This window comes from Mustela nivalis (assembly GCF_964662115.1).
Source record: "Mustela nivalis genome assembly, chromosome: 16".
NCBI lineage: Eukaryota > Metazoa > Chordata > Mammalia > Carnivora > Mustelidae > Mustela > Mustela nivalis.
The window spans coordinates 35,597,943-35,669,381 of NC_139035.1; the positions used below are offsets into that span (position 1 = coordinate 35,597,943).

Genomic DNA, 71,439 nt, shown 5'->3' on the forward strand with positions numbered 1-71,439 from the left:
AATTTTAAGTGTACAAATGAAATGGAAAACATTTATTACACAAATTTAATTACAATTCTAAGAAATAAACATGCAAATTAGATAGAGTTCAATTTGCAGATGCTAATACTCATCCTTGATCTTATTCCTTTCCTCCCTGATTTTCAGTCTGTGCCTATCCTTGATTCCTAGGGAGCCAGGCAGCAAGAGGTTTGGTTTTTCACAGTCGGAGGATCACTGTTTTAAAGAAGTGTTATATTTAGCACATCTGGCATAGTAGCAGTAAACAAACATTATAGTCTTTGTAACACTTTTGTGCAGGTGCCTTGCCCCCGATTTTATTAGGTCTATGCCTTCCAATCCTCTGTGTTCATTATACCTGAAATGACCCATCTCGACTATGGAGGAGTCCCTAGACAGAAGTTATGAATTAATGTTTCAAAAAACAAACTCCAATTGAGCCTAATACAGGGTAAAATTACTATTTGCAAAATAATGTGATTCCGGAGCTTAAATTACATTCCCTTGACCAAGGACAACCTCCTTTATTACTTTTTTATTTCCTGGAGGTTTTCCCTGGAGGCTCCCCACCCAGAAAGAGTTGCCAATTCAAGTTGCAGGAGGACCAATGTTGCTTTTTTATACATAAGCAGCTCTGGAGGGGAACGGGCGGGGGCGGGCGGTGAGAGGAGAATAACTGCTTGGTCCTGCAAAGACATCTGTTTCTCATCTCCGTTTGCTGTGGCAAAGGAGAAGAAAGTCTTTTGCAAAGGGTGGGAAAGGCACAGATTTTTCTTTGCTTGCTTTCTTTTCTTTCTTTCTTTCTTTTTTTTTTAAATCACACACACACAACAACAACAACAGAACTAAACCAAATAAAAAGAGAAGACATCTCAGAAGGTTGCAGAGTGAATACGTTATCCGGCTGGAGCCGAGCCCCCAGGGCTAGGGCGGGAGCCAGGGAGCGCGTGGGGTCTGGGCTGCGGGCTGGAGCTGGGCCCGCGTGTCCCCGGGCACCGGGAGGGGAGGGGAGGGGAGAGAGGGGAGACGAGGGAGGAGGGAGGGCGGGAAGGAGGGAAGGCGGCAGGGGGCGGGCTGGGGTGGGGGTGAGGGGAAGGCGCCCCGTGTGCTGCCTGAGGAGCGGCGGCGGCGGCGGCGGGAGCAGAGGGAGGGCGGGAGAGCGGGCGCGCTTGTCATGTTCCCTCTCTCACCCTGGGGGCATCCTGCAGAACCTCTCCTCGGAAATCCACGGGGAAATGGCAAACAGGATTGACGGGTTTCACACGCTCTTCGCTAGACAGAGCCGCTCATTATCATAACCGTCTGCAGCGACGGCGGCGCGGCGCCCCAGTCGCGGCGGCGGGACCTGCCGGGACCCTCGCCCGCCGCGCACCAGCGTCCACCGCCGAACGGGCCGCCGGGCCGGGTTCCGCGCGACTGTGCACCGGCGGCCGGGCTGGCGACGAGCCCAGAGCGGACCAGCGGCGGCGCGAGCGCTCGGGCCGCCGCCTCCCGGCTGACCCCGCGGTAAGAGCCGGGCCGGGCGCGGGCGGCGAGGCCAGGGCGGGTGGAGGGCGAGGGCCGGTCCCCGCGGGCGTTTGCGCGCGCCCACCCGCGCCCCCCCCCGCACGCCCTCCCTGCCCGGGGGTCGCTGAGTGGACGCGCACCGGCCGGAGCGGGATCCGGGCGGCGCGGGGGCGAGAGGCGCCGAGGCGGCGCGGGCTTTTCCTGGGGCTGGCGTGCGCCGCGGGGCCTTTACCGGGGCGGGAACGGCGGCCGCCTGCGCGCACCGAGCCGACTCCGGGGGCGGGTAGGGATGGTAGCCCCGGGGAGATGCCAGGGTCCCCGGCGGCCGCTCCCTCCCTTCCCCTGGGGGCCGGGGGTCAGTAGGAGGGATGCCCCGGGGTCCGGTCGCCGCGGCGCGGGGCAGGTGGAGAGGGAGGGATTGTGGATGTCAGGAGCGCGCGTCTGAGAGAAAAAGGAATAGCTGCAGGAGCTGACACCTTCTGTCCTCCGCCACCTCCGCCCCCGCACTCTCCTCCCCGGCAGCCGAGCCGAGCAGCGCTGCGGGCGGCGGCGGCTCCTCTGTCCTCAGCTCACCTCCCCGGCGGGCTAGGCTGCTGCCCGCCTGGTCCACGCCTCCGCCTCTCTCCTCCCTTCCTCCCCTCCCGCCTCCTGGGCTCTAGCAACTTTCCCGAGTGCCCGGCTGGGGCTGGGGAGACGCGGGGGGGGGGGGGGGGCGGCCCCCCGGGGCCAGGGTGTAGCGCACAGGGAGGTCGCCCGCGGGAGGTGCGGGCGCTGTCCCCCGCCGCCCGGGTCCCACGGCCGCGCAGGGCGCTCCTGCAGCCTCCGGCTCCGAGTGGGCTTGGCCGGTGAGGGAGGGCGGGCCGGGCAGGCATCTGCTGCGGGCTGGAGCGCGGGGCCCGGGCCAGCCTCGCCAGAGCCCTGCCAGCCGCCGTGAGTCATTTCCTTGGAATCCTACCTTTGGTGTTTATTTCCCTTAGAAGGAAACTTGTTTGAAGAAAAAAAAAAAAAAAAAGACGAAGAAGAAAAGAAAGAAACAGTAATAATAGCTCTTATTCTGAAGGAGAGGCGCACGGCTCCGGCACCGTGGAAAGACAACTTGCCTTTGTTCCCAGACACTTGGGGTGTTGTTTACTTTCTCCTGCGGCCGGCGGCCGACAGGGCTCCGCTCGTTACCCTGGAAGGGGCTCAGGGGCCATGGCACCGACCCCTGGGGGTGTGTCAGTGCCGGAGCCCGGACCCGGTGCCTGCAGGGGGTCGGTTCGTCAAACCTCACGACCCCTGTCTTGGGCCTGGGATGCGGAGATCTGGCGCCAGGGCTCGGACACCCGGACACCCCATCTTCTCCGTCAGGCCCACCCCCAGCCTTTCTAGCCCCAGGACCTGCCCTAAAGCTCCGGGCTTCTGGAAGCTACAGCTGAGAAATGCACTTTCCAGAGTAGGCAGGTGTACTGCAGGGACGGACAGAAAAGCGACATCTGTCTATTTAGAAGGGTTGAAGGATTTCCTTCCACCAATTCAGCCCTTCCATCACCAGCAGGAGCAGCAGCAGCTGGACGAGCTGTTGGGATCTTGTTAAGCACAACTTCGAGGTCAGGCGCTTGATTCCACCTGGGCAGCACCAAAGGTGCATTGAAAACATGAGCCCTTTACTTCTCTGCGTTTCACTGTGGGAATCCGATCTCTAACTGCTATAATGCTCTTAATGTTCTCTAATTTCCTATGAGAGATGGGGGGAGGGGTGGGCGAAGAATGACCAGGAACCCGTTAGATTCAAGGGGCCACTGAATCTTAGGTGGCCGGATCTGTGGGCCAGCCGCTCATATTGGCATTAGAATGGCTTTCTGGAAAGAACAAGCGTAACTCATGGAAAAACCAAATTGTGTAGCAATGCCTGGTAACTTTACGATGAACGTTTGCTGGAAAAGCATGACATTTTAGCCCTCAGCCTTCTTGGAATCCTTGAGGTGTCATTTAATTTCATTCAGGTGGGTGACAAAACAGATATGCAGGAGGAGCCTGGGGATAAGAGGTTAGGAGCTTTTTATTTTTAAATTTTTAAAACCCATATATAGGCCAGACACACTTTAACCGCCTACTTTTGAAACCACTCACTTCTGATGTTAAAAAAAAAAACAAATTTTACCATAAATGTACATCTTTGTGGTTATATCTAATATTAACAACATATGAATTTGTGGATTTAAACTTCTGAACTCAGTATCAGAATCATAGTGTAAGTCTTATCCTATAGAGAATAATGAGTTTGGATCTGTACATATAATACAAATAAAGAGTTATGTGAAATATTGGTGCATAGCACCACCCAGTCCTAATGCTTCATGAATGTAGAACTTGCCTTCTTAATTTTTTAACATCCCTTCATAAATTCTGAATAGACTAGGAAGAATTCACTGCAAAATCTCTTGTCTGCTCCCAAATAATCCGAAGTCATTCATACTTTATTCAGACTTAGAAATACCATTTGTGGCACTCAGTTTCTCCGACTTTTGATTTTGTGTGTAAAAGTTTCCAGTTCAAAAAGAAAAACTTAAGAGAAATTAGATACCATAATGGAAAAAAAAAAGCCAAGATAAAAGTAAGCTGTGTTACAAGTTCAGATGCATTCTGATAGGATTTCATATGCTGGAATCAACACTAACAAACAGAAACTGAAATCCTTAACCCAAACAGCCACAAGGATCAGTCATTAAAATGGAAACAAACTCTTAGGAACATAAAATAGCACAGGACCGTATAATGTCCTATTAAACAAAGGTAATTGCATTAAGGGGCCTACAAATGCTTCATGTCCTTTTTTTTTTTTTTTTAAGATTTTATTTATTTATTTGACAGAGAGAGATCACAAGTAGGCAGAGAGGCAGGCAGAGAGAGAGGAGGAAGCAGGCTCCCTGCTGAGCAGAGAGCCCGATGTGGGACTCGATCCTAGGACCCTGAGATCATGACCCGAGCCGAAGGCAGCGGCTTAACCCACTGAGCCACCCAGGCGCCCCGAAATGCTTCATGTTCTTAAGAGAAGTGGATTTGTCAACCTCCTCTGGTTTTATGCTATAAAAGTTCAATATAGTGGCCCCTGGGTGGCTCAGTCAGTTGGGCATCTGCCATGGGCTCAGGATCCAGTCCCACATCAATCTCCCTGCTCAGTGGGGAGCTTGCCCCCCCCCACCACTCATGCCTTCTCTCTCTCTCTCACAAATAAATAAATCTTTTTTTTTTTTTTTTAAGTTCAATATAGACAAAAAGCTTGGGTCTTATTCCCAGAATCCAGCACAAAAGTGAGTGTGAATTTCAAGCTGGAAAATACTGTTGCAGTCAGTGAGAGAGGGCTACTGAGAGAGAGCTATAATTCATATGCTCCTGGCAGGAGCACTTACTGGTACAAGTGCCTTTTATAATAGGTTAAGATGTTAGACCATTTATGAGAGTCTCCCAGGGAATAAATTATCATGAGGTTTGATAACTTGTTTGGATGCTGAGTTTGAGGGGTGATAGACAGAATATCTTGGTTTATCAAATCAATGTAGTGTAAATTTTTTGATGAGTCAAGAACAAAATAAATGGCATGTCCCACCATTTCCTTCTAGAGAATAATCGAACTTCTCTCTCTTTTTTGCCTTGTAATAAGATTTTACTTACATCAATTCCTTGGCTGCTCCCTCTTTGGAGGGCATTTTAGAAGAGAAGGGGTATGTGGTTTAGCCTCCCAAATCGCTGGGTCCTCATTCCAGCCACTGACACCGAGACTTCCCCTACTTCATCCTTCAGTGAAGTTGGGACAGAACTTAGGATCTTAAGGAGAATCCTGGGTAAAGAGTAGAGTCATTGCTGCCAAGAGCTGCTGTTAGCCATAAAGACCTTGTCACTTCTGTAAAGCTATTTCCCCTTCCCCTGATGGTTTTCCTTCCTTTCCCTGGAAGTGAACCCTCATTAGAACACGTAGGTAATCCTAGACTCCTGCTGGACAGCAGGGGACTCACCCTTTTCCAAAAATGTTAGGAGCTGTGTCATTTGGAGAAGAAAGCATGAATACACCTTAGCGTATATTTGAAAGATAATCTATCTTCAGAGAGCAAGCCTGACATCAGTCTTTGTGACAGTTCTTTTAAATGGCAGAGTGGGATAGGAGAGGTTCCGGTCTTGCAAAAGAACTCGCAGTTAATAAGGCGCGGAGGCTTCTCTGCCGTCACCACTGATCTCTGGCCCAATCGGTCTTTTTGCCGGAGAATCAGACTCTTTCCCCTTGAACCCACCCTTGACCCTGCCTTGAATCTTAGCTGGGGCCAAGTGAAGCCCCAGAGCTCCGCTGGAAGTGGCCCACAGCACCTGAGCCCATCAGGAGCCCCGCAGGCATCACGGAGCAAAGAGGCTCCCAGGCTCCCCGCAGGCCCCCCGGGGGGAAGGGGTGTGAACCGGAGAGGAGGGCCGCAGCATGTTGCCCCTTGGAAAGTTGCTGCCTTGTGTCTGGGCCTCGCGGAGGAAAGAGTTGCCGGCAGCCTCTGGCCCTGAAGCCCTGGCTCCTGTTTAATATTCTGCCTGCTCCGTTGATGTTGTGCTTGGCTCCTGTGGGGCTGCAACTCCCGGCTTGAAACTGGAGCCAATTTTCTGTCTTCATCTTACAGTGTTTTGACTGGAGGCAGATCCAGTTCAGGCCGATCAGGGCTGGTGGAAACAACTACCAAGTGTGTCTCTGTCTGCTTCGTTTTGGGAGAAGAAAGTGGAGGGAGCCCTAAACTGGTGTAGAGGATCTGGCCCCGCGGAAAGGAGAGGAGGGGGCAGCCGCCCTGCCCCAGCCGACCCAGAGCTTGAGCAGGGATGACGGTGGAGATTTTGGCCTCTACACCCTTTTGACTGATTAGCGGATTTCATCAAAGGAGACTCTCGGGATTGACTAGAAAATTGATTTTGCCTTATTAATAGAAAGGAGGTGCAAGGGTTTGGGACTTGCCTCTTAGCGGTACATTTTCTGCCGGAAGGTCAGGGGGAAAATGTGTTCAGGAGGCAAAGCAGCTGTCTCAAATGGGGCTGAGGGGAATCTGAGAACAATAAGAAATGGGGTTTTAAAGATCCGCCCATGAAATGCAGATTGCTGAACACAGAGGCTGAGCTAATAGCAGCGAGAGAGTTTGCTGAGGTTTTCTTTGAAAAAATAATAAAATGTTTTCAGGGTGAAGGGGAGAACTGGGAAGCAGAAGTTTCCCAAAGCAGAGTAATGATCATGCCAAGGCCATCCCCTGGCTTACTCTTGACTAGGGCTATTTTCTTTCTTTTTTTTCTTTAGATCTGAGGCGGTCAGAGATGACTCTGGTTCTGTCCATGAATAGATTCTGCGAGCCCATTGTCTCAGAAGGAGCTGCTGAAATTGCTGGGTACCAGACACTATGGGAGGCTGACAGCTACGGAGGCCCGAGTCCCCCTGGGCCAGCACAGGCTCCTCTGCAGGGAGACCGGGGAGCCGGTCCCCCACTGGCAGGTACTGCCCTTGACCTCCCCCCATCAGCCCTGCCCTCTGCAGCCAGACTAGTGAGCAGGACTGGTGTCTCCTGTCTCCGGGTGCCCTTCTGAGCCCAGAGAGAGCTGCTAGTCCAGGGACTTCCAGGCTCTCTGTGCCCCTCTCAACTGAGCCCTGGGCTCCAGGAGAGGATCAGAGGCGATACTGAAATTGCATTCAAATCTGCATCTACACGTGCTGCTGCTTCGTGTGTAAGTCATGCCACCTATATTTTTTAAAGAACCAAACCAGATTTTGAGACCCTGAGTTTGGGTTTTGGTTTTTCACCCTGCGGAACATGGTTCTCTTCAGAGGTACACAAGCCCTGGTGAGCTTTTGACAATGAAATCTTTATCCCCTGAGACGTAAAGGAATCTGCACTTTGGGCCAGAAGCTATGTGTCTTCTCTTTTTACTAACCACACAATTGGCTTTCGTATTCAGGGGGAAATTTTTTTAGATACAGGAGTATGTTCTTCCTAATTCTTTATTCTTATATTCTAAGATAAGTTTCTTGGATTTTTGTGTGGTGTGCTTTAAAAAAAAACAAAACCTAAAATGTAAACTAAATACTTCTTGAAGTTCATTTGGGATTAAAAGCTCTGTTCGTTCAAAATTGGACCCTCATTTAATTCATGATTGATATGTTACATTTTTGAGAGAGAGAAAAGGACTTTGGTTAACCCATATTTTAGTCTTAAGCTAAAATTTTTTTAGTTGCATATTTTGAAAGAAGAAATATTATAATTCCAATGTTCAGATAGTCATTTGCTTCCTTACCCACAGCCAATAGCATTTTAAAGTTATTTGGTTATTCGTGCTTACGGTAAAAGGTGTATATGTTTGACCAGTGGTGCCCTATTATCGTGGATTTAATTAAGCAGTTTGAATAAATACTATCCTCCCCTTTATGAATTTTGCTGTTTGTGCATAGAATTAAGATTCCAAGTATTTTGTAAATGCTGACATAGGTCATTTCCTTTATGATTACCTAGAAATCCTTGCCTAGCCTGGGTCACAGACTTCTGTATGATAGCAAATATTAAGACCAATGTTTATTTTTAATCATCACATGTACAGCCAAATACGTAGCCAACTTATCTTCTATAAGGAAAGTATTTTGTTTAGAGAACCTCTGGCAAACCGCATGTCATTTGTCGTATCTGATTTATTACCACAGGATCACATTACAGGGGAATTTCAAATCCTATAACAACATCCAAGATCACATACTTTAAGAGGAAGTATGTGGAAGAAGAGGATTTTCACCCACCACTCAGCAGCTGTAGCCATAAAGTATGTTTTTTTAATAGTCATTATTTTTATTAAGAATTTAAGATACTTAGTAACAGTTGCTTGATCCATTTCCAGAAATTAAATTGTTCCACCCAAGCAATGAAAATGAGCCACTTCTCAGCAGAGCGATATTAATCGTTGTCACTTTTTTGGGTCCTCTGTTATTTTCACAAGTAGTGGAAGAAAGAGCCAGCAGGAGCTCCTCTACCCAGAAATAACAAAATTATATAATCCAAGGAACATCTTTTTTACAAATGTCTTGATTGTTCTCAAGTTGCGTTAGTGGTTATGAGCCATCCATGTTTTCACACGTGTGCAGAAACGCACCATTCTTTCCTGACATCTCCCCTCTCTCCACGCTCTAGGTCCCATGGCCAGAGCCCCTTCTGTGTGTGCCCACCTGGGAGCAGTTTCCCGGGGCTTCTCTTGACCCATTAGAGGTGGACTCACTATCACTTGAGTGTGTGCTTGCAAGTAAAAACTCACACTGCATTGTATACACGTTACGGAGGCTTAGTTTGTTAAAATATGTAATTCATCCCTGGGAAAGATCACAGCTGACTCTTCTGCATGCTTAAGAAAAAAATAATGGGATCCAGGAAGTGCCTAGAAATAAGGAACTGGCCACCTAATCTTTTCAAATACCAGTTCTTTTTCCTTATGGTTCTCTTCCTTTAAAAAAAACTATCTACAGATGTAATCAAGGAGGGTATAACCCAGACCATGGTTTTCTGAGAGGCGGAGAGGATTTTTAATTTTTCAATTCATCTTCCTCTGTATCTCCTCTTACCCCCTCTCCTTGCCGTCTCACGAGCATGTCCTTCAGGTGTTGCCTTGACCTTGCTCATAAAGACACCGGCATGGGTTGGTGCATGCTGGGCTTTTCTCTGACTGTATAGTTCCTGCCTTTGGTTAACCCGGGCAGGCTTTGTTTGCAGTTCCTCAGGTCATGCTACCAGGTGGCTTTTTTTTTTTTTTTTTTTTTTAATATGACCTGGAAAAGCTGGTCACCGGGACATAAGCAGTTTATTTCCTCTTTCATTTCTGTGTTATGGTTGTGACTGTTTCCCAGTAGCTGCTGGATTTATACTAGTCATCACCCAGTGATAGTATCATAGTGCTCAGAAGTGAGTCTTCTCATTTCCTCCCTGCATCTCTCCTCCTGCCTGGCCCCAGAAGGAGGCTTGCTTTGGCCCCTCTACTGACTGATGATTTCAGGGGCTGAGCCTCAATTATCACTGTCCCTCAGTCGAGTAAGGATAATTGCAAGTGTGAAAGCCAGAGGGACAGCGCTGAATGCAGCTCTTGTGCTCTTAGCCAGGGTTTGAAGTAGACTTATGACCTGCATTTTGACATCTTTCAAAAGACACCGACATATAAATACGAGTGTATGTGTGTGCACATGCATGGGTTTGTATACACCCACAGAAAAGCCCAAGTATCCTAAGAGTACAGCTTGCTGGATTTCACAGCAGAAACATATCTATGTAACTAGCATCCAGATCAAGAAACAACATAACCAGCAACTGAGAACCCCTCCTCGCGCCCCTCATTACTATGTCCCTTTCTTCCGGAGAAGCCGCTCCCCTGACTTCTAGTAGGGCAGAGGAGTTGTGTGTTTTGGCATCTCCCTCAGCCACAGAAACACAAACAGCCTCACCTGTCCCTGCTGAGGTCTGCAGGGGGACCGGATTCCCAGGTGCTTGGACTGCACCTTTGAGGCAGGAAGCCGGGGAGGGTCATTAGCAACACCGGGGACAGCATCCCTAAGTGAACCTGGGAGGAACAGGACCACAGCATGCCCAGAAAGAAATCTACTGCAGTGGCATGCTTACACAGCCCACGTCCTCTAAGTTTTCTCTTCCGTGTTTGGTTTTTAGACCATCTCGATTTTTGAGGAACGAGCCCATATCCTGTATATGTCATTAGAAAAGCTCAAGTTTATCGATGATCCTGAAGTGTACCTCCGAAGGTCCGTCCTTATCAACAACTTGATGAAACGGATCCACGGCGAGATTATCATGCAGAATAACTGGTGCTTTCCTGCCTGCTCTTTCAACGGCCCCTCTGCCCAAGAGTGGTTTCTGGCTCAAGACTGTCCTTACCGAAAACGACCGCGGATGGCCAAAGAGGAGTGTGAAAAGTTTCACGCCTGCTGCTTTTACCAGGAATGTGGTGGTCACTACCTAAACCTGCCCCTTTCTGTCCATGCTAGTGTCGGAAGTGCCTCCACCACTGCCCCCTCTTCCTCCTCATCTTCCTCTTCCCCTCCCCCTCTGCCTTTACCGAGTTGTTCCCACCAGGTGGATTTCAATGTAGGCTGTGCGTCTGCTTACAAGGGTGATGGTCAGGTACCCGCCAGCGAAATCTTTGTCACTAATGTCAGGTCACTAGGTGTTCAGGAAAAGGCCACATTAAGTGAGGAGAAGGCAAATAGCGACACCAACAGGGATGGTGGCCCATTAAGCCATGAACCTGTGGGAAACGACCTTGCTTTTGAGTGCAAAGGCCAATTTTATGATTATTTTGAGACTGGATATAATGACAAAAACAATGTGAGTGAGTCTTGGAAAAAGTCCTTAAGGAAAAAGGAGCCTTCACCAAGTAACAAACCGTGCTGTGGCAAAGGGAGCAAACTATGAGCCATCTTTCCACCGAACCTCTGAAGCATGCACAGCATGACCAGTTAGCTCTCATAGATTTTATTTTGAATGGATTTTATAGTTTTGTACAACTGATAAAATTATGCCATGAACACGCCGTGTCGTTTTAATGCCTGGAGAGCAGATTGCGTAAAACCTCTGTAGAGTAGGCATCAGCGAGCTACTTCTCAATGTGGTGATGTTACCAAGAACACAGTTGACTCGATGCTTAAAAGTAAACCTTAGTTTTCTCACAGAAAAGGTCCAGTAGATTAGACTGGGGGACAGTGTGCCCTTGTGACCTTTCCATGACCCCCCCCCCCCCCAAGGAGCCTGTCACTAGCTAAGAAACGGCAACACGTTCGCCAATCAATTAGGTAGTTGTTTGGTCAGCAAACCAACATAACCAGCAAAGGATGTCTGCTGCTTCTATGTGATACAGTATTTTTTTTCTGAATGAAAGACTGAAGACAGGGAGCTAGATGAAGTGGCTTCAGCGTGCCGTTAAGGACTTGTCTTTAACAGTCTTGCATGACAGACGAAAATAGGATGTAACATAATGAAACACCTGTCTAGGGGTGGCAATCAACAATATGTGGAGAAGGGTAATCCCTGCGAGTTCCTGGCTTGCCTGCGATGCGTGATCAGGCAGTTAGAGAGGTGTTATACAGGGCGATTTTTGGTGCCTTACTTTATCTTAATTTTTGCCAATGTGAAAATTAAGGATAAATCAGAGTTACAGCAGGGATTTAACAAACAGGAAAAAAATACACAGGGTGGATCAATATTGTTTGGAAACCGTTAACTTCTAAACTATTGTGTTTAACTTTTGATTCAACATCTCTATTCTTCCTTTGTTTTTTGATGCCCAATTGCTTTTGGATTTGGCATTTTTAGAAAGGGATGGGGGAAACAATAGAGCTGTTAGAAACCAGCACTAAGCTGCTTGAGCTTTTCTATGGCAACGGGTCTGTTGCTGGGGTTTGGGTTTTTTGGGTTTTGGGTTGTTTTGTTTTGTTTTGTTTCCTTGTCCAATGAAGTTCATGAACCGGTGGCATGCATTATACTTTAATCTGTTTTGCATCATTTCACTCGTTTAGATTATAAAAGCATGTGGTTTTTTATATATGACTTTTGCTGTTGATTAAGAAGCACAATGTTAATAAATGATGTGGTGATCAATAAGGTTTTATCTTAAAGAATGTAAAGACTTTAGGTTTTGGAAAGTTATTTTGGAGAAATGGGACTCAGTTGGCAATAGCTACCATGTATTCGGGCCACAGTTTTCTCAATGATTTCTTTAATTTGTACATTTGCAAGAGTGTTCAGAGTGCCCCTCTGACCGTCCGTCCTCCTACTCCAGCCAACTCCTCCTGCTAAACTGTATTCCAGTTTCCAAGATTGCTAATTGACTTGGGCCTCCTTAAACAGTACTTCACAGGAACCAAATGCCAAATGGAGGAAATAAGTAAGTCCTCCCAGTTTCTCCAAGATAAAAGCTTTTTTATTATGCTATTAATATTAAATATAGGTCTCATTCATACAGTGTATGAGTAGGATCATCATTTGGACAATGTCCACAAGGACCAATTTTTAAAACATGTTCTTGTGTTATGGCTAATAGTCTAGTAACGTTTTGTCCTTTATTTTCAATATTTGATAAACATTTGATGTTGAAAACTTAGATGATAGATGCTTGTATATGAATGTGTTGTAATAAAGTGAGGTTTTCTTGATATATATTTATTAAAATGATCAAAATGCATTAAGATTTCCTAAATTTTAATGATCATCGGCAATGTTTCTGTTTTCCGTTGCTCTTTCTCCTTTAAAAAACTCAAGATGTCTAGTGGGCAGTGGCCACACGGGAGTATTCAAAATGAAAGACTTCTTTCAAGAGGTCAACCTGACAGGTGTTTTAGAATGGTCCTAGTTTGTGAGTTAGATTTCCGTTAATTAAGAGGCCAATGTTAATAAATGATGTGGTTGGTCATCAAGAAGGTTTTATCTTTAAGAATCTAAAGATTTTTTTCATTTTTGCAAAGTTTCTGACCAAAAAACAAAAATAGTAACACAAATACTGAAGGAATCCTGGCTGATCGCTTTATGGAATGTCAAATTGTCACAAAGATGACCTGTATGTCAGCAGTCAAAATAGCAATAGATTACTGCTGGTATTCCATACCACTCTGTTTTAAGGTTGCTAGTAGAGGCTAACATTTCATTTGATAAAGGGAGAAAGCTTGTTGGGAGCTTAATTGTCACGTGTAACATTCTTACTATGAATGTAATAAATCCAAGAGATTTACATATGAAAGAAATTACATCCCTTTTGCTCTTTAGAAAGCCCCCCTCCCCCACATTATCAGATAATGTTCCTCTTGATGGTCAAAGCTGTAAAGTGACAGTTGATGATTTTCCAGAGCCCTCACCTGAGCTGTGGCCTCAGGCATCTACAGCAGAACCCATTGGAGCTTCTCTACTGGACGATTAGGGGCCTTTGAATTCAGCAGCATTAAAATTTGTAATTTTTAGTCATCAAGCTTTTGTCCCTAAGACATTTCTAGCATACCAAAAGACATGCCTCCACTCCTTCCCCGAAAACCCCTAAACACCCATCCAAATAAGAATGTTCCTTTGGTTGGTATAAGAGCATTAGGGCCTCTTAGGGGCCTGTATCACCATTTCTATTCAGAAGATACTCAGTTCAGTCTTTCCAGGTGCCCAAGGCATAGATAATAATTTACTGACTAGGTTCTAGAGTTCTGTCTCAGAGACTGGTAAGGCTAAAACACTCTGCACCCCATACTCTGTCTACCCACTGGAAGTAGCGCCCTTTCTCATGACTGGGCTCTGCTTTAAGGAGAACCTGATAGGACAGATTCCAGACTTTTAAAAGTTAAATGAGGCGAAATCTTCACTTAAAATGGCCCAGCTCCCCCCAAGAATGCCTTTAATTGCTACTCCCTGAGGCATCTAGGTGCACCTCGTTAACCAAATCATTAACCTTTGCCTCTGGTCCTTCCTCTTATAGTGGCAATTGTAGAAGATGGTCTGGCAGAGTCACTTCAAAGGAGCACAGATATCAACCGTGCTTTGCCTCCAACTCTTAAAATCCTATGAATCTGTCCTTCACCTTGAAGGGGTCCCAAGGACAGGATTTCAGCGGCCAGGACTTGGGAGGCTGGTAGAAAAACTCAGCCAGTGGAAGTGGCTATCTTACTACCAGTGACTAAGTAGGTTAAGGCATCTTCGGCATGGTCTTTTAAGACAATAGAGATTCAGAACGTTTTGTTTCATAAGGGCAGAAGCAAGTGAATGAACCTTTATTTTAAGAGATCGTAGTTAACTCCATCAAAGCAGGGCTACCCAGCCCTCCAGTCATGAACTTGTATTACAGCTCCACTTAATGACTTCCTTTCGGTGTGTCTAGAGAAGAGCTGAGAACAACTTGGAGCAGACATGGGCGTTAAGAGTTGTCAACTTAACAATAAATATCAGACAAGGATATAGGATTCCCATGTAACGTAACTAGGCTTTTCTATTCCTCAAACAAGTTGTGAGCAGAAAATGCTTTTGAAAATAATTAGCTGTTCAAATCCATTTTAATGACAGCCCCTTAAATTTGAAGCTATTTCATTCGTAGTTAAGGTTATCCTTGCCTATTTTGCTAGGCCGTTTCCAAAACGAGGGTGCAGCAGGTCCTGAACAATGATGGTTTTTTTTTGTTTTTTTTTTTTTTAAAGATTTATTTATTTGACAGAGAGAAATCACAAGTAGACAGAGAGGCAGCCAGAGAGAGAGAGAGAGGGAAGCAAGCTCCCTGCTGAGCAGAGAGCCAGATGCGGGACTCGATCCCAGGACCCTGAGATCATGACCTGAGCCGAAGGCAGCGGCTTAATCCACTGAGCCACCCAGGCGCCCTGAACAATGATGGTTTAAACAAGATGCAGAACTGCGCATGAAGAGAGGAATGACATCAGTATTTCAGTGATGAGAGACAATGTACAGTTTCTAGTAATTCATGTTAAGATCGCTGTGCTCTGATTGCGGCTTAACCTGAAATGCATTCAGGATCTTGTAAGTCACTACTCAAGGCCTCCATGGCTTTCCTACACAGTACAGTGTGTAAGCGAGGTCGATTATCTGCACATGGCTAGCACTGCTCCATTGGATGTGAGAGCTACATGACCGAGGGTGAAACAGTTACTACTTTAGAGATTGTTTCCAGCCCTGTGTACATGCCGTATTTCAACTGGGAGAATTCACTCAGGAAAAGCACTTGAAAAGATGTAAGTTATGAACACTTGAATCTCGCATCCTGCCATAAAGTGCATCAGCAAGTGAGTTTAATAAAACATGCTGTTTAAAATAGTCTGTAATTTCCTGTTTCTGCGTTTCCCTCCGGTATCTGTGACAGGCTGAAGAACCATGACTACATGAAGGGCATTTACACAAGCTCGCCTGGTGGAGTTTGCAAACCATTGCTATGAGCTCCAGCTTCTTTGGTAAACAGTTCTCTGGTGGGCTAGCTATGGTTGTTGTTTTTTTCCTTGGTGTTGGTCCAATTTGTTAATTTTGAGAATGCAAACTACTTATTCATAGCCTGGAAACACCTGCTTTTGACCGTGGTGAAACTGATAGAACGTATGGAGACGAATTAGTCATTCGTTGCTCATGAAGTACCCGCGTGTTTCTCAACCCCATTTTTATAATCACTCCTTTGATTTAAAATTATAAAATCTTATAAAATGCCATATCTGAGGGATAGAACACACCTAGAAAACTTGCAAGGACGTAAGTTGTGATCCCTCTTTCTGCCAAGATCTCAAGACAATGGACAAATAGTGAAATTTGGGAGAGACCCAATCTGCCCCACGGTCAGTGCTGCCCAGCCTGGCGTGGCTTTCAACAGGGATTGCCTTCATCCAGGTCATTCCATGGCAGCAGCTGCATCCATGCATCAGGCATGTGATACTCCTTTCCCTGCCAATGCCAGCCTAAGTATGCCTGCGGATGTTTTCTGAGGTGAGTGCAATGAGCTACAATCAGATATAAACTAACTCCGTATCCTGGCAATCGATGAAGCCGAACTTTCTCAGTGCACCTGGCCCAGCACTCAGGCTTCCCCGAAACTCACAAAACACCTGTGTGCATGATAGAGCAAAGATGGAGAATGATAGGCTATGAGGCATGGGTTTTCAGCAAGAGGTTGGGAGCTGCTCTGTGGTGGAGTAGAGTGCCAGAAGTCCGAGATTGACAGTGGCCCGCATGCATTGCAGAATGAACTCACTTTCTTTAAGGAAAAGTCTAAAGATGAAAAAGGAATGACCTTTTTTTTGGGAGATCAACTTCTTTAGGAAGACAGGAAAACAATTTCAGGGACGAAAGGATTTCCTTTATGTTTTTGCAAGAAGAGAGAAATGGGTTGTCTGGTCTTTCTGGGAGCTGGGAGCTTTTCTCCTAGTTTTCCAAGCCCTTAGATGCCGTGTGCTTTTCAATTAATCCATCAAATGATCTTGGTTACTAGGTATAGTTATTAGTCCAAGGCACCTCTCTCCTGTTCAGTTGAACTGCATAGCAATTGTAAGTTTCTCGTGAGGCTGCAATAGAGCAGAGGGTTAAAAGTGGGATCTAGAATTACTGCTTGGGTACAAATCCCACTCTGTCACTGTAGCTGTGCGGTCTTGACCTTGGCTTGCAGCCCCTTGACTTCCTGGTGCCGTGATTTTCTTGTCTATAAAATGAGGTGGCATAATGTACACACCTGGCGAGTTTGCCAGGTTTAAAGACTTTAATAGCAGGGAGTGACTGGTCCTTGCCTGGATACACATGATGGATATGCAGTCACGGTGAATCTCCGTGAGATCTCCATGAATGTCCCTGGATGCCCTGAAGGCAGGACCTTGACAGCACCTGATTCTCCTTTTTGTGGAAAGCGTTCAGCCTTTTGGGTTCTGTACAACAAGCTTCAAACAAATACGGAGATGATGTCAAGCCTGGAGACCTAGGACCCGCAGACAGCTATGAAAGTAGTCACTAGGGTTCTTGAGATATTTTTAACATTTCAAAAGGTTTACTGGAAATCATAAAATTTCCTGAAAGCAGCTGCATAGGCTAACCCATGGCAGATTTCTTGACTGTTGCTTGGAACTGAACCAGCTCTGGGTTAACACAGCACAAATCAAGAAGGAACTCTGGGAAAATGAAATACAATTGGTTTCATAGATAGGATCTGAGGATCTCTCTCAGTCAGATCTCAGATCTCTCTGACTATCTGAAGGGAATAAGAGGTATAAACCTTATAAATGAAAAGATGAAAAACCATTAACTTCTGACTCGTCCTAGGATTTGTCAAAATTCAAGCTTATTCTATTATGGTATTATTCTCTTAGATTTAGTTTTTACTCAGAGAAAAATACAGTATCGAATATGGATAACTTAGACCCAAAATGATTTCTAGTGTTCCTACATCTGGTAATGGAGACCAAAGAATTATTTCCTGGTTAACTGTAACTTTGAGGACATGGCCTGTCATAAAATAACTAAGACACGGTTTTCACCTACAAGATCTAAGTTTTAAAAAGCAGATTAACTGAGGCACATGGGTGGCTAAGTCAATTAGGTACCTGCCTTTGGTTCAGGTGATGATCCTAGGGTCCTGGGATCCAGCCACCCATCAAGCTCTCTGCTCAGTGGGGAGCCTGTTTCTCTCTCTGCCTACTTGTGATCCTCTGTCAAATAAATAAATAAAATATTTATTCATTTGTTTTTAAAGATTTTATTTATTTATTTGATGGAGAGAGATCACAAGTAGGTAGAGAGGCAGGCGGGATGGGGGCGGGGATTAGGCTCCCCGCTAAGCAGGGAGCCCAATGCAGGACTTGATCCCAGGACGCGGAGATCATGACCTGAGCCAAAGGCAAAGGCTTAGCCCACTAAGCCACCCGGATGCCCCTAAATAAAGTATTTTTTAAAAATAACAAAAAGCAGATCAGCTAGGGAGTGATTATCCCTACCCCTTTAAACTCAAAGCCCAACCGATGGCTTCAAAATAGGATTCCCTTTAACAAATGACATTTCCATCTCCCCCTAACTTTTCAAGAACTTGTATCTTTCTATAAGGTGAGGTACACTTATAGTGATGTTTGCTGACCAGTAGATCTGAAATGAGAATCAAACTGAACCATATGGTTTGAGAATGAGAAACAGGCACCCAAATATAATGAAAGAAAATGCAGTGTTGTGCCATGGCCTTTCCAAGACTTCTCTGCAACAGGTTCTCTTCCTACCCCAACAGCCTCTAAGATCTCATGAATGGTACCAGTAGTTGCCATTTCAGCTGAGAGAGGCACTAGGAAGCAGGGACACCTCTATCTGCCCAGGGAGATCTCAGCTGGCCGATCCTTGTCCTCTCTGTGTCTGGGCACCCAGCAGCTGGAGAAGATACTTTTATTTTCCTGTGAGTAGAATACCAATGAGGAAGGATGACTGATTGGAATTCTCAACCAGTCTAGCCTTAACTCAGCTGGTTTTAGCCAAGATGACTTAGTGTAGAGGGGCAATGAGGGATGGGGTTTGGGGGCATCTCTCTGTCTGGAAATAGTATTGGTCCCTGCACCGAAAGGACCCACAAAGGAATCCTGGGGCCGTCAGTCCTCCTGGGTGTTGTCAGGGATGAATAAGTGGACACATACTAGGAAGAGCTCTGAGGTGGAATCTGTAAGAACTGACTGAGTTCCAACTCTCATCCTCATGATGGATCACAAAAAGGTTTAGAATGACTCATTTAAAAAATGTCTAACTTTTTATTTCCCTGCAGTGTATTGTATTGATTTCTGGTCAAATGACTGCTGTTTCTTAAAAAAAAAAAAAAAAAAAAAAAAAAAAAAAAAAATTATTACCAAATTAATGTTGTGAGCACAAGAGTAGGAGTTAGGAGACAGTCTCTTGCCCATTCCTACCACCCACTAGCAGTCTCCCCATGGCAAGTCCCTTAACATCTCTGGGTCTTAATATTCCATCTGTCAAATGATGAGGCTGAACTCAGATGGCATCTAAGATCAGTCTCTTCTGGCCCTAACATTTGTGATTCTGACAACCAACAGATCTCTCTGAAGATTTTCACCTGCATTTTTTACACTTGTCATCCCATCCTTTCCTTCCCCAGGATGCCTACCCATCACTCCCACTACCCTCTGCTGCCAGTGAAACTGAGAAACTGCTTCTGGATGTCTCTTAAAAGAACACATCTCATAGTTTTCCTGTCCAGAATGATGTTCTGCATATGGCTGCTAACCTATTGTCTGAAATACATTCCTCCAGATAGGCCATGCTCCCCCGCGGTGTCTCAGTACAGCCCCCTCCCCCTCCTTCCAGAGTGCTCCCCCCTACATTAGCCCATTAGCTCCACACATCACCGAGCCAGCCAGCCACAGCGCTGCTCCTCCTGGCACCAAGTTATCCTCTCCTTCAAGCCACCAGCCCGCCTGCCCTACGCAGGCAGGAGACCCGCGAACCCTCTTCTCTCTCATGTTTATGAGTAATAAAATAGCGGACTTTCCCCCCTTCTTTTTATGAAGATAGTCCTTGCAGCTGTGACTATAACTGTTGTTGGTTTTTTTTCATAAGAGCCAAGATTATGGTCCCATAACCCAATTAGTGTCATTTGGTGGTGGTCCAAGTGCTTCCCCTGCACGAGTTTTAATTTGGGGATCCCCGGAGGCTGCTACTCCACATCTGCAGCGGGCCTGTTCTTCCTCTCCCCTTATTTGCTCGAGGTTTACGGGAGGATTAGCTGTGTGGTCTGGGAGGCGGCTGCTTCCCTTTCATCCGCACTGCTCTCAAGCCGCAGAGGAGCCTTTTACTTTTCATCAAGCCCTGGCACCTGGAGGGCGGGCAGCCAGGGCGGCTGGAATGAATCAGTGGATGCCCTACAGGCCCCCAGGGGTGCGGCCCTGCAAGCGTGGGGGAGGGGAGGATGCAGGGAAGGATGCTTATTGGACCACTCACCACCTCACCAGGCTGGGCCAGGCCAGGATCCCGGGTGCAGGGCGCGGAGCTCCCACCCCCCCCACCCCGCCCCCATTCCCGGGCTGGCGAGGGCTCCCGGCGCTCATTGTGCGGGCAGCTGGCACCAGCTGAGAAGGGAAATTAGCATAACAAAGAGCCGGAGCAAGCGCGGCGCGGCCCGGCGGGGGCTCAGCGGAGCGCCCGGGGCTCGGAGGAGCCGCGCTGTCACCGGCAGCAGAGTGCCGGGGGCTGCCGGGCCCTAGACCCTGGGAGAACCAGGGCCGGACCCCATCGCGGGTGTCCATCCCAGCCGGGGAGGGTCCCGGCCGCGAGGCTCGCCCGGAGAAGACGGGCGGTGTGGGTGTGAGTGTCCGTGACGGTGTGAATGGGCGTGTGTGTGTGTATGGATAAGCGTGGGTCCATCTGAGCGTGCGTGTGTACATGGGCGTGCATGTGGCTGGATCCGCGGGGCATATGAGTGTGGTGCGAAGGGGCCACCTGCAGACGGGAGGGGACCCACCTGCTCCATCCTCTCCCTCCCCGCCAAGGCCTCTTTGTTTATTCCTTCAGGGAAACTGGTTCTCAACCCTGGCTGCACAGAAGAACCCCTGGGGAGCTTTGACGCAGCACCCAGGCCCCGGCCCCACCCCGGCGACTCGAGGGCGATAGGACCCCTACAGAGGTCTCCATTGCGCCTTCCGGCGCTGACCTGACTGCCCCAGAGTCCTTGGTGCAGGGAGGGGCCGCTGGGAGGGGCCGGCGGAGCCTTGGGTTAGGGTCCTGAAGCTTCTCCGCCCGCACGAGTGAGTGCACAGCCCTCCGACCCTAGCGCTTCTGTCCCAAGTTTCCGACTGGGCCCCCTCAGCGTCCCTGCTGCACACAGTCCTTCCAGCCGATCCTTGGGAAGAAACTAAGGCTCGGTAAAGAGTCACAAAAGGTCACAAAGCTAGTAACGCGACCACCTTGAACCCAGGGCTGTGGGACTCAAAGCCCACATTCTTTCCCCTGTAATATTTAAATATATTCTTAATACACTGCCAACCAAGTCCCTCGAAGGACCCTAGGAGGACAGTGGGGAAGAGGGGGGACAGGGCACAGCTGGACCCACGGCTCCCGGGAAGGCAGACACAGCCCAGACGACGTCCCCAGAAAATGCCCGGGGCCTCTCCTCCGGCCCGAATTTCTGCACCACGTTCGATCCGAGGAGTCCCTCTCCCCTCCCCTGCCCCGGGTGTTGCTTCCAGACGCGGTCCAGCCTCCTCCAGACTTTGGCTCCCAGGCTGCCTCCAGGAAAAGATGACAGCACAAGCCCTCCTGCAGCGGGGGGCAGGGTAGAGAGGGGCGGGGAGGGAGTCTCGGCCGGGGATCCGGAGGTCGGGGGACCTGGGAGCTACATCTACACGCCTGGGGCCCAGCGCCTGGGTCTCGCCTTGCTATCCTGCGCCCCGCTTCTTCCTTGCGGGAGCCACGGTGTCTCCGATGATTCTCAGGCGTTTCGCCACAGGAGTCCCTTGCTCTGGCTGCCTGTACAGCCCTGTCGGAGAGGAGAACTGCCCTGAGCTGCATGGCTCTGCCAGTCCCACGCTCCAGCATTATCCAGAGGGGCGCATTGACAAGAGTGCGGGCTCTGTCCAGTGACTTAGCATCACCACGCTCCAAGAGGTGTAGGAACCCCTGAGGCCATCCGGGCCCACCACCCACTTTTCTCACAGTCTGGGAGGCCTAGCTCCAGGGCGATGAAGTCAGTATGGAGGTTTCGCAGGCCTCTGTCTGCCTGCCCATCTTTGCTCCCTATGCCGGGGCTTTGACAAGTAAACCCCAGTGGTTATGTCCCCTGCCCATATTCTGCAGTGAGAACGCCAGTTCTGGGGAAATGAACAGTCCTAGCAATGCAGGCAGCATTTGGTCCTGGAGACACCTGGAGAGGGAGAGGGCTGAAATCTTGGGCCCTTTGCCAGAGTGCCACCCCATTTGAATGCAGGAGTGGGGCAGGTGAACTGGTGGCCCCCAGGCCTGGTGATGGCTGCTGTTATTATTATTAAGGGTTCAGAATTCTCCTAGGTTCTAACAACTGTGTTCATTCTCAATAAATGGTTTCTTAATAATCATTTTAATTAGCAAAAAGGCTGTCTTATTAAAGCTAATTAAAGGCAATTTGGGAACCTTATTTTCATACAATCATAAAATTAGAGAAACAAGAAGCTGGAGAAATGAGGAATGTCTCAGGCTTTCTGCAGAGGGGGCAGGGAGGAGCTGGGAAGGGAAAGCCTACCCCCAAGTGGTCCTGCAAGCCAGGAATGCCCAGTGGGTGGGTGGCTTTAGATTGGGAAGCCACCTCCAGCTTGTAGGAGGCACCTCCAAAGAGCCATCCTCTGTTCACAGCCTTGAAATCTCAGAGTCATCAGGACTTCTCTCCCTTTGGCCCCCACAGATGGTTACCTCCCTCCCTCTAGTTATCTCTAACTTGAGGATGTACTACCATCACAGCCGTGACCCATCCTAGACCTCACTCCTTCCCTCCCATCCATTCTGTGGTTGATTGTCACCAGCCCAACAGGTATTATTAACCTTTCAGGACTGCCTTTTTTTTTTTTTTTTTTTTAATTAACATATAATGTATTATTTGCTTCAGGGGTACAGGTCTGTGAATCATCAGTCTTACATAATTCACAGCACTCATCATAGCACATGCCCTCCCCAATGTCCATAACCCAGCCACCCTCTCCCTCCTTCCCCCCAAACCACAACCCTCAGTTGGTTTCCTGAGATTAAGTCTCTTATGGTTTGACTCCCTCTTGTTTCAATTTTCCCTCCTTTCTCCCCACAACCCCCTGCCCTGCCTCTCAAATTCCTCATATCTGAGAGATTAGATGATAATTATCTTTCTCTAATTGACTTATTCTGCTTAACATAATACCCTCTAGTTCCAACCACATCGCTGCAAATGGCAAGATTTGGGTGTTTTTTTAATGGCTGCATAGTATTCCATTATATATATCACATCTTTATCCATTCATCTATTGATGGACATCTAGGCTCTTTCTGTAGTTTGGCTGTTGTGGACGTTGCTGCTATAAACATAAGGGTGCACGTTTCTATTTGGATCATATATCCCAAATACAAATGTACCTTTAGATACATTTGTATCTTTATGGTAAATACCCAGTAGTGTGATTGCTGGATTGTAGGGTAGCTCTATTTTCAACTTTTTGAGGAACCTCCTTACTGTTTTCCACTGTGGCTGCACCAGCTTGCATTCCCCCCAACAGGGTAGGAGGGCTCCCCTTTCTCTGCATCCTCACGAATATCTGTCATTTCCTGACTTGCTAATTTTAGCCATTCTGTCTAAAGTGAGGTGGCGTCTCACTGTGGTTTTGATTTGTATTTCCCTGATGCCGAGGGATGTTGAGCACTTTTTCATATGTCTGTTGGCCATTTGGATGTCTTCCTTGAAGAAATGTCTGTTCATGTCTTCTGCCCATTTCTTGATTGGATTATTTGTTCTTTGGGTATTGATTTTGATAAATTCTTTATAGACTTTTTTTTTATTTTAATTTTTATTTTTTAAAGATTATTTATTTATTTATTTGACAGAGAGAGATCGCAAGTAGGCAGAGAGGAAGGCAGAGAGAGAGGAAGAGAAGCAGGCTCCCTGCTGAGCAGAGAGCCCGACCCGGGACTCGATCCCAGGACCCTGAGATCATGACCTGAGCCGAAGGCAGTGGCTTAACCCACTGAGCCACCCAGGCGCCCTCTTTATAGACTTTTGATACTAGCCCTTTAATCTGATATGTCATTTGCAAATATCTTCTCCCATTCTGGCCATTGTCTTTTGGTTTTGTTGACTGTTTCTTTACTGTGCAAAACTTCTATATATATATATATATATTAAGATTTTATTTATTTGACAGAGAGATAGAGAGAAAGACAGCAAGAGAGAGAACACAAGCAGGAGGAATGGGAGAGGAAGAAGGAGACAAGGAGACTTCCTACTGAGCAGGGAGCCCAATGCATGGCTCCATCCCAGGACCCTGGGATCATGACCTGAGCAGAAAGCAGATGCTTAATGACTGAGCTACCCAGGCACCCCAAAACCTTTTTATCTTGATGAAATCCCAATAGCCATTTTTGCCCTTGCTTCTCTTGCTTTTGGCAATGTTTCTAGGAAGAAGTTGCTGAAGCTGAGGTCAAAGAGGTTCTGCCTGTGTTCTCCTCAAGGATTTTGATGGATTCCTGTCTCAAATGCAGGTCTTTCATCCTTTTAGAGTCTATTTTCATGTGTGGTGTAAGGAAATGGTCCAGCTTCATTCTTCTATTTGTGGCTGTCCAATTTTCTCAACACCATTTGTTGAGGGAAGAGACTGTCTTTTTTCCATTGGACATTGTTTCCTGCTTTGTCGAACATTAGTTGGCCATAGAGTTGAGGGTCCATTTCTGGGCTCTCTATTCTGTTCCACTGATCTATGTGTCTGTTTTTGTGCCAGTACCATCCTGTCCTAATGAGTACAGCTTTGTAATAGAGCTTGAAGTCTGGAATTGTGATGCCGCCAAACTTGGTTTCCTTTTTCAACATTCCTCTGGTTATTCGGGGTCTTTTCTTGTTCCATATACATTTTAGGATTATTTGTTCCATTTCTTTGAAAAAAAATTGATGGTATTTCTTTTTAAAGATTTTATTTATTTATTTGACAGAGAGAGATCACAAGTAGGCAGAGAGGCAGGAAGGGAAGCAGGCTCCCTGCCAAGCAGAGAGCCTGATGTGGGGCTCAATCCCAGGACCCTGAGATCATGACCTGAGCCAAGGCAGAGGCTTAACCCACTGAGCCACCCAGGCACCCCAAAATTGATGGTATTTTGATATGGGTTGAATTATATGTGTAGATTGCTTTAGGTAGCATAGACATTTTCACAATATTTATTCTTCCAATCCATGAGCATGGGACGTGTTTCCATTTCTTCGTGTCTTCCTCAATTTCTTTCATGAATACTTCATAGTTTTCTGAGTACAGATTCTTTGTCTCTTTGGTTAGGTTTATTCCTAGGTATTTTATGGCTTGGGGGTACAATTGTAAATGGAATTGACTCCTCAATTTCTCTTTCTTCTGTCTTGCTGTTTGGTGTATAGAAATGCTACTGATCTCTGTGCATTGATTTTATATCCTGACACTACTGAATTCCTTCCTGTATGAATTCTAGCAGTTTTGGAGTGGAGTCTTTTGAGTTTTCCACATAAAGTATCATATCACCTGCAAAGTTTGACTTCTTCTCTACCAATTTGGATGCCTTTAATTTCTTTTTGTTGTCTGATTGCTGAGGCTAGGACTCCTGGTACTATGGTGAATAGCCGTGGTGATAGTGGACAGCCCTGCTGAGTTCCTGACCTTGAGGGAAAATCCATCAGTTTTTCTCCATTGAGAATGATAGTCACTGTGGGTTTTCCATAGATGGCTCTACACTATGAAGAGTTTTGATCAAAAAAGTTTGCTGTACTTTGTCAAATGCTTTTTCAGCATCTATTGAGAGTATCATATGGTTCTTGTTCTTTCTTTTAGTAATGTATGTATCACATTGATTGATTTGTGGTTTTTGAACCAACCCTGTGGCCCAGGAATAAATCTCACTTGGTTGGGGTGAATGATCCTTTTAATGTACTGTTGGATCCTATTGGCTAGTATTTTGGTGAGAATTTTTGCATCTGTGTTCACCAAGGATATTGGTCTGTGATTCTCCTTTTTGGTGGGATCCTTGTCTGGTTTGGGGATCAAGGAATGGTGGCCTCATAAAATGAGTTTGGAAGTTTCCCCTCCATTTCTATGTTTTTAGAATAGTTTCAGGAGGATCAGTATTAATTCTTCCTTAAATGTTTGGTAGAGGGCTCCTGGGTGGCTCAGTTGGTTAAGTGACTGCTTTTGGCTTGGATCATGATCCTGGAGTCCCAGGATCAGGTCCCACATCAGGCTCCCTGCTCAGTGGGGAGTCTGCTTCTCCCCCGACTCTCTCCTCTCATGCTGTCTCTCTCTCTCATTCTCTCAAATAAATAAAATCTTAAAAAAAAAAAAAAAAAGTTTGGTAGAATTCCCCCTGGGGGCACCTGGGTGGCTCAGTTGTTAAGCATCTGCCTTGAGTTCAGGTCATGATCCCAGAGTTCTGGGATCAAACCCCGCATCAGGCTCCCTGCTCAGAGAGAAGCCTGCTTCTCCCTCTGGCACTCCCCCTGCTTGTGTTCCTTCTTTCTGTGTCAAATAAATAAATAAAATATTTAATTTAAAAAAAAAAAGAAAAAAGAAAAAAAAGAACTCAACCCTGGGAAGCTGTCTGGCCCTGGGCTCTTGTTTGTTGGGAGATTTTTGATGACTGCTTCAATCTCCTTACTGGCTATGGGTCTGTTCAGGTTTTCTATTTCTTCCTGGTTCAGTTTTGGTAGTTTATATGTTTCTAGGAATGCATGCATTTCTTCCAGATTTTCAAATTTGCTGGTGTATAGTTGCTCATAATATGATGTTCTTATAATTGTATTTCTTTGATATTGGTTGTGATCTCTCCTCTTTCATTCATGATTTTGTTAATTTGGATCCTTTCTCTTTTCTTTTTGACAAGTTTGGGGTTTATCAATCTTATTAATTCTTTCAAAGAACAAGCTCCTACTTTCATTGATTTGTTCTACTATTCTTTTGGTTTCTTTTATTTTTTTATTTTTAATTTTTTATTAACATATAATGTATTATTAGCCCCAGGGGTACATTGTTTTGGTTTCTATTTTATTGATTTCTTCTCTGAGCTTTATAATTTCTCTTTTCCTGCTGGGTTTAGGTTTTCTTTGTTGTTCTTTCTCCAGCTCCTTTAAGTGCAGGGTTAGGTTGTATATTTGAGATCTTTCTTGTTTCTTGTTTCTTTTTCTTTTTTTTTTTTTAAGATTTTATTTATTTATTTGACAGACAGAGATTATAAGCAAGTGGAGAGGCAGACAGAGAGAGAGGAGAAAGCAGGCTCCCCGTGGAGCAGAGAGCCCGATGTGGGGCTTGATCCCAGGACCCTAGCTGGGATCATGACTCAAGCCAAAGGCAAAGGCTTTAAACCACTGAGCCACCCAGGCGCCCCACCTTTCTTGTTTCTTGAGAAAGGCTTATATTGCTATATACTTTCAGGACTGCTTTTGCTGTGTCAAAAAAATTTTGAACAGTTGTGTTTTCATTTTCATTTGTTTCCATGAGGTTTTTTAAAAATTCTTCTTTAATTTCCTGGTTGACCCATTTATTCTTTAGTAGCATGCTCTTTATCCTCCATGTATTTGAATTCTTTCCAACTTTCCTCTCTTGGTAGAGTTCTAGTTTCAAAGCACTGTGGTCTGAAAATATGCAGGGAATGATCCCAGTCTTTTGGTACTGGTTGAGACCTGATTTGTGACTCATGACGTGATCTATTCTGGAGAAAGTTCCATGTGCACTAGAGAAGAATGTATATTCTGTTGCTTTGGGTGGAATGTTCTGAATATACCTGTGATGTCTGTCTGTTCCAGTGTGTCATTTAAAGCCTTATTTCCTTGTTGATCTTTTGCTTTAGATGATCTGTCCATTTCAGTGAGGGGGGTGTTAAAGTCCCCTACTATTGTTGTATTATTGTTTTTTTAAAAAAAAGATTTTATTTATTTATTTACTTGACAGACAGAGATCACAAGTAGGCAGAGAGGTAGGCAGGGAGAGGTGGGGAAGCAGGCTTTCTGCTTCCTTGCCCTGAAGAGGGGCTCCATCCCAGGACCCTGGGATCATGACCTGAGCTGAAAGAGAGGCTTTAACCCACTGAGCTACCCAGGCACCCCTTATTGTATTATTGTTGATGGGTTTCTTTGATTTTGTTATTAATTGGCTTATATAATTGGCTGATCCCACGTTAGGGGCATAGATATTTAAAACTGTTAGATCTTCTTGTTGGACAGACCCTTTAAGTATGATGTAGTGTCTTTCCTCATCTCTTATTATAGTCTTTGGCTGAAAATCTAATTTATCTGATATAAGGATTGTCACCCCAGCTTTCTTTTGATGTCCATTAGCATGGTAAATGGTTTTCCACCATCTCACTTTAAATCTGGAGGTGTTCTGGGGTCTAAAATGAGTTTCTTGTAGATAGCATATTGATGGGTCTTTTTTTTTTTTTTATCCATTCTGATACACTGTGTCTTTTGATTGGGGCATTTAGCCCATTTGCATTCAGGGTAGCTATTTGTTTTGTTTGTTTGTTTGTTTGTTTGTTTGTTTTTATTTGACAGACAGAGATCACAAGTAGGCAGAGAGGCAGAGAGAGATAGAGAGAGAGAGAGAGGAGGAAGCAGTCTCCCTGCAGAGCAGAGAGCCCTCAGGGTAGCTATTGAAAGATATGAATTTAGTGCCATTGTATTGCCTGTAAGGTGACTGCTACTGTATATTGTCTCTGTTCCTTTCTGATCTGTTACTTTTAGACTCTCTCAGCTTAGAGGACCCCTTTCACTATTTCCCATAGGGCTGGTGTACAAATTAGTTTTTTTTTGTCCTGGAAGCTTTTTTTTTTTTTTTTAAAGATTTTATTTATTTACTTGACACAGAGAGACAGCAAGAGAGATAACACAACACAAGCAGAGGGAGCAGGAGAGGGAGAAGCAGACTTCCCCTGGAGCAGGGGTCCTTATATGGGACTCAATCCCAGGACTCTGGGATCATGACCTGAGCTGAAGGCAGACACTTATTGACTGAACCACCCAGGTACCTCACACACTTGATTTTTTATTTTTTATTTTTTAATGTTGGGTGTATTTTGGTCCATTTGGTCCAGAAGAAACTGCCTCCCCAACTTTTAAAGAAAGAAAAAGTTGTATATGTACAAAAATTAGGGTAAACACGATGAAGGGATGGAAAATTTTAAAAGGTTCTAAAAAAGGAATTGATAAGAAGCTGGTTGAAAAAAGAAAAAATTTTAAAAAAAGAGGAAAGAATGTGATCAGGCTGGAATCTAGAGCAAAGCTTTGTGCTGGATTTAGGTTATATTTTGATCTGTTTGAAGAAATGTATCCCAAAATTTTAAAGAAAGAACAACCTATATGTATACAAAAAATAGGTTAAATACAATGAAGAGATACAATATGAAACATAATATATATTATGTATATTATATATTATATTTTATATATAATGTAATATATATAACAATGAAAATTTAAAAGGATTTTTAAAAAGGTATTGATAAGATAAAATAGCTAAAAAAAAATTAAAATAGGAAAGAGGAAAAAATTTTTAAAAGAGGATAAGAAAAAAATAAAATTAAAAATATTTAACTTTGAATGACTAAGAAATTATGAGGGGGAAAAACCATGAACTCTGTGTGCTGTGTTCCTATAGCTGTGAAGTTTTATAGTTCTCATTGATTGGTGAACCTGGTCTTGGCTTGATGTTCTTGCTGATCTTCTGCGGGAGGGTCCCGTTGCAGTGATTCTCAAAAGTCTTTGCCCAAGGCTCTCTGGGAGCTTTTGTTCCCTGAACACTTTCAGTCAAGCTCTGGAGGATGGGAATGAAGATGGCGGTCTCCCAGTCTTGGCTTCACATAAATTTGTGACCGCAGAACAATGGTTTATGGGCACATACTTTCTATGAATGTCTTCTGTCTAGTAAATGATTTCCCTAAGCTCTGGTTTCCTCATGAGTAGAATGAGGCCAACGATAACAGCTACCCCACTAGGTTACTGGGATGTATAACTAGATAATGGATGGAAGTCACTTTAATATAGGCATATAATCCTAGTAGCTCTGTGATCCTCCTTGTTGATGTGGGCACAATTCAGGGAACAGGTCCATGAGGAAGAGAGAGCCTACAGTCATAGGGCTCCCCTGGCTGCTGGCTCTACTGCCAACCTCAGTGTCTATATAAGTTTGAGGGCTTGTCCTTTGGGGCCTGTTTTGTGGGGTCCCTACTAAACCCTCGGACTGGATTCTTCTTGGCCATCCACCAGACAGGGTTTGATGGGCACATACTTGTGCTTGAGTGTCCAATGTCAGAACTCGGCACAGTGAAGACACTGGGCTCAGCTCCTCCCCTTCTGGCTTTATGCTCATCAGCTGCCATCCTCAGCAACCCTCCCAACACAGAGTTCTCCATTAAACCCTACCATAACACTGAGGATTCACGCCTGTCCTCCACAGCACAGGTTGGGGAACATAGAGATGCTGCACAGTAGGCTTTGTGTCTCTCTTTTTCTGTTGCTCCAGCCATGGGACAGTGAATGGCCATGAGCCGGCAGGGGACTCTCCTGCTTTCCACTCCCGAGCATTCTTGGGATGAGGACTTCCCCCTGGCAGAGCTGACCACCCAGAAAGGATGATAAATGGGTCCATGACATACTAGTATTTAGCTGCCTATTCTCCAGTAATTGTTTAAGTAGGGGCTTCTGCCTAGAGAATAAGTATTATCATGGGCCTTAGTTTAGGAGTCTCCTCACCAGAAGGAAGTGCGAACCTCTGACATTCTGATTCTGATAAGTCCCACCCCTTCACTACCAGGCGCTGGAATCCAAGCAGAAATGGCACCCAGATTAATCAGCGGTCCCCCGCATATCAGCTACACGTTGGCTTTTCTTCATCTCCGCCAAGAAAGGGGTTTATTTGCCATCTGTGAGCATCAGCCAATCGTTAGCCACACAACAGCTTCCGGTGGGGCTGGGACTACCCTCACATGTATGATTAAAGCTCCACGGTGGACAGCAGTAGCTGCATTTTCAAGGAGATGGAGGGTAGCTCACAGGACCCCTGGGGCAGGACACATCATTGCTCCTCAGAAAATTCCCTTTAAAAAAGTTGTCATGAAATCCAATTAACCAGCTGGAAGGGCAGCGTGGACAGCCCTCCTCGGGGTCAATGAATAATAGAACATGCCTGGCGATGGCAGGGGTATCTTGCTTTCCTGAGTTGGGAGGCTGTGACAAGCCTCCTGGCAGGAAGAAACAGGTACTACCGCCACTGCCACCACCGCCACCTCCCTAGCCTCCGAAACCTCAGTGTGTCCAGTAGAGAAGATCCACTAGACAGATGTCCACAGTCCTGGGAGCCCAGCTCCCTTGCCTCTGCCGCAAGCCACTAGTTCAACAGCCTAGCCCCGAGAGTGAGGGAATGAGTGAGGCTTGTTCTGAGGGATTTGAGCATGGGAATGGGCATCAGGAGTTCTACTGTCTAGGTCGAGTTCTGGCTCATTCTCAGACAAGCTCTTCAGAAGCTCCTGATAGCAGCTGAAGCTCATGGTGAGTACAATGAGGTGGGCCTCCCTCCCTGGTCTCTCTACAACGCTGGCTGCTCTGGGTGGGCCCTTTGCTTTGCTTTTGCAGGACCTGCTCTGTTCAGTAGGAATATAATGTAAACTACACATGCAATTTTAGATCTTCTAGTAGCCACATTAAAAACATACATTTAAGGGGCGCCTGGGTGGCTCAATGGGTTAAAGCCTCTGCCTTCCGCTCAGGTCGTGATCCCAGGGTCCTGGGATCGAGCCCCGCATTGGGCTCTCTGCTCAGTGGGGAGCCTGCTTCCCTTCCTCTCTCTCTGCCTGCCTCTCTGCCTACTTGTGATCTGTCTCTGTTAAGGAAATAAATAAAATCTTAAAACAAAAAACACATACATTTAAAAAAGCTGGGCAGCTCAGTCACTTAAGCATCTGCCTTTGACATAGATCATGATCCCGGAGTCCTGGGATCACCCTACATAGGGCTCCCTGCTCAGCAAGGGATGCTGCTTCTCCCCTCTCCAACCTTCCCTCTCACTCACTCACGCTCTCTCTCTCTCAAATGAATAAATAATATCTTAAGAAATTCAAAGAAGTGGGGGCGCCTGGGTGGCTCAGTGGGTTAAGCCGCTGCCTTCGGCTCAGGTCATGATCTCAGGGTCCTGGGATCGAGTCCCACATCGGGCTCTCTGCTCAGCGGGGAGCCTGCTTCCCTCTCTCTCTCTGCCTGCCTCTCCGACTGCTTGTGATTTCTCTCTGTCAAATAAATAAATAAAATCTTAAAAAAAAAAAAAAAAAAAAGAAATTCAAAGAAGTGGCTGACATTTATTTTAATAATATAATTTATTTACTAACCCAATATATTAAAAATTATCCTTTTAACATATAACCAATATTAGAATTATAAACACTCTATTTTATATATTTTTTTGTTTGGTATTAAGTCTATGAAATCTGGTGTGTATTTTGCACTTAAAACAGATTATCACTCAGGACAAGACACATTTCAAGGGCTCAGTAGTCACAGTGGCTGCCGCACTGGACAGCATAGTTCCGGGTCATGGGCCCAGGCAAAGGCCTGGCCTTGGGTCTAGATTTGGATCCCCTCGATCCCTTGTACAGGGAGGCAAGCAGCTCCCCCCTCTCACAACAACGTCCCTTCTCCTCCCTGCTGCCTGGGCACCATGATCTTGCTTTTTGGCAACCCTCAGGCCCAGCCCTCCAGTTCAAGGCCATGGGATCACAGAAGGGCATTGGACACTGCTGCTACTCCTACCGATTATTCAGAGAAAACTTCCAGGCACCGAAGGGTCAGAATACTGGGGTGCCCTGGCTCTTGGCCATTCCCTCTTCACACCGTCCCTGCTGTTTAGGAGGGGATGTGTGGGGCCAACCTAGAGGGAGGAAACCAGACCTGGGTGGGCAGGTGGCAGGACAGGGCTGACAGCCGCGTTCCCAGGGTGGCAAGGGCCTTTGATAGGAGCAGAGCGGTCCTTAATCCTCCCTGCCACCACAGAGGGAGGATGTGGATGGCAAGTCAAGTCTTGTCAGGGAAAATACCGGCAGGAAGGTGAGCCACATGCCAGAGAAACCACCAAGTCCGCCACTCCTCTCCTTTGATGTAGCGCCTTGATGCCACGCAGGCCAGGTCAGGCCTGTGACAGACACGGCCCTCCCCAGGTGAGTGTGATTGTGCGTGTGTGCGTGCACGTACACACGCGCCCTAACCTTTAATCGGGCTGCACATGCCTGTCTTGACATCCCTCCCATCTGGGAGTATCCCCAGGAGAAATGAGTCCTGGATTCGTATGTTCTGAGCCCCAAATTTAGACATGAGGTCTGAGAAATAGGAGTGACAGAGAGGACCACAAGGCTGGGACAGATGGCACCGTGCTTGCCAAGTCCGTCCACCCTCCCTGACTGCTCTGGGCCATCTTGTAGGATAGAAGCAGATGAATGACTACGTGATTGTCCTCAAAGGAACAGGGTCTGAGAGATGCCACCGTCTGTGTGTTGAGTGGAGTGGGTCGGCTGCAAGGAGCAGAAAGCTTGGAGGGAAGCAATGTTCGGGGCCCTGGACTATGGAGCAGTGAAGCCTCAGTGAGGCCCCATGAGTGGGAGAGGACCACCTGTTGCTGAGAGGACCCCGGTGGGGGCAAGTTCTCATGACAGGATCTGGGGACTCTAGTTTTAATGTCACCACCATCCCCCAGAGCTTAGGAAAGAGGAAAAGCTGCCTGGCTAATTGATCGCCCTCAAAATTATGAAATACTTTGTAGTTTATAAAACCCTTTTAGCTCAATTTTGGCCTGATTCTCTTACCAATCCTATATGCATGTCCAGGCAGGTATTAAGCCAGAGGGCACAATCCCCTTGAAACTTTACAGAAAATACCTTGTGTGCATTTTCGAGGGGTTTAGGGGAAGGACAGGAGAAAGCGGATCGGATCTTTTAACAGGATCTATGACATCCAAAAAGTGAAGAATTAGCAAGTCCTTCATCTAACGGATCAGAGAACTGAAGCCCAAAGAGGGTCAGTGGCTTATCCAGGATTGCTCTGCCCCAGGTCAGAGGTGAGACTCCAAATCTGAGTCAGACCGCTCTGTTCAGAGTATACCAAGCTAACGCAGATGCCTGAAGGGCTCATGACTCCAGGAATTCCTGGTTTTGGAAGCAATGGGCTCCTGAATATAGAGATGAAGGCTAAGAGCAAAGGTGTCATCCCAGATCTACCTTTTGCCAGCTCCACAACCATGGCCAAGACCCTGGCTTTTCTGGACTTCATGTTACCCTCCTGAAGGATAGAGAGACTTGTTCCTTCACTCCCCGTTTCTGAGGGACAGTGTGAGGATACATGAACAGGAAATGGGATGGATCTCCAGAGGTGGGGGCAGGGAAAGAGGGGAGGGCCGAGGGAAGCAAGTGAATGGAGACCCCGGTTAAAAGAGGGGCTGAGCACTGGATAAATGAGGTGGTTTGCTTGATAGTCTCATTTCATCCCCTGGGGCTAACTTTCCCCTGGGATGAGTCCCATTCCTCACATAGTATGTACCAAAAAACTCCTCGAACTTTACCTCTGAATCATCTGAACTGATCTTTCTTCATTAAATAAAACAAAACAGGGCACCTGGGTGGCTTAGTTGGTTGGGCAACAGCCTTTGGCTCAGGTCATGGTCCCAGGGTCCTGGGATTGAGTTCTGCATTGGGCTTCCTCTGCCCTTTGGGGAGCCTGCTTCTCCCTCCGCTTCTGCCTGCCATTCCCCCTGCTTGTGCTCTCTCTCTCTGTCAAATAAATAAATAAAATCTTAATATATATATATATATATACATATGTATATATATATATATTAGAACAAAATGCCACCAAAAAAGCTAGAACCTTCTCCATCTGATTTAAGCATAAGAAGACTTATTAAGGATATTAGGAAGGACTGAAAAATACGACTCCAGGCTGAGTTTCTAGGACAGCTCCCCGAGCCACATTGCAAATCTGGTGGCCCAGAGAACTGCTGTCTGTCATTGTGCCTGCAGTAATCTGGTGTCAGCAAAGAGGGTGACCTTTACCATGTCCCTGTCCCCGAGAAACTGTTCTGAGTCCAGAATGTTTCTGCCTTAAATCACTCACCTGCCCCCCTCACAGCGAGGGAAACTGGAAAATGTGGGCCATTTCGTCTTACATTTCCTTGGAAAAGTGATGTGTGTAAAGTTTTCCGACGAAATAAACACAACACCAGGCAAAGTGGGTGCAAGGCAAAGATTTATTAAAAACACTCTCCGGGCAAGTTTCAGGGCTCAGGAGAAGGGGAGCCAGGAAAGTTGCGCCGGGAGGAAGTGGGCACCCTCGGGTGAGGTTCTGCGACTCTGGAAGACAGAGTGGCGGAAGTCTCGCCCAAGGCAGGGAGGAGGGGGCTTTTAAGGGGTCTTGGGGAAAGCTCAGGGGTCTTTTGGCAAGTTTCCCTTATTCGGATATCCCGCCTGCTCCTCGGGATCCCATTGGTCCACAGGAGCCCAGGGCGGGGGTCTCAGATTCCTGCTTGGGCCTTTGTTCTCCTGTCCCAGCTCAGGACTTGTGGCGGGAACTTTTGCCATCTTTAGTAGCCCTTCCTGCCAGCCCAACAATGTGTATACCCCGAAGAACTATTAAAATAACAAGAGGGTGTATAAAAGACGTGGACCATCACAAGTAACATCCATCTTTGATAGCATCCCTTGGAAGGCTTGGGACATAGTCCCAAGAGGCATGCTGTAAGAACTAAGGTTTTCAAGGTCTCTCATTTTAATTGAAATAATTTTTGAATATTCACGAGACGTCTATATTCTATGTGTCTATTTCTCTACTTAGCTACGTATACGGACAGAGGTCTGTATGTCTACACATACACGTGCACTAACCCTAAGGACAGACGTGCTACCGATGTGTATATTTTATTTAGCATGGTTATCATATTTCTCTAAAAATCTTGGAGTGCAACTGAGGCACAGAGGAGGGTATTTGAAACTAATCCTTCGCTTTCTTAAAATCTCAGCTGCACACGTACCTAGACCCCTAAAGATTTTAGGAAGATTTTAGTGAAATATCCTGGTTTATGGCTATGGGCCCAGCATAATTCTTAGTAACATTCCCATTTCCCTCCAAAGGATCCCTATTTATGATACATTTTACGGGCATCTTATTCTTGGGGGACACCTGACCTAACAGGTTTCTGGTCCCTAGATCTGCTGACAACCATGTCACTACTGCCTGATCCAGCAAACTCTGTGGCTGGATTTGATATCTTGGGGATAAACTTGGCGGTCCGTTGACTGGTCTTTATTCTGTTGGCAGATGTTGGATATCTAGGACCTGCCTCACTACCTCCAACCAGTCAAACTAAGACCTCTGGAGATGTGGGCTTCTAAGTCCTGCCCCCTGCAAGCGAAGACTGTGTGACACAGACTCTCACATGCGGGCTCTTGTCCTATTGCTCTCGCCAAGAATCCGTCATCTTCTTGCTCAGAACCACCCTCCTCCGGGAACCATCCCTAACCTAGTCCCACGGTAAATATGAGTCCTTTATTTTTATTTTTTAGGATTTTTAAAGATTTTTTATTTATTTGAGAGAGACAGTAGAGCACGTGAGAGACAACAGAAGTTGGGGGGAGGGGCAGGGGAGAGGTAGACTCCCCACTGAGAAGAGAGCTGGATGTGGAGCTGGATCCCAGGGTCCTGGGATCATGATCTGAGCCCAAGGCAGAAGCCCAACTAACTGAGCCACCCAGGTGCCCCAGTACAAGTCCTGTCATACACCTTGTCTTCACTTGGCATGAAATTCTCTGGAGCCTGTTTTCATGCTCATTTTGTATGAGCTTGATATGCATTTCATTACTACAGCCCTGCTTCCCCCACCAGACTAGACACCCCAGGGTCAGGACTGTCTCCTGGGGATTCTCAAGAGCAAGGATGGAGTCTCCTGCAACAAACTGGACTCCCTACCCATCTCCCCTACTAGATAGGGGGTCCCCAAATCAGGAATCCTATAATCTGGGAGACAAAAGATTTCATCACTTGTTTCTCCTGTCTTTGCCCCAAGTCAGCTCCCAAGGCTCAAGGGAAGGTATAGTTATGAGGATTTTTCTCATAATTCCTCACTCACTTGGGCTGGTGGTGCGATGAGTTTTGTCCCTGCAAATCCCCCTCCCCCAAAGCCGTTCTGATTTTTCCAGTCTGCCTGGGCCTCCAGGCGGCAGAGCAGACTCTGTGCTTAATGAAGCGCATTCTCCATCTGTGGTCTGGCCCTCCTGGCAGCTCCAGCTGCCTGGGGCCTGGCTTTGGGGAGAGCAGTAAAGAAGTTCCCTCATCCCCGGCCCCCACCCCCCACGTACACACCAGGGGATCCACTCCCCCCTGGCCAGACCTACCCCACCCATTTTAGCCTAATGAGATCCAGACCTCACACCAGAGCTGCTCTGACTGGGTTGACCTATTTAATTAAAACAGCAGCTTCCAAAAATGGAGACTCTGCTCCAAGGCTCTGCCCCTGGCCACGAAGACAGACTCTGGCTGTCTCTGGCCAGCTCGGACTTTGGCATTCCTTCTCTGTCCCTGACTTTCTTCTCTCCCTCCCATCTCCCCTCTCCTCCTTTTTCCAACATCTGTGTCCAGAAAGGAAGAAAAACCCTGTTTGGACTGGCCTCCTTCCATCTGTCATTTTTTTCCCCCTTTCAAACGTCTTGTCTAAAGCAGAGTCAGTTACATAAACATTCCACCTCTTTCCATAAATTGGCCGCAGTTTCTGAACAATAGAGTTACTGTGAAGGGAAGCGAACCCAAGGCCACACCCCACAAATGCTGGTACCCCCGCCAAATAGAGCCAGAGACTAATTCTTTGAAAGAACCAAAGAGGAAATCCAGAATCTTTGGGCCGAGAGCTTTTCTGTTGTGCTTGGAAACGTTTCTTCACCAGCTCCCCTCTTGTCCCTCCCTACCCGCGCCCCCCCCCCCCCGCCGGGCCCCCCACCATCGTGCCTCCACCTCCTTAGCTTTAAGCCCTTTGAGCTGATGCCCGGTTTCTGTTTTTCCCTTCATTGCTTGACAGTGTGTGTCAGTGTGCATCCCTGTCCCTAGGGCAGAGCGTGTGGATGGTTGGGTTATTGGTGGTGGTGGTGGTGGTGGTGGTGGTGGTGGTGTGTGTGTGTGTGCGCGCGCACGCGTGTTTTCTGGCATGATTTTTGGAGGCACACCCTGAAGATTTTGTTGCCTTTGTCTTTAAATAGAAACAGCTGGACCTCACTAATTCAGACCAGTTGGAGAAAAGTCCAGAAGGGAAAAAAGTCAGACTTAACAGAATAGGCTTAAAGTTGGGCCTTCTTATTTCTCCCAAGTTCATCCAGTCACTGGAACTGGACTAACCATATTTGCAGAGATGGCCCTGCCAGGCCTGCTTCATGTGTAGATGAAGATTGTTGTTAGCATCATCTTGAACACCTAATTAATGTGAGGGCTATTCAGGGTGTGAAAACACATTTTTCCTTAATAGGTCAGATGTCTTCAACATCAGTAACTCTTCTCATTGGCTTAGTGAGCTGTCTTCTTAGCCACACTGTGTGCTCTTTAAGGACCCACTCCATCTCTTAATTGATTTGTTATCCAGTGCCTGCTGTAACTGCTAGATCATAGTCAGTGTGCGCAACCCAGTTGAAACATAGATGGATACAGGAAGGATGGCAGGAAGGATGGAGAGACAGATTGATGACATGAATGACACAGGAGTAGACGGGGGGGAATGAGCCTTGGTAGGGGTAGTTAAAGGAAATTTCTATTGGCCTCACCCCAGTCAGTGGGAGGAGCAGCAGAGACATGCATCAGTGCAAGAGCCTGTAACAGAAAACACAGTCGTCAGGGCCTACAGCAAGTGGCAGAAGAGGGTGAAGGCAGAGATGGTTGAGGATGTGGCCAGGGCAGTGAGTGAGTGTTGAGAATTCAGGCAGAACAGCAGCTGGGAAGTCTAGGACTGAATAGAGCGGATGTGCAGATGTAATTGTGTGAATGGGTGTGCAAGCAGGTCTGGGGTTAGAGGCCAATGTGGGTATGACAAGGTGGAGGGAGATTAATCTCTGGGGTTAACAAAGGTCACTGGGGAACTGTATCACAAGATACTTTTGGCTTCAAGTCATAGAAAGTTAGTTCAGTTGGCTTATACCAGTGGTTCTCAAGTGGAGATGACTTGATTCCCCCAGAGGACATTTGGCAATAGGAGAGACAATTTTAGTTGTCAAAACTGGGCTTTGAGGTGCTACTCATATCTAGAGAGTAGGGGCCAGGGAGGCTGCTCAGTACCCTACAACACACAGAACAACACCCACAGCAAAGAATTATGCCACCCAAAATGTCAGCAATTAAACCAATATGGCTTAAAGCAATATGGAGTGGTTTATTGTTCAGTATTGTAAACAGTTGAGTTGGTTAATTCACCCACTCATTGGAGAGCTGGGTTCTCTCCATCAGTCGGCCTTATCTCTTTTTTCTTTCCTTTTCTTTTCTTTTTCTTTTCTTTTTTTTTTTTATGGGTCCTGTGCTCTTTCAGAGCCAAAGACACTAAATGGCTCCAAGAATCCCATCTTCATTCAAGAGCATCTTCCCGTCACTGTTTGAAACTTAACTTCCCTTCCCATCTCACATAGTGTGAGACTTGTGTCTCAAGCTTATTGCCAAGTCAGTCCTGGGCAAGAGGATTATCTTGATTAGTTTAAACTAATCAAAATCCTTCACCTCCACCCTCACCCTGGTACTGGGGTCCAAAGCCTGAAGAAAATGTAAATTTTATTAAAAAGAAAGTGCATTTTCTGGAGAGGGGAAAGGCAGTGTGGAGTTCATGTCAAAATCTCCCTGACTTACTGGGTTCATAAAACTGAGCAGTGAGCTCCTGGCCCTGCAGGCTGGAGCTTACAGCCCAGTCATCCAATTTACATCCCCTCCTCCCAATCATTTATTCCACAAACAGTACATATTTATAGAATGTCTTCTCACTGCACTAGGGACAAAAATAAACATGGGTGCTGCTGGCCTGGAGCTTGTGCTCTTGTAGGGGACATAGTAATCTAATAATCTCACAGATGATATGCAACTATAGACAGAAATATGCCAGGATTAAAAAGTTCTTGGAGCTATGACAGCATATAACAAGGGACCTTAGATGGGAAGTGGAAGAGAGTCTGGAGAGGTGTCCTTGGTGGAGCTAAGATCTGAGGAATGAACAAAAAATTAACTAGATGAAGGTTGGGGGCAGAAGAGATTTTCTGGGAGGGTAATGACAAATGCACATGCCTCTGTTGGGAGGAACGTGGCTCATCCCAGGAAATACAAAGGTCTGTATTATGTAAAGCAGAGGTCTGGGGGGAGGTGGCAAACTGAGAGGTTAGGCAAGGGCTAGGTCTCCTAGGGCTAAGGATTTTGGTCTTGATCTTCAGAACAAGGAAAAACTCCTTATTCCACTGCCCTACATAAGGAAACATTGATTACAGTGTGAAGAACAGATTAGAGAGAATCAAGTGAGATTTGGGAAAGCAAGGAACCATTGCAGAGATGAAGGCGGGGAGGAGTAATGGCAGTTTGGCCCAGGATGGTAGTGAGGATGAACACAGGTGGCTAGAGAGACATTGAAGAGAAAAAATGGACAGAATTTGTTGATGGGTTTGTTGTGGATCGGGGAGACATGAAAGTCTTAAGAATGGGTTGTACAATTCTGGACTGTAAAAGTGGAGGAAGGTGGAGCCATTTACTGAGAAAGAAAACACTGGAAAAGGAGCAGAGTTGTGGAGAAATGAGAATTTAGTTTTGGACATGGCAAGATTGTAGTTCCATTGAGACATCCAAGTGGATGTGATGAGTAGGCATTTGGATATATGGATCCAACGATCAAAGGGAAAGACTGGGGTGGAAATGTAAATGTAGGAGATACCAGCAAACATGGTGTCGTGGTTGTCTATTGCTGAGCAATAGTGACCTCAGCACTTGGTGACTTAAAACAATCATTATTTATTTTTTATGGTTTTGGTGTATTGGGACTTTGGACAGGGTACAGAGAAGATGACTTAACTCCGCTCTACAGTGTCTGAGGTCTCAGCTGGAAGACTCAATGGCTAGGAGCTAGAATTATCTGATGTTGATGTTGGCTGTTGGTTGAGACCTTAGCTTAGCTGCTTAGCTGTTGGCTGCAACACCCACATGTGGCCTCTCCATGTGGCCTGGGCTTTCTCACAACAGGATGGATTGGTTCCAAAAGCAAAAATCTTCGGAAAGAGAGCCAGGTGGAAACTGTATTTTTTAGATGACTTAACCTCAGAAGTCCTGTAGTGTCACTTCCAGCATACTTCATTGGCCAAGGTAAGTCATAAGCTGCCACCTAATTTCAAGGGGAGAGAACTCAGACCCCACTTTTTCGTGGAAGAGTGTCAGTTACATTGTAGAGGGATTATGTGGGATGAGATAAATACATAGTTGTGACTACCCTTGGGCAATACAGTCTGCCACAGATGGTAATTGACAGTGATGGATAAGACCTCCCAAGGAAAGAGAATACAAAAAGAGCCTATAATGGAAATTTGGTGTGATCTCACAGGGCAGGAGAAGATGAGCCTGCAAAAGAGGCAGAGGAGGAACACACAAGAAGGTAGGAAGAAAACTGGAGAGTATGGTGTCACAGAAGTCATTGGGAGAAAGTTCATTCATTCACTCATTCATTCAGTCACTCATTCATTCAGAACCTTCTATGCCCGACTGTTCTAGGTATTGGAAATAGAGTAGTGAATGCAAAATTCCCTAACTTCATGATACTTACATTCTAAGAGAGAAATATCCAGTTAGTTGAGAACTGCAAAAATGTGCCTTGGAGGTAGTGAGAGGAAGGTCATTGGTGACCTTTGTAAGAATAAGTTTATTTAGAGTGATGGGGCAGAATCCAGACTAGAGTGGATTGAGAAATGAGTGTAAAAAATGGGTTGGGGCGGTAAAGGTATCTCTGTTTTTTCTGAAGGAAAAGATGGTGCCACAGAACCCTGGCAAGAACATCACTTCTGGGTGCCTGGGTGGCTCAGTGGGTTAAGCCGCTGCCTTTGGCTCAGGTCATGATCTCGGGGTCCTGGGATCGAATCCCGCATCAGGCTCTCTGCTCAGCAGGGAGCCTGCTTCCTCCTCTCTCTCTCTCTGCCTGCCTCTCTGCCTACTTGTGATCTCTCTCTGTCAAATAAATAAATAAAATCTTAAAAAAAAAGAACATCACTTCTGTGGAGGATGCTCTGTTGTCAGGGTTGATGTCGGAACTGGTTCTTCATGCCCAGGGGCTCTGAAGCTGGAAAACCTAAAGCCCCTTTGTGGCTGGTAAGGAACCCGGATGAATTTTTCCTGGGCTCCATTCAGTGTTGTTTGAGAGGCCTCCAGATCCAGACATATTGGTCTATCATAAGCTATGTCTGTTTTGACCTTCCTGATACCTGTACCTCCATCTTTCCTTCTTTCTATCCCACTCTCCACTTAAAGCCGGCTTCAAGACTCCTTCTCCATGAAGAAGCACCCATTCCAGTCCTCACGGATCCCCCTCACCCACTGAAATCCTGCCCCACCCTGGTCCTGCACCTGGCATGGGTCTGATGGGCCCATAATCTATGTGTCCTATTTCGTGTCCCCATATCACGTGTAACCTTCTTTTTTTTTTTTTTTTAAGATTTTATTTATTTATCAGAGAGAGAGGGAGGGAGAGCGAGCACAGGCAGACAGAATGGCAGGCACAGTCAGAGGGAGAAGCAGGCTCCCTGCTGAGCAAGGAGCCCGATGTGGGACTCGATCCCAGGACACTGGGATCATGACCTGAGCTGAAGGCAGCTGTTTAACCAACTGAGCCACCCAGGCGTCCCATGTGTAACCTTCTTAAAGAGGACCAGGATTGAGATGTTTCCTATGGAACAGTGACTCTGAGTGGAGCTCAGCATTGGGCTAAGATGCTGGCAGGGGACCAGTATTTGTTGCAGCTACCAAGTGAATCAAAGCAGAGCCTCCCTGTGGCCTCCCACACTCATTCCAGACTACAGCCTCCAGGAGAGGAATGGGACTGATTTTTCAAGAGTCTGCTTGTGAATCTCCTGGGAAGTAAACCGCAGGAGAGACCCTCTTTATACTCAGGAAGCTCCAGTACAGGGATGGTAGAAGGGGGGGCACATGGTTCCTCATCCCCAGAAGCATGCCCAAATCAGGTAGGCAGAACACACCAACTCAGAGCAACAGCTGAACACATCCCTTTAGTTACAGTGAATGGATACAGAACAAAGAATTGATGAAGGCAGGATGGTCCTCTCTTCCCTGGCAGCACTTTTCTGTAAATGAAATATCTTACATTTGATGTAGGAGAAATACAAACATCACTTGTTAACTGTATCATCTTATGTAAATTGCCTAACCCTCTGAGGCTCAGTTTACCAATCTTAAAAATGGGAATAAAAATTCCCACTACATGGGATTATTAGAAGAATTAAAAGAGACAGTGTACAATCGTCTACGGCCATACCACCCTGAACGCGCCCGATCTCGTCTGATCTCGGAAGCTAAGCAGGGTCGGGCCTGGTTAGTACTTGGATGGGAGACAGTGTACAATTGATTCGGATTATTTGCAGACACTGCATTTACAAATTCACCTACTCGCTAAAATTTATTTATAACCCCCAAATCAGTATTTGCTGGGCTTTCGGGATCATTCTTGGACACAAACAGGCGGAAAACTTGAGTCACCCAACATGCATGTTTCCAGTTGAAGTCGAACAAGACACACCTTCTTGTTTCAGCTCTCCTACTGCAAACCTGTGTCCTTTTTGTGGCATATTTATTGCCATGTGTTTGGTATCCTTGTAATTTTTTTAAATTGATGATTTTGCTGTTTAAAATAGGCCCAAGCCAACAGTGCTGAAGCTCTGTCTATTGCTCTAAGCGTGAGAAACCTGTGATGTGCCTTCTAGAGAAAACACACGTGTGAGACTGATGAGGGAGCAGGAGGCTGGCTGAGGACAAAGCAAAAGCTGGCTTACAAATGTCCTAAATCTCACTAACAAAGACGATTGATAGCAGGATTGTGACACCCCACCAAAAAGTCTCCCAACGATCTTAATGTTAATGGCTGGTCTAAAGACAACATTGATCCAGCAGCAAGGGCAAGGCCTCCGGCAGGCCTGGAACATCCTGGCACCTTGTAGGCCCTCTTTAGCATATGAAAACTCCACTGAAACCTCCCTTCCCCTCACCTTCCCCCAACAGCAGGGTACAGAACCTGCCATCCCTCACAACCCGGGGCAGCAGCTCTTCCTGCCCACGGGTCCTGTCCCCGTGCTTTAATAAACCACCATTTTGCACCAAAGATGTCTCAAGAATTCTTTCTTGGTCATCGGCTCCGGACCTCAGCCCACCAAACCTCACCTAGGTTCTAGAACTTCATCAAGACAGTCTGGTTCAAGCATGAGTTACACATAGTGTTGTCCCCGGTGAACTCAGTGTTCGTGGGTCAACAATCTGTGTTAAGTAAACAGAAGCACACACACCACAAGGTTATGTATTGATGAGTTGATGAAGATGTCACCAGGGGTTCCCAGGAAACTAACCTTGCTTTTCCTCCAGAAACCATGGTTCTGGGTTCGCAGGGACTTTGTAGAACATAACCTCCACGAATACTGAGACTCCACTGGAGGTCGAAGCACCTTCACCAGGCGGATGAAGACAAGCGCTCAGAAAGTGTTCCTTCGGGTTGTGTCTGCGAAGGCAGGAAGCTCTCCAGGCAGTTTATAGCCATTGTTGTTCCTCCTTTGCCAGGAATTTGGTTCAGAAAAGAGTTAAAAAAGGAATTGTCACACATCTCACACCGGATGCTGTCAGAAGCAGACCAGCAATGGGTTGTAACCACCCCTTACTCTCCAGTCCCCGCCACTCTTTCTGTTCTTGGTATTACGTTTCTGTTTCACTCCTCTTCTGTCCTGTGGGCGCCTCACCTTTCTGCCCCCAGAAAGAGGGTTCTAGGCAGGTTCTAGCCTGTGTCTCCTCACAGCCTGAGGGCTCTGAAAGGGCCCTAGTCTCCTCCTCTCTGCCCTCCTTTTCTCTCTGTCCCAGTGAGCTTGTGTTTGTTTCTACTTTCATTGACCCTGGGGGAAGCAAAAAGCAATCAAACTCTTGTCTAGATCCTGGCTCCTTGGCCGGGGGACAGACGTCTCTAAGCACCAGTGTGGAGAGGGTGGAGGGACCCTGGCCACCAGGTTTCTCCCCACAGGAAAGGCCCTCATGGATCAGGCCACTGCTGTCTCCTCCCAGGTCTGGGGTGGAAGCAGCAAGAACCCGGAGAAGTTGTGAGATTGACTCTCCACCTGGGTCTGATTAGAGATTCCCATTCCTGAGGCTCTCTGGGCTGAGCACTTTCTTCCCAGGCAGCCAACTGGAGAAACCTGTGCTGAGGCCAGGCTTAAGGAGGCAGACGGCCCTGCTGCCACCCCTCCCCGCTCCTCCCACTATATGGGAGGGCTGTGGGTACCTGATCTTTATCTGAGCCCTCTCTGCCTCCCCGCCTCCGCCAGCTACTAGCAGCTCCCAGCCAGGATCCTCTAGGAATTCAGAGCCTGGTGATTGTGTTACCTTTTGAATTCTGTTAACACTGGCTGGCTGGGGTGGGATGGGGGTAAGGAGGGGACAGAGGGGAGTAAGGGGGAGCCGTCCCGCAGCCCTTGGTGGCAAACAAGCACCTTCAGGTGCTTCTCCTCTCCCTTTGCCTCCATCTCTCTTGCTCTCGGGCGGGAAGGAAACGGATTGTGTACGCATAAACAAAATAAATAAATAAATAAATAAATACGGGTTTTTACAGATTGTTCATAGAAGAACAGACGTTAACAGTAATAGTAATAACAACCAAACTATGTTCCAGGAACTGCTCTAATTGCTTTGCACATTAGCACATTTCATTTTCATAATATCTGTATTTTGTGGGTGAAGAAACTGAGGCAGAACTGTACAACCTTCAGGATGTCAACACTTCCCCATTTCGAATGGCTATTTCCTCATAATGATAAAGACGCATGAGACAAGATGACTCTAAAGTACCCTTCTTTTTTTTTTTTTTAAGGTTTTATTTATTTATTTATTTGACCGAGAGTGAGCACAAGCAGGGGGAGGGACAGAGAAAGAGGGAGAAGCAGGCTTCCCCACTGAGCAGGGAGCCCAAAGCAGAGCTCTATCCTAGGACCACAAGCTGAGCCGAAGGCAGACACTTAACCAACCGAGCCACCCAGGACCCCTAAAGTACCTTTCATCTCTATTTTTTTTTCTTTTGTTGGTCTTTTTTCATACCAGGAAGGAGGACGTACAAATACGTATGTGTATGGTTTTGCATGTTCACAAATGGAATAGGTCAGTTACAACCATGTATCTCATGATGAAGCCGAGAGCACAGCATAAGCTCTCCCAGGGTAGGGCCCTGTCTGGGTATTTAGGGTCTTACAGAGCAAACTGGGCCAGAGGGCCAAATCATGGTTGTCTCTCCTAGTCTCCTCCTTTAAAAAGATCCAGGGTATCTTTCTTCTGTCCTTTCATTATGTATTTTGTCTGGTTTCTCCTTCATTTTTCTAATATTGGCAGAACTTAAATTCAGTGAACACAGATTTTAAGAATAAAAGCTCTATGAGTATTGACACACACTGGCATAAGCCACACCTCTGTCAAGATACAGACCACTTCCATCACCCTAGAAAGTTCTCTCAGGCTCCTTCCTAGTCAATCCTATTTCCTTCCCCACCCTGACCCCCAGGTAACCCCTGTCCCAATTTTTTTTCACCAAGTTTCATCAATTTTTTGCCTTTTCTCTAATTTCATATAAAAGGAATATACATTTGTGTTTGGTTTCTTTGACTCAGCCTAATGTTTTTGAGATTGAGTCACATTGCTGCGTCTCCATAATTTATTTCTTTCTGTTCTTGGGTAATTTTCCATTGGACATATATACCACTATTTTCTTATCCATTTTCTCATTGATGGACAGGCTACTATGAATAAAGCCACTATGAACATTCTCATACAAGTCTTTTTGTGGACATAAATTCTAATTTCTCTTTGCTAAATACCTAGGAGAAGAATGGATGGGTAATAGGGTAGGTGGAATGTTGAACTTTATAAGAAAGTGCTGAACTACTTTCCAAAAGTTTTTGTATTATTTTACACTTCACCAGCAATGAATGAGACTTCTGGTTGTATGATGTCCTCATCAACATTGGGCTGTCTCTCTGATATTGAGTTGTGGGGGTTTTTAATATAATCTTGTGTTTGGGAGGTTGGTTTCTGGTGTGATGGTGTGAGGAGCTCCCTAGAACCACTCTCCAGTGAAACTGGTAGAAATTATTAAAAAAAAAAAAACAGCAATATTTAAAGGCTCTAGAAATGGGTGTAAGGACATATAACAAATAAAGAAACATCTATTGAAGAAAATCTACAAATATTTAGTAAGAAAAGTGAAAGCCTGTGGTATTTGAACTACTACTTCATAGAAATTGACAAGCTGATTCAAAAATTCACATGGATTTTCACGGGATTCCAAAAAGTGGATTCCAGAATAACCTAGTCAATCTTGGAAAAAAAAAAAAAAAAGAAAGAAAGAAAAGAAAAGAACAAAGTAGAGCTCAAATTCCCAATTTAAAAATTGTTAAAAAGTTGGGGCGCCTGGGTGGTTTTGTCATTGGGTGTCTGCCTTTGGCTCAGGTCATGATCCCAGGATGCTGGGATCAAGAGCCCCATAGCCGGTTCCATGCTCAGTGGGAAGTCTGCTTCTCCCTCTCCCACTGCCCCTGCTTGTGTTCCCTCTCTCACTCTCTCTCTCTGTCAAATAAATAAAATCTTTTTTAAAAATTACTAAAAGGTAACAGTAAGCATTGTGGTAGTGGCACAGTAAAATCTTATAAGCAATAGGATACAATTGAGAGTCCAGAAATAAAACCATCTGTCTATGGTCAACTAATGTTTGACAAAGGTGCCGAGACCATTCAATAAGGACAGAACAGTCTTTTCAACAAATGCTTGAAATGGGGATAGCTGCATGAAAAAGAATGCAGCTGGGTTCTTCACCATATACACAAAAATCAACTCAAAATGGATCAAAGATTTGGGATACTTTGTGGCTCAGTCAGTTAAGCATCTGACTCTGAGTTGTTGTTTTTTGTTTTTTTTTTTTAAGATTTTATTTATTTATTTGACAGACAGAGATCACAAGTAGGCAGAGAGGCAGGCAGAGAGAGAGGAGGAAGCAGGCTCCCCGCTGAGCAGAGAGCCTGATGTGGGGCTCGATCCCAGGACCCTGAGATCATGACCTGAGCCAAAGGCAGAGGCTTTACCCACTGAGCCACCCAGGCGCCCCTGACTCTGGGTTTTGACTCAGGTTGTAATCTCAGGGTCCTGGGATCGAGCCCCATTTCAAGCTCTGGGATCAGCACAGAGTCTGCTGGAAATTGTTTCCCTTTCCCTCTGGCTCTCCTCCACTCATGTACTCTCTCTCTCTCTTTCTAAAATAAACAAATGAAATCTTTAAAAAAATGTATCAAAGATGTATGTGTAAGACCTTAAAGTATTTAAAAAAAAATAAGGGTAATAACCTTTATAACTTTGGATTTGGCGAAGGTTTCGTATGTATGATACCCAAAGCATCAATAGCAAAATAAAAACCAGATAATTTGGATTTCATCAAAATGAAAAACTTGTCTGATTCAAACGACACCAGAGAAAATGAAAAGACAATTCACAGAATGGGAAAAAACATACTTGTCAATCCTATATCTGAAAGGGAATTGTATCCAGAATATAAAAAGAATTCTTACAACTTAGGTTACAAGTAATCCAATTTGAAAATGGGCAAAGGATCTGAATAGATATTTCTCCAAGGATTAAAATAATACCCCTTTGATCATTTGTTGATAAAGGGGTATATGTTTCCACGTGTGTGACTATAGTATTAGTTTCCTATTGCTGCTGTAACAAATTACCAAAAACTTAGTGGCTTAAAACAACACAAATTTATTATCTTACAGTTTTGGAGGTCAGAAACGCAAAATGAGTTTTATTGGGCTGAAATCAAAATGTTGGCAGGGCCAATGCTTCCTCCAGAACCTAAGGGAGACAGTCTATTTCCTTTCGTTTCCCAGCTTCTGGAGACCACCAAAGGCACTGCCTCCATGTTAGAAATGCTTCACTCCATCCTCTGCTTCTGTTATCACATCTCTCTGTGACTCTCACCCCTGCCTTCCTCTTATAGGGACCATGTGATTACATAGACCCTACCTTAGTTATCCAAGATAACTTCCCTTCAAGATTCTTAATTTAGTTGTTTTTGCCAACTCCTCCTGCCATGAAAAGTAATGAATTCACAAGTTCTGGGGATTAAGATATAGACATCTTTGAAAGAGCCATTATTAGTCTACCAGAGTGTATACCTGTGCATGCATGTATATGTGTTTATATCAAATATTTCTGCGGATTCATGGCTTGCTTATTCACTTTCTTAGCTAAGTTCTTTGATTAACACACTTTTTTTTTTTTTTTTTTTTTGGTAGAACTAGGCAAGGCAATCCTAAAATTTATATGAAAATGCCAAAGACCTAGAACAGCTAAAATGGTCCTGAAAAAGAAGAACATTTCTTTACTTTTTTAATGTTTTGCTGAATTCCATTTACAAATATCATATTAAGGATTTTTGCATCTTTGTTTATGAGAGGGATTGGTCTACAGTTTTGTTTTGTTTTGTTTTTTTAAGATTTTCTTTATTTATTTGTCACAGAGAGAGAGAGAGAGCGTGCACAAGCAGGCAGAGGGGGAGAGAGAAGCAGGCTCCCCACCAAGCAAGGAGCCGGCTGCGGGACTCAATTCCAGGATCTTGGGATCATGACCTGAGCCGAAGGCAGTGGCTTAACCGACTGAGCCACCCAAGCGTCCCTACAGTTTTCTTTAACTGTAATGTCCTTGTCTTTGTCTAATTTTGGCATTAATTATAAAGTGGCTTTATAATATTGGTTGGGAAATATTTAGCCATCTTTTTTTTTTAATTTCAAAACTTTTTAAAAAATAGGTTTTATTTATTTATTTGACAGAGAAAAGGCTAGAGAAGGAACACAAACAGGAGGAGTGGGAGAAGCAGGCTCCTCACTGAGCAGGGATCCCAAGGCGGGACTTGATCTCAGGACCCTGGGATGGTGATCTGAGCTGGAGGCAGAGGTTTAACCGACAGCCACTCAGGCGCCCCTCCCCCCATCATCTATTTTTTGAGTGTTTGTAAGGTTGGCATCATTTCTAACCTAAGTTTTTGTTGTTGTTGTTGTTGTTGTTGTTTTAAAGATTTTATGTGTTTATTTGACAGAGAGAGAGACAGTGAGAGAGGGAACACAAGCCAGAGGACTGGGAGAGGGAGAAGCAGGCTTCCGGCTGAGCAGGGAGCCCGATGCGGGGCTTGATCCCAGGACCCTGTGATCATGACCTGAGCCAAAGGCAGCCATTTAACAGACTGAGCCACCCAGGTGCCCCTTGTATTTACTTTTGTAATTTCTGTCCTTTCAGTGAATTTCATCCATTTTACCTAAATTGGGGCACACCCCTTGTCTTAACAAACACAAACATCTTCCTCCTTTGCCTTGACATGGTTACGCTTCAGTAATTGCCTCTGGCTTCAGCAGAGTAGTTGCTCACAAGGTTTCTTTTTCCTCTGATTACAATACCAATAAGAGCTTCTTGAAGACAATTTCGAAAATACACAGGAGCCTAAAGAAAAAACTAAAAGTAACCACTAATTACACTACTCAGAAACAAATCACTATTAATACTTAGTTCTAATTTTGTTTTATGGTGATTTAGGACAATAATAAATAATAATAGATATTGCTTAACTGTATGCATCGTAGAATTGACTTTTTTAGTCATGTATAGTTCTAGGAGAGCCTCAGAACCACAACAAGAGAAATTCCAGAAAACATTGCACTTCTGGAATGAATTCTTTCTCTTTTTGTGGGACAGAGGTTCAACTGTTTTAGAGGTAGGGAAACAGTAGCATTCTCCGTAGGGAAGGTGGCCTGAGCACTTTGTGGGGAGTCCTCAGTCATGTGTTAAGTGCAGTGAAATGGTGGGGTCTCATATGGGCTTTAAATAGATGAAGGATTCTTTTGGTTCCATCCACAGTGGAAATCATTTATTTTTTTTTTAAAGAATTTGTTTATTTGAGGAGCACCTGGGTGGCTCAGTGGGTTAAAGCCTCTGCCTTTTGCTCAGGTCATGATCCCAGGGTCCTGGGCTCGAGCCCCGCATCGGGCTCTCTGCTCAGCGGGGAGCCAGCGTCCTCCTCTTTCTCTCTGCCTACTTGGGATCTCTGTCAAATAAATAAATAAAATCTTAAAAAAAGAAAAGAATTTGTTTATTTGACAGACAGAGATCCCAAGTAGGCAGAGAGGCAGGCAGAGGGAGAGGGGGAAGCAGGCTCCCCGCTGAGCAGAGAGCCCGATGCGGGGCTCCATCCCAGGACCCTGGGATCATGACCTGAGCAAAAGGCAGAGGCTTTAACCCACTGAGCCACCCAGGCTCCCCTACAGTGGAAATCGTTAAAATAATCCTATTCTGGGGACGCCTGAGTGGCTCAGTTGGTTAAGCAGCTGCCTTCGGCTCAGGTCATGATCCCAGCGTCCTGGGATCGAGTCCCACATCGGGCTCCTTGCTGGGCGGGGAGCCTGCTTCTCCCTCTGCCTCTGCCTGCCATTCTGTCTGCCTGTGCTTGCTCTCTCCCCTTCTCTCTCTCTGATAAATAAATAAAATCTTAAAAAAAATAAAATAAAATAAAATAACCCTATTCTGATTGGTAGTTCAGAGGGAATCTTGCATCTTTGGGTGGAATTTGTAAATTGCACTTCCCTTACCAGAGTCCTTCATGAAGGGCCTGGGTTCTTAAGACTCTCATCAACTGAGTCTCTCTTTGAACCAGTAAAATGGTTCCCCTCAGATGTGGGGTCCCAATGAAGGCAATCTAAGAAAGGATTATCCCCTTGGGGCTTCCTGAGAACACGTGATAAGGTACCATGGTAGTTATCAGTAAGGCTTGTTGAGATCCTGGACTGACAGCAGTCCTGGGGCCCTACCTGGTATCATCTTTCCTATTCCAGACCTGTCTATGTGAAGAAGCACGCAAAGACCAAAGCTGAGATGGATCTGGCCTTTGTAGGTCCCTCAGTCTAGATTCACTGTTGAGGCAGAACTAACAAAGGCATGCAATGTTGACCCCCTCCCATCTTTCCCCATCTGTCTGTCTCTGTGGCCGCTCTTTGCCAAAACAAAGAGTTATTTCAAAGGACAGAAGTTTCTGCTACTGTGAAAACAGCTCCGTCTCACTGGATATTTTATCAAGAGGAGAACTCCTGTGTTTATTATGAGGTTTTTACTTTTGAAGGAAGGATCCCAATACTGAATCTCTGCTCAGTGCTCTAAGACAGGAAGGACCATTTGGGCAGAGCCCATAACTATCTGTGCCTGTGGGGCTGACGCAACCTGTAGTAAGGACACCTGTGCTTTGAGCTTTATGGCAATAGCCTTCAAATATCAGATACTAGTCCACAGAAATGTGTGGACTATGTGCCTGGGAAAGTGTGGGCTTGTTTTGTAGCAACTTCACATGAAGGAGTATGTTTGTCAAACGCTTAGCTAAGGCAGCCTGAATTGTTGAAACTTGGGTTTGATTTGAAGGAAGTTAATAATCTGGACATGGAAGGAAATCAAGAAGAGTCCTTCCAGTGGGGTCCACAGACCTCCATAGTAGAGCTCCATGAGTAGCTCTCTATCACAATATGATCAGTTTCCTGAGTAATCCTAAGTATTTTATGTATTTGAAAACATTATTTGGAGAAGGAGCCCATAGGCTTCGCTAGTTTGTCAGAGTAGTCTGTGGTAGGAAAACAGATCAAAAGGTTAAGTGCTCTCTCTCCTCTCTTGTCTCCTCTTCTATTTCCTTTCTCTATTTTCATAGCAGCGAGATTGCAAGACAACAACAAAAAAGACTTCTGATGCTAATCCTGGTCCTCCTTCAAGCATGCCTTTGATATGTTTGTTAAAAAATGATGCATCCTTATCAGGAGAGGAATGGGGAGAAACAAAGGAGCTGGCTCATTCTCACTTTCTAGTTGGGAAGGTATCTATCCTGTGGTTTATTTGTATCCTAGCTCCCTCCAGAAAGGGATTTGGGCAAATAAAAGCCAGGGAACGTACGCAAAACTATGTCTTAGGCATTTAACAGCAGGACAGAGAACATGGGAGTGATCTTGAAGTGCCTGCACAGATCTTGCTCAGCTGTTGAAATCAGCATTAGCATTTGGCTCTATTCCAAAAAGCTCCTTCATCACCTTCAGAGCATATCTCAGAATCTAATAATAATCTGAGTATTTTTGTCAAATTTAAAAAGCTTGGCTTGTACTGTCCTCTAATAATCCTTTCTCAGAAAAGGTAAGCTGCTTCATAAATCTCATTGGCAATGGATGGAATCACTCAAGAGGAACAGCTGATTTAATTCTCATTTGACTTAGTTAATCTTCAAAACATTTTCCTAGAAAGGAATTGGACAATTCAAGGCTTTTCCCATCAACAATGGTAAGAGGGGTGCCTGGGTGGCTCAGTTGGTTAAGCATCTGTCTTCAGCTCTTATGAACCAAGGGTCCTGGGATCAAGTCCCATGTTGGGCTCCCTGCTCAGCAGGGAGGCTGTTTCTCCCTCTCCTCCTGCCATTACACTGGCTCATGCTCTCTGGCTCTCTCTCTGTCATATAAATAAATAAATTCTTAAAAAAAAAAAAAAAAAAAAACAAGCCCACAATTGTAAGAGAAGTGGCTTTGGTATTCAGGTGGTAGTGGGGCCATTGTAGGAAGCTTCCAGCTTTGAACTTTGTGTACAGATTGGCCTTTTGAATATGACTCACAAACAATATGACATAACTTTGCCAGGTGTTTTCAGAAATCATTAGGAATAAACATTCCATCAAAATCCCAAAATATGCGGTAGTCTTGTAGCAAACAGTATTGGTCACTCCCAATGACCAAAGGAAAGGAAAATAAGTTTCCTTTCCTTTCTTTAGGAAAAAATTCACCAAAATGCAGCTGAGCACATGGCTACTCTGCAAAAGATCAGATTTCTAGCCTCTTTTGCATCTCATTGTGGACACAGGACTGAGTCTTGACTAGAGAGATCTAAGCAGAAGTGATATGTAGCTCCCTCTCCCTCTGCCCCTCCCCCTGCTCTCATGCACCCGTGCACATGCACGTGTGCACTCCCTCACTCTCTCTCTCAAAAAAATTATAAAATTAAAACAAAAAAAAGAAATACACTTTGTAAAAGACACCATTGTTTGGCCACTAGTAATAGCCACATCTGTATTCAAACCCATAGGGTCCCAGCCATGTTTCTCCCTGGTCCTAGTTATGTGTGTTTCCTCTTCTCAGCTCCATTCCATTGGACTGGTCAACCTCTGATCCCCTGCCAGTGTTTCTTCAGTCACGGTCCCTTGCAGCAGCTTATATCACTCTCCACCCAACGCCCTCTCCACCCCACTCTCACTTCTCCACCAGAGCCTGTCTCTAAACGATCTGCGATCTCCAACTTCTGAAAAGAACCCATTGAAATAAAACAACAAATGCTGACAATATTTATTCAGCACTTCTCCTGAGCCAGTTGCTGTTCTAAACTAATTACATGTGAATGTAATGTCTAAACAAATTACATCTCATTTTAACCTTTCAACAACCCTTTGAGGTAAGCGGTTTTATTTCCTCTGTCTTAAGAGATGAGGAATCTGAGGCACAGAGAGACCAGGGAATGCTCTCACCACACACCCGACAGGGATCCTAATTCTGGAATTTCTAAACAGAGATAAGCAAGGAGAGAGAAGTTCTTGAGGTCAATGAAGAGGTTAAGAGCCAGGCTGCATCTGACCAGGGAGGTCCCAGGGACAGCTGCTGGCTCTCTTCTGAAGGCACTGCAAGGGGGTAGCCTCTTGTCCAGACTGCTTCAGGTAAAGAGTGTCACCTGGAAGGTAAAGAAGCAGAGTCCCAGTAGGCTCTTCTGGTTACCCCAGGCTACTGAGCTTTATAGGACAAGCTGATTCCCCAGATTTTCCTAAAAATGTAATTCCATTTCTTCCAACCTATCCTCCACCACCTCTCTCTCTCATCACCATCTCCATAGCTCCTCCCTACTAGACCTTGTTTGGTCAAGGACGCTCCAAGGACCATCCAGTCTTTGGCCAGTGTCCTTGAGTGGGTCTTAGCTCAGCAAGGGGGCTTACCTCAATAAGGGAGTCCTGCCATTGATTTGTCAGCTCCAACTAGAATGGAGCCTCTAGAGCCCAGCTTGTTCTGGTGCCAGGGATGGCTCTGGGTAGAACCCTAACTGGTGTGTGGAAACAAGCTGAGTGGCTTGGGAGGGGGGGGCTCCTCCTATGCTTCTGGTCCTCAAGGAGCTGCTCCACGACTGTCAGTGTCCTGCGGCTGTTTACACACTGCTCTGCATGCACTGCCTTCCCTCTTTGGCACCCAAACACACTTTGTTCCACGGTCGCTCTCCCTAGGGGCTGCTGAGAGTCCTCCAATTCCTACCCCTCTGGCCCTCTCCATTTTATCTCACTTTTTTCTTGGTCAAGCTTTGTGTTTAATTAGAACCACATTAAGCTTTGTGCATTATTAGAACCAAGCCAGACTCCCAGAGGGCCTTTGGAGGAGGAAGTGGGTCTCTCTCCTAAGCCTGGAGACAGCTGTCACTCTTCCCCACCCCACACAGGGATCCACCAAAAGACACTCAGCACATCCTCAGGGAAGTCAGTCTGAAGCAAAAGATGCCTATCTGAGGTGCATGCCCAATGTGAGCTGTATTGTTATTCTGCCAAATGGGTGAAAAGCCTGGTTAGGGTTGATTGGCACTCAGTATCTATTCCACCTTCCCCAGTAGGATTTCCCATATGACAGAGACAGGTGTGAACTAAGTTGTTTGTAACTCTCTTGCAGCTAAGGCTCTGGATGGGGATTGGGTTCTTCCAATGAGACGTGCTCCACATAAGTCGGTGAAGGCGCTCTTCCCGGCAGTTTTAGCCTGTTGAGCTTCTACATGCGAACAAAGCATCCCGGCTGGTCCTACCCCAGGTTCTTGCCCAGGGTCACCCAGAAACCAGCAGCAAGCATGGCTATGGAGACCCTGTGTTTTTCTACAGCAGCCTTCAGTGTTTTGCTGCCAGCCCTATAGATCTCTAGAGGCTGTGGCTGTGGTGGTGTTGGTGACATGCTCCTGATCCCTGAATCCAGCGATGGCCCATGGCCATGTGGGTTTTTTAATTCATCAGCCTCAGATGCATCCACTTGGCAGCTCTCCCATCAGGCCAATTCTGGGGTGTTGCTCTGGGAGTCATTCCAGCCCGTGCTCTCAGCTCTTCCAGTGATTTTTCAGGTACCTGATGCCTGATGGTAAATATTTGTGTTTAGCACAGTTATAATGGGTTCTGTTTCCTACAACTTAACCTCTTTTGAAGCAAGGGGCCTTGGAAGAAAAAGCTAAAAACTGGATTTTTTTTTTTTTTTTTTTTTTTTAGTATTTACCTGTGGAAAAGGGTAGTTACAATATTCTTCTGTCTGAAGGCCCATAAAAAAGAGAAAAAGGTATTTCTTTATGCCAGCATTTATTCCAGTTGGGATAGAGGATTTGGATATAAAGTTTGCCCTAGGAAAGTGTGATTCATTCATTCAACAAACATTTATTCTGTACCAAGGATGATATTGAGGGTCAAATGAAGACTAAGCCATAATCCTTGCCCTATGGGTACGTGGGGCAAACACTCTATGTTATAAATAAATAAATAAACAAATATTAAAGGTAACTTGGAAGGGGCATTTTAATGAAAGTTTGGGAATAAGACAAAGTTTAGATTGTGACTGATGATGGTTAAAATTAATCAGTTCTGCGTATTTGTTTCCCTCAAATCCTTTCTGGAACTGACACAAGTCAGTAGGTAGATATCCTTGTCTATGTGTTTTGCTTCCTGAGTACCTCATCCAAATGGAGTGCTGGGGTTCATACGATTTAGCAAAGAATTCTGTTTTTCATTTTTTAAATGTCTGAAAACATTATCATCCCAAACTAGATCTTAGGTACAACACATACACTGAAGTTTGGAATGATATTGAGGCATCTGCACCAGCTGGGTGCAGAACATTCCAATTCTGGGAAAGACAGAGCATCCTAAGTGCTGAATTTGTTAAACTAAATTTTTAAGGAACAACAATAAAGCGACACTGGCCCGTGCTGTATCCACACAACCAAATGTTTTTGATAATATTGACCAAGTACACCGATTGCTTGTTTTAACATGAACAAAACAAAACTCTTTTTCATTTTTTTCTTCAAACCTTCTGTCGTGGAGGGTGGAAACCTTTTAAATTTTGTTTAGTACTGAATCTCCAGCAACCAAAATAAACCCTAACATGTAGCTGGGCTCAATAAATACTTTTTGAATGTTGTATAAATGGTGGAAACAGATCCTTCTGGTTACTGGGTAGAGGATAGGCTGTGGGGGACGAGCGGGAAGCAAGGCAACCGTTAGCAGGTTGATGTGGTAATCCAGGTGAGAGGTGCTGGTGGCTGGGATTAGCGTTGTTGATGGAGGTGATAATAAGTAGTCTGATTTGAGATCTCTTTAGAATGTAAACCTGTCAGAACTTGCTAATGGATTGGCTGTGGAGTGTGAGAAAGGAAAGGAGTCAGGAGTGACTCTTAAACCCATGGCCAGAGCAATTGGATGATTCATGGTCCGTTTACGGGAACTCCAGGCCTAGGCAGGTGTGTACTTGGCCTGTTAGGGAAGAACAAGGAGGCCAGTGAGTGAGCAAAGGGGAACATGGTGAGCTGAGGTCAGAGAGGTAGCTGGAACCAGATCCGAGGGAGCTCCTCAGCCAAGGTAAAGACTTTGAGTGTTGTTTTAAGTTATGGGAAGCTCCTGGAGGGTTTTGCACATTGTTGTAACATGACCTGATTTGCATTTTTAAAGGATCACTCAGGCTGCAAGTGTGGAAAATTGACCATAGAAAACAAGAAACAGAATCAGGGAGACCAGCTAGAGGTTATAGCAGTGGCCCAGGTGGGAGACACGGTGGCTAGGATCAGGGGTAGCAATGAAGGGGGTGCTGTCTCCCCTCTGCTTGCAAACTCCCTCCCTCCTGGTCTATTTCCTGTAGCCTGACTGTGCTTTACTCACCATCTCATACCATTCAGATCTCTGCTCAAATATCTCCTCCTTGGAGGCTTTTTTTCTTAACATCTTCTTGAATTTGGTGCCAGATACCCTTTTCTCTCTCGCTCACTCTCCCTGGTTTGTTTTCAATCACAGTCTGTTTCACTCCCTGTTCTTGATTGTGTTGACTGCCTTTTTACCGTCTGCCTCCTGCTCCAGAAGGTAAGCTCTGTAAGGGAAAGGGTTTGAATTTGTTCTTTTCTGCATCACGGCCCCTCTGCAAGTGCTTGTGAACAGAAGAACCTCAACAGGTCTGCCTTTGACATAGAAGAGCTTGTCAAAGAGCTGAGTATGTTTTCTTTCTTTGAGGAAAGGGTTTCTTATGCAAATGTATAGTGTAAACATGATTGATGGGCAGGGGGAGAATTCAGACTACCTTCGGGAACTCCTTGTTTTATTTTAATTTTAATTTTATTTTTTTAAAGATTTTTATTTATTTATTTGACAGAGAGAGAGGTCACAAGGAGGCAGAGAGGCAGGGGGAAGCAGGCTCCCTGCTGAGCTTGATATCAGGACCCTGAGACCATGACCTGAGCTGAAGGCAGAGGCTTAGCCCACTGAGCCACCCAGGTGCCCCGGGAACTCCCTATTTTAAATACCTATTGACATATAACCAACTTGGGATAGGAGTACCTTCTGTGGGTACTTAGGAGATTTGGAAAAAACCTCTTGCTTCTTGATAAGTCTAAATGAAACATTTTATTTTATTTATAAATAGCATTTTATTTATTTCAAGTAACTTGTGATTCATTCATCTTTTAAAAATAGCACATATCTATGGATACACATTTTTATACCAATGCAGGTGTTAAGCATATACATCTCTTTTTTTTTTTTAATTTTTAGAAGATTTTATTGATTTGTCAGAGAGAGAACACAAGCAGGGGGAGTGGCAGGCAGAGGGAGAAGCAGGCTCCCCACTGAGCAGGGACCCTGTGATTGAGCCACCCAGGGGTCCCCCTTTTATTATTTTTAAATCCAGTCTTTCCCTTATTTGTATGGTGATCCCTGGCCCCATTTTCAACCCCCCGTAATGCCTTTCATACAAAATCTATTTTACTGAATTTCTCTTTGCTCATATAATTCTATGTAGAATATATGCATATACACATACTGGAGGGAGTGCCATTCATTGTTTTGCAAATGTGAGATCACTTATACATCTTTTTTTTTTTTAAGATTTATTTATTCATTTATTTGACAGACTGAGATCACAAGTAGGCAGAGAGGCAGGCAGAGTCAGAGGAAGCAGGCTCCCTGACAAGCAGAGAGCCCGATGTGGGGCTTGATCCTAGGACCCTGGGATCATGACCTGAGCTGAATGAAGGCAGAGGCTTTAACCCACTGAGCCACCCAGGTGCCCCACTTATAAATCTTTTTCCACATTTTACTTTTCTCCTCCAACAACACTACATGGAAATTCCTCCAAGTTATCTGGCATAGCTATGATTTTTCATTGTTCATTAGTTACATACTGTTTCAAGGTGTGGATGTGCAGTAATTTATTCAACTATTCTCTCTTGGAAGACATTCCCTCTGTTTCCCAGCTTTTACTCCTTTGAACCATGCCGCAATATCTACCCTTGGATTATACAGTTTTAGAGCATGAGGTGAAGCTACATGTTGTTTCATTCAATCCCACAGTTTCACAGTTGAGACAAATGAGGATCAGAAAGGTAAAGGAAGGTGCCTAAGATCACACAGCAATTTACTTAGTACTTGATGAAAATTTGGATAGCCATGATTTCACATGATCTTCACAAACAGGGCAAGTATTATCATGTCACCCTTAAAGGTACAGAAACTGAAGCCAAGACTAATTGCTTTGATTTCATGGCCAGTAAGAATGAAAGCCAGGGCTTAGAGCCAAGACTTGATTCCTGGTCCCTAGTAGCTTCCTCCACTCCTAGTTTTATCTGTGCTGTTCACACAAAATGTCCACAGGGCAGCCTTTGTTAATTTCTTCTGGACTTTAAGACTGTGTGCTCTGCCTGAAAAAAAAGTTTTGCTAAAGGAATGACACAGTTTGGATCTGGCCATGATTCAGGACACACTTTGTTATCCATGAGAGTAAACCAAGGTTGATCCCTTCTCAGCGTTTTGGCTAAGATCAAGTGTTAGAGGTTGTTTGAAACAGTCTTTGGAATCAGACATACTTACTTTTGATTGTTGACTCTGCCACTTGGTGAATTTTGGCAGATGATTTAGCATCCCTGAAACTCAGTTTCTTCATCTATAAACTGGGGACATAATGTAATGCCCCTACCTTATTGGGGATTCCTAGGATTAGATGGCACAAGGTACGTGTGCAGCTAGGACGGTCCTGGGCACATAATATGCTCTCAGTAAGTAGTAGTATTATTTTGTATGTTGTGATTCTTTGGTCCCACTTAACCGAATTGGGAGATCTCTTTCCTTCATGACTGTTCTTTATCTGAATAGGAAAAGGCTTTCTCATCTACGGATCCAGGACAGTCTGGATACCCTCGCTGCTTGTCTTGTTTTCTCATAGGCAGAATGTAAGAGAGGGGAAGACCTTGAGAGAGTTTTCTCTTTTTGCATTGTGCTTTGGCATCAAGCGGAGGAGAATCCGTCCCTTAAAAAGGCAAGCAGGAACATTCTGACCTTGCTGTGTGTGCCTGCAGGCGTGAGACAGGGAGAGCGCAGACATTTCTCAGTCACAGTGCATAACTGTCCCTGGATGTGTTACAGCTAGTTTAGTGCCTTCTCCCTTCCTAGAGAAAAGCTGTTTTCAAGCCAGTCGCTTGCAGTGCATCGAGTGGTGAAATTCAGATAACAAATTGTGCATTTGCTGGGCTTCATGCTTATTACACCTCCAGTTCTGGAAAGCATTGCACTTCGCTCCTTAATAATCCCTCTCCCGAGATCAATTACCAGGATTTATCTGGTTCCTCGAGCATAAAAGTGTTTTATTGTTTTTACTTTTGCTGAAAGTGAAGTGTGAGGGGTAGGCCAGGTTTTAAAGGACTCTCCCAGGCAAGAGTCTGAAGCTGGGATCGCTCGCCCTGCTTTCCTGTCTACCAAGTCCCCATGAACAGGAAGGTGAGGAACATTTGGAAGTGTGTCCCCTGAGGAATGACCAGGTCCAGATGTCCTCATCTCTGGTTATTTGCACATAGAACATAGGTCTGCAGGTGAGTGGGAAGGTGGGTGCTGAGGGGAAGAGGCTGGAAAGCAGAGCTGAGTTACTGATTCAGACCAAATCATTTTTCCTCTAAAGTTTCGCTGTAATCCAAACCAGTTGAGCATTTGAGAAGAAGTAGGTACCATGAAAAGGGGTAATGGAATTAGCTTTCATGTTTTTCCAGGACTCTAAACCGTATTTCCTGTCACAACTGTACATTATTAATACAAGGCATCTGTTAGCGCAGAACTGCCTGAAAATGTGCACCCAAAACTTTACATCTGGTTTCGATAATTTATTTCTGACATTTGTAGTTGGGAGGGGGGCTTTGAGATGGGAAAAAAGGAGGAATTAGACCAAGATGTTGCCTTTAACCCATCAGAAGCTCCTAGATGTAGCCAAAAGCCAGAGTTCTTAACGTAGTTTTTGCATTAGGTAATATAATTATATTAATTTAGCAGCAAATAGCATGACTCCAGGCCTGGGGGGTGTGGGTCCATGCTCCCTTTTATCCTGCCTTCTCTGGCTGCAGCAATTAGCTTCCTCTCGCGAAGGGGATTAGCAGGACCACCCCCCAACGGCGGGGATTGGGAGGGGGGGCTCGCTCAAAGCTGTCAGGTGTCATTGGGTCTCCTCCCCCGCCCCGCCCCTGCAATTAAGTACCTCTCCTGCTTTGCCCAGAGACAAAGCCGCTGTTCCCGAGGTGTCCGACCTCCCGCCCCCGTGGCGAGCCCAGACTTGGGTTTCTCCGGCAGGAATCGCCCCAGGCGCTGGGAGCCGGAGCCGGCCGGGTCTCAGACCCGCCCCAGACTTTCCACGATCAGATTTCAGCTCCTCTAACAAGGGGGAAAGAAAGAAAGAGCGCGACTTCCGCGAGCCGGAGCCGCGTGGGGCCCGGGGGAAAGGCCGGCCTGGCCCGGGGGGAGGGGACGCCTAGAGGCCCCGGGCCTGCAGACTGAGCCGGGCGCAGGTGTCCCCCGCGGGCCCCCCGACTCTCGGCGCCAGGTCCTCCAGGTCTGCCGCGGTCTCCCTAGAAATGCCGTCGCTTCTGCCGGGAGCCAGAGTCGGAGATGCTCTTCAAGCGATGCCCGTGTCCCATACCTCCCGTCCCCAGAACTGGGGCAGCGCCAGCAAGGTCTTCAACACAACACTCACAAACCCAGGCGTCGGGGGCTTGCTCGGAGCTCGGGGGACTAGTTTTTTTGTTTTGTTTTGTTTTGTTTTAAGCAACAGACATATTTTTCTGGACTCCCACTCGGCGGCACAGGTTTTTCTGTTTGCTGAGTTACTGGAATCTCAAAGATCATCGGGTCCAACAGGCTTCTTATTTCCCAGATGGGGGAACTGAGAACCAGAGAGGTTTTGTCAGGGTCAAAGCTCAAGTTTGTGGTGTGGCTAGGCCTACAGGGACCAGGTCTGTAGAGCTCCAGCGCAGTGCTTTCTGCAGCTGTACTCTGAAAAAAAAATCAGCCTGGCTCAGGGGGGTTTGTGGGGGAGACATCAAGGCCTGGCCTGGATGGCCGAGAGTGAGGCTTAGTCCAGGGTTCAGATTTTCCTGGAGCCCGTCCACCAGCGGTCAGGCCACATGTGAGCAATAAAGGATTGAGTGTTGTATACTTTAGGCTGGTTCCCCTCTTCTTGGCCCCCTTTCCCAGCCTTAACTTCCTTTTGGAGTCCCTACTGACTTCTGGGTGTCCACCATGGGCCCTTTTGGAAAAATTTCAGCTCCATCTCAGAATAAAAGGACTGAAAACCGGGGGAAAGAAGCCAGGAGGAAAGCCACAAATACGCATCTGGCCGCGGCAGACGGAGCAGCTCCAAGAGTCTGCAGAGATGCACCGGCCGGCTGTTGGCAGCTGCTGAGCTGCCAGAGGCTTGGGTGCCGTTCCGGGTCCTGTTTCTGAGAAATGAGAACAGGCGAGAGAAAAGGCACATCTTCCCTACCAAGCTTTTCCTCTTGCGACCCACCCAAGTGTTTCAAGTTTCAAGATCATGAGAAAGGGCGAGAGCAATGAGAGTCCAGAGACTCGGGCAGGAATCCTAGCTCCCCAACCCATTAGTCAGGGCTGCGAGTGAGACTCTCAGTCTCCCTGAGCCTCCGTGGCTTACTTCTTACATTGGGGTAACATTAGGGCCAGACCCAGGGCCATGTTGTGACTTGTCATGAATCCTAGATACTTGTGCCTTTGTGGCCAAGGGGCCCCTTCTTCAAAAAAATAAGAAATTAAAAATACATTTTTTATGACTGCATTATTCATCTCTTAAGAGGAATATACAAGATGGTATGTATTAAAACATTTTTAATCTAAAATTTCATTTTTTTCTTTTGATTCTACAAAGAAGGCTTTTAAAAAAATATTTGATAGACAGAGATCACAAGTAGGCAAAGAGGCAGGCAGAGACAGAGGAGAAAGCAGGCTCCCCACCAAGCAGAGAGCCCGATGTGGGGTCTGATCCCAGGACCCTGGGATCATGACCTGAGCTGAAGGCAGAGGCTTCAACCCACTAAGCCAACCAGGCGCCCCTACAAAGAACACATTTTTATGGGCTCTGAGAAGTACTGCGGGCTCCCTGCATGGACGACCCTAATGGATAAGTAGGCCCTGTTTGTATCCCAAGCTCTGGATGTGTTTTTGGGGTACCCCAGACTAAGACATAGGGGCATGCCTATGATGTTTGAGGAACTTCAGCAAAGAGACTATTGAGAGGAGAAGGTAATGGGTGAGGGTGGGGGGGGGGGGGAGAACGGGCGAGCTCAGCACCCGCCCCTCCCATCCACTGCTCTGTGGGCTTTGAAGTGCTAGATGTTTCTGCAGGATCTGTCAGGCAGTGCTTCATCTGCATTAGGTGTGCTAGACAGCAGCTCCCCCCCATTTACATTCCCTCTACTTATATCCAAACACGCAGAATGAGGCCCTCCTACCCCTGGAGCCCCATCTTTTCAGTCCCTCCTCACAGATGGGCATCTAATCTACCAGATGCCTGTTCCTCCTGCAAGGGGAAATCCCAGGCTCTGGGCCTCCTCAGCCAGACTCCCTCACTGCCCCAACTTCTTGAGGCCCATATCTGGAGTATTTGGCCGTGCCCTCCTCACACGCATTCAAACACCCCACCCCTGCCCAGCAGGCCCTGTCAGGGATACCCTTCCACGTAAAGGGCCCCAGGAAGAGAGTGGACATGAAAGAAAAAGCAGCTCTTACAGCTTTTCTCCTATCTGAAGTCACAGGACTGGATCATGCAGTCCTTGGGGGCTCATAGCTCTTAGAATTCTCTTCAAGCTACCAGGCAACTGGCAGGGACTAAAGAGCTTATGTTTCTAAAGTGGGAGTGGCTGGTGTTTATCAAAGACTGATGTGTGGGCTCCTACAGGGGCCTCTCAGACGGTGGCTGAGGCTTGTCCTGAGCTCTGTGGAAGCAGGAAGTTCCCGGCTGGGCCGGGGCTTGCTGGCTTTGCTGGAGCGCTGGCAGGATCTGAGGAAAGCATTCCTCACAAATGTCTCCTTCAGAAGCTGCTGGATTCCTTAACAGCTAATTAGTGAGAAGTCGCTACTGTAATGGGGGTTGACCTAGGCCTTGCCCCCACCTTCTCACAGGGGTCAAGGCCCCCCAGGGAGGCCAGCAGTGCCTCACCATGGCCATATTTCCTTCCCACGTCAGCTGTTTCTTCAGGAATCATCTCTCCAGCTTAAGCCTTTTCTCAGAAACAAGCTTTTCCCTGACAAGTTTGCAGCTCAAAAGGAACCGGCTCCTCTTAACTGTTGAAATCGGGCGCATCTGGAAGCAGTAAACTTTTCAACAGGCTGAGAGGGAGAAAAGACATATTGTAGGGGATGGATTCACCTCTGGGACTAATTATTCTTTATATTTCACCCGTCACATTTACAATCTTCGTCAGAGCAAAGAGACAATAAATGATCTCATTAAAACCCAGAAAGATGCTTCTCCCCATCAAGAAGACCCCCCTTTCAGCACCAGGTTCTCTGACAGGGGCCGTGTCAGTAAGGCTGGTGCTGGGGCCCAGGGAACCTGGGGCGGGAGGGGCAGAGGCTCTGCCAAATACTTTTCCTTGTTTGAATACAATATCTATTTTTTCCATCACTGGAAATACCCTGTGAGTCTGAAATCAAAGTCTCCTCTGACCGCATTTTCCCCAGAGGCACACACTCATTGAGGAGACAGTAATCAGGAGGATATGTTGGGTTGTGGAGTTTAAAAATTACCTTGTGGGATTTCTGAACCAGCTCTTCTCTTCCTCCCCTATTAAAAACTCATCCTGGGATGCCTGCACGGCTCAGTCGTTAAGTGTCTGCCTTCGGTTCAGGTCACGGTCCTGGGGTCCTGGGATGGAGCTCCGCATTGGACTCCCTGCTCTGTGGGAAACCTGCTTCTCCCTCTCCCACTCCCCCTGCTTGTGTTCCCCCTCTCTCTTTCAAATAAATAAATAAAAATCTTTGGGGGAAATTAAAAAAAAAAAAAAACGCATCCTTGTAAAAAGATTCTGGAGAAGATATCAAGTCAGATTCTTCTAGGATGAATTTTCTGGGATGACCCCCAAAAGGCCATCTCTGTAATATGGGGATCTGAGTAGAGAATGAGGGGATGTTTTTACCCCCTTTTCCAAACACATAAAGGGGTAACCCATATAAGGCCACAGCATTCTGTTGCCCTCCCAATCCATACTGCCTCATTCTCCACCGGGCGCAGTGACCTTAGGGCAACTTAGAAGGGCAAGACCTCTGGATCATCTGTATGAGCACTCAAGCCTGAGCAGTCATACCCTAGACCAGTGGTTCCCGTATTTTCACTTGGCTCAGAATCACCTGAAGGGCTCATTAAAACCCTGAATGCAGGACTTCACCCTCAGAGTGTCAGATTCAGAAGGTTGGGGTGGCTGAGAACTTGCATTTCTAGTAAGGGCCCAGGTGGTGCCATTGCTGCTGGTCCAGGGACCACACCAAGCTGATTCCTAAGTTGAATGGCACAACACTTAAGGAAATCCTGTTTAAATATAGAGATTACTGGGCTCTACTGGAAGAAATTCAGATTTGAAGATGTTATAATCTTGTTCTCAGAACAAGGTACATTTGTATAGCACTTTACAGTCCGCAAAGCACTTTGACAACCCATATTCCATTTACACTTTTTGTGAATGAGAAATTCCTTACAAAAGATGAGGCAGCTCATTGGGCACCTGGTTGGCTCAGGGGGTTAAAGCCTCTGCCTTTGGCTCAGGTCATGATCCCAGAGTCCTGGGGATCAAGCCCCACATCGGGCTCTCTGCTCGGCAGGGAGCCTGCTTCCTCCTCTCTCTCTCTGCCTTCCTCTCTGCCTACTTGTGATCTCTCTCTGTCAAATAAATAAAATCTTAAAAAAAAAAAAAAAAAAAAAGACGAGGCAGCTCAGGCTCTGGGAAGTTACCTAATGTTTCTTAGGCAGTAAGGAAGCCGAGATTTGAACCCAGGCATTCTGAAACCACAACCTATACTTTCCCACCTCGTTGCGACCTGTGTTACAAAATCATTTTAAAGACTCTTGGGTCCATTTTAAGTATTTTTAGTTTCATGATCGTCTTTGGATCACTGTTCATAGGGTTTCCCAGAGGCAGTTTTATGGTTCTGTGGAGCCTAGTTAATGAACAGAGAAAACTGTTCTGTGCTGAACAAGATGCATTTCCATTCTAGCACTTCTAAGTATCTACAATAGTTAGAAGCAAGCTAAAGACATGGAGCTTGTCTTCTCTGATCTTGCCTACCCTTTCAATTACCTTCCTAAGCAGATTTAAAGAAAAAAAAAAAGTAAAAAGACCTAACCCTTTCTTCAAAGGTCAAAATGATCAGATTTTGATTGAGCTGTGTCTGAATCAATGAGTTCACTGTGTCTGCATACCCCCAGTCCCCACCTCGGCCATAATGCTCAGCAGAACTTTTTCAAAGAAAAGACATCTGCTTGCATTGTATTAGTTGCTGATGACCAAAAACAAACAAACAAACAAAAAAAACCCCAAAAACCAAACCCACAAAACTGTATGCCTCGGGCCATATCTATGAAAAAAAAAAAAAAAAATCTTCCCCTGAATTGGTCCTCAGATCCTTTTAAAAGTACAAGTTGAGACAAAGCTTCCAAGCTGGCTGGCACCAAGAACAATGCCCCATGGCTGTGGGCGTGGGGGTGGGTGCGGTTTGTCATCTGGCAGCCTCTGAACAGGTGTCAAAAAAAAAAAAAAAAGACTGGTTTTGAAATAAATGCTCCTGTTGCCTGAAAGAGAGCAGTGCCTAGGTCAGGTCTCTTTGAAGAGAAAAAGGCATGAAAACCCACTTTCCTGCCCTTTGGTGTCTGGGGAGCAGAGCCAAAATTCTCCCATTGACTGAGCACTCTCTCCCAGAGGTGTTTCTAGAAGCACCAAGATCAAATTACTAAGCCATTTTCTGCCTCACAATTACTTAGTTGGGTTTTTAACTTGTAAAACTTTCTTCTTTCAAAGTCTAGTGCTACATCTATTTTTCCCTTTCCCCCCTTCTCTGACAGGGGAGGGACTCGTGTCATTAGCCATCACAGAAAGTGAGCCTAGGGTTCCTGTGCTTTAGATCACATGTTATAACCAGGAAATATTTTAAGAAATTTAAAAAAAAAAAAAAAAAAAAGTCTCCTGGGCGAATGATGTCGATCTTATGCTGTTTGGGGAAAGTGGCTCATCAGAGTAAATGCCTCTTTCTCTGATGCCTTACGTATCCTCCCTGCCTCAGATGAGCGGGTTATTAAGGTAATGTTACTCTTTATTGCTGAAAAGCAGTGTAAATAGACACCCAGACTACAGAGATTACCTGCTTTCAAACTGCAGAAACGAGATGCTTTCTCTTACAATTTCCTTTCCACCAAATAGCATACCCTATTTACTGGGGGGCATAGTCCCCTTCTTATAATGACCACACCCATTTGCTCAGATGGAAAAGGCTGGCAAAGTAACTGTAGCTATTATGTGGGCAAATCTGAGTTTCTTCCTTCCCTTGTGTGCTCTGCTGTGTGCTCACTGCCCCTTCTTCATTCGGGCACATCCAGAAGGTATTGCGTCTTCTCTCCTAAGCCCTCTCTGACAAGGGTCAGGGAACTCTCAGTCCTGGACACCTCTTGACTGATGCGAGAGGCAGAGCGTCATCCCTGGTCATTGTGACTAGGGGAGGAAAAACAGCCATCTGCCCTTGCAGAGCTCCTGGCTGATGGAGAAGGCACAGCCCTTACAATGAGGAAACTTACATGTATACACACATGCACACACACGTATACACATACATACGTACAAACATGCACATACTTCTATTTTCACTAAATATTGTGTTTATTGATGTATAAAAATGATATGTGTATTTAGAACTTGTATAGACGAGTGGCATCGAGTGGCATCTGGGTAGTTCAGTTGGTCAAGCCTTGGACTCTTGCTTTGGCTCAGGTCATGATCTTAGGGTTGGGAGATCCTGCCCGGCTTCACACTCCACACTGGGTGTGGAGCCCACTTAAGATTCTCTCTCCTCCTCCCTTTGCCCCCTCCTTCTCTCATGCGTGTGTACTCACTCTCTCTCTAAAAAGAAAGAAAGAAGGGAAGGAAGGAAGGAAAAAGGAAAGAAAAGTGCCATCTATGAAGAACACTGAGACTTGGAAACAAGGGCATAATTAGTATTAGTTAACGTAAACTATGGAGTTAGTGATGGGAGAGGAGGTCTTCAAGAGGGAGGGTGCAGACAGGCGATACCCCAAGGGCTTAATATTAGTCTAGGAAAGAATGGCAGAACTCCACCTACTCCTTCCCCACAGAGATTCCTTCATAACCAAAACACAATAGCTTTACCCAGCCCACTCTAGCAGGATAAACAAGTTTGATGTAACTTCCACATCTATTTTCTATTGTACATTCCATTTATTGAATAAAATAGCAATTCAACATGTTTGCAAATCATGGCGCTCTAGATGCCAGCGCTGGCAGAGATTCATGTGTTTACTGTACGGCTCGCCCAGTAAGGCTCTGTGACTCTGCAGAGAATCGATGTGGAATTCCAAACAGCTGCAAGTAGTAAGTTGAAAGCAATTTTGGCTAATCTTCTGGGGGGCTATGTGGCACGGTGGAAGCTAGTTCCAGATAGTGAAAGGTACTTGCTTTTATACTCATAACTTGGAGCAGCTTCTGGATATTTGCTTTTCGGACTGATAAGAAACAAGAGCCAAACTGTGACATGATTTTGCACATTTACATTTAGTATCGTCTAAACATGAACCTGAATTTGTTTTACATCGGAAAACCCCTTCCTTTCAACATTTCTTGGGCCTGGCTCCCAGCCTCTGGGAAAATGCAGAAAAGCAAAGACGTAGGCTTATGGAGGATAATGGGAAAGCTGACACGACCTCCTCATGCTTCTCTGAAGGACTCAGAAATTCTTCAGAGGATGTGTTGTTTAGCTAGGCTGAAAGCAAAATTAACCTGCAAGCATTCAATCAGAGGAAAGTTGCTCTGGGTTTCTCAGTAAAAGCACATTTTCAAAGATGTAGATGCAGAATTTGGTGGTGGTCTACCAAGAAGTCCACCTCATCTGTGAACTGTTCTGCCCAATGGGGATACTCCAAAATCAGGACTTCTTAGGCCTGATGCTGGGCACTACATTTTGCATAATCCCCAGCCCTGTCCCATCCTGTACTGGCTACAGCCCATGGAAGCTCAGCTTCGGGTTTGCATTTTTCCCCATGAAGACAGGGATTTAAAGACCCTCTACTAATGCCTTTTGCTGGTGGCTGGAGCACTATGAGCACAGCCTTGAAATTGGCTGTAAAACAGAAAAAATAGGAGCATATGAGTAGCGAGGCTGTCTGCTTGGTCCCTTCTGCCCTGGTCTTTGGCATCGAGGTAGGCCTAGCCTGTGTTCCAGCCGCCTAGCTGGTTGCTGCCAGTTCAGTTTCTCAGGACTTGGGCCTCATCCCAGTCTCACGCCTCACATGGAGCTGGCTGGTTCCTGTTAGCATTTCAGTGTACCCCTAACAGTGAGCATTTGCTGCTGCCAAGAACTCATGAAACTGGATTCCCATTTGGCCCCTTCTGATCAGACCCTGCTGGATCACTTTGCCGGCTTGGAAACAGACCGTGGTTGTGCCACGTCTCTTGGACTGGTGTATCGCCACACAGGGAAGGCTGCGTCTGGTCCATAGATTCTGATTCGGTGACCTGCTGCACCCCCCGGAGCGTGATGCAACTATCTTTAATCTGGAATTCTAGGTAATGCTAATTCCCTTTACAGAATAGTTCCATATAGCTCTGACCTGTTCTAAACAAAATAAAGACATCTTATCAAGCAAGGAGACTTTCAGAGAACTTTATCTACCTTTCAAAGTCTTCCAAGTTCTCCGAGAATATTCTAGAAGATCACATGGTTTTATTTGCTCCGAACCTTAGCTCAAGCCAGAGGTGATTTGACAGATTTATGACCAGGCCATTTTCAAATTTGATCTGGCTAGCTTTGACTGGCCCTCCAAAGAATGTTCTGCCTTGGAGCAGGTCCATCTGGTCCAACATAGTTACACAAATGGGTAAAGTTCTTGCAAACAGTCCATCAACTCACCATAGAGAAAAACAACCCACCAAATCTTTAGTTGTGGTTCAGGGTACTGCTATATTCAAAGCTATTTTCACTGAGACCTTCTGCCTGAAAGAAAATACTTGTTAGATCTGTGTGTTATGAAGTCTTAGGCTAGTGACATTCAAAACTGTGAACATTCAGTTTTTATTTATTAATGGAGTTTTAATCTTTTCAAACTCCCCTTTTCTAAGTTGATAATAATCTCTGTTAATCAAAATGCATGCAGAAACACAATTTATGAGGTGGTCATTATTCTTTCTTGCGATAGAAAATTAGCCAACAACTGTTTAACAGAACCACACAACCAGCAATAACTTTGAAATATAGTTAATAACAAACGTATGCATGATTTTCCACTATCTTGCTTATTTCCAATGATAAGAATCACTGTAATTGTCTCACATTAAGATTTGTGTTTGTTCCTTGCTATTCCCCGCACTTAATATTTTAATTGCTTTGATCTTTTCAATATAGTTTGGAAATAAATCACTTACTTTGGTCTCATCCACTAATAAAAAGTTATTATCACCTCAACTCCTCTTTTGGCAAATAAATATGGAATCCATTGAAAATCTACTATGTACAAGTCACCAGGCTTAGTTAAGAGAACCCTAAAGCAGAGCTGTTCAAGACTTTTCTATTAAGCTATGAAGACCTTTTCATTAAGTTAC

The 71,439-nt window shown here is 45.7% G+C and overlaps 1 protein-coding gene across 2 annotated transcripts; it reads left to right on the forward strand.

Moving 5' to 3' along the window:
• Window positions 1–1,077: 1,077 nt before the first annotated feature.
• On the forward strand, window positions 1,078–12,714 carry SERTAD4 (SERTA domain containing 4). 2 transcript variants are annotated; one of them, XM_082703821.1, is made up of 4 exons: window positions 1,078–1,506; window positions 6,803–6,994; window positions 8,192–8,307; window positions 10,188–12,714. In XM_082703821.1, exons 2-4 carry the CDS (start codon window positions 6,820–6,822, stop codon window positions 10,947–10,949), a joined length of 1,053 nt encoding a protein of 350 aa, XP_082559947.1. In that variant the 5' UTR covers window positions 1,078–1,506; window positions 6,803–6,819; the 3' UTR covers window positions 10,950–12,714. The 2 variants fall into 2 exon arrangements, with proteins under 2 accessions (XP_082559947.1, XP_082559948.1); XM_082703822.1 differs by lacking the exon at window positions 1,078–1,506 and adding an exon at window positions 6,180–6,203.
• The last annotated feature ends 58,725 nt before the right edge of the window (window positions 12,715–71,439 follow it).

Excerpts from the sequence above, each read along its gene's own strand:
- SERTAD4 (XM_082703821.1), top strand. The coding sequence starts at position 6,820 with ATGACTCTGGTTCTGTCCATGAATAGATTCTGCGAGCCCATTGTCTCA. Across the intron at positions 6,995-8,191 it reads AGCCGGTCCCCCACTGGCAG|GATCACATTACAGGGGAATT; the intron begins GTACTGCCCTTG and ends TTATTACCACAG. Across the intron at positions 8,308-10,187 it reads TCAGCAGCTGTAGCCATAAA|ACCATCTCGATTTTTGAGGA; the intron begins GTATGTTTTTTT and ends TTTGGTTTTTAG.